This window comes from Myotis daubentonii, chromosome 4, assembly GCF_963259705.1.
Source record: "Myotis daubentonii chromosome 4, mMyoDau2.1, whole genome shotgun sequence".
Taxonomy (NCBI): Eukaryota; Metazoa; Chordata; class Mammalia; order Chiroptera; family Vespertilionidae; genus Myotis; species Myotis daubentonii.
This window is the reverse complement of record NC_081843.1, coordinates 2,508,961-2,581,049: the sequence shown is the minus strand read 5'-3', so window position 1 is coordinate 2,581,049 and position 72,089 is coordinate 2,508,961. Positions and strand designations below refer to the sequence as shown.

Sequence of the window (72,089 nt, the reverse complement as noted above, 5' to 3'; positions counted from 1 at the left end):
GCCGCACCCACGCTGGTCGGGGGTGGGGGGGTGGGGGGGGGAAGACCTCGGAGAGTTGAGAGTTGGGCAGAATATCTTGCCTGAGAAGTTTCCTCTTTGGTGTGAGGTGAACTACGGCACACTGGGCTCCCCAGCCCCGAGCACCCGTGGGGGAAAAGGGGTCCCCACAACATCTGCTTATTTAAAGCCAAGGGTTCCGTGGAGGTGCCACGGAGGGCTGCGTCTACATTTCTGAGTGGTAGATCTATCTCCTAGTGCCATGGTCGGCAAACTGAGGCTCGCGAGCCACATGTGGCTCTTTGGCCCCTTGAGTGTGGCTCTTCCTAAGCCGTAGGAGTCCCCTAATTAAGTTAATAACAATGTACCTACCTATAGAGTTTAAGTTTAAAAATTTGGCTCTCAAAAGAAATTTCAATCGTTGTACTGTTGATATTTGGCTCTGTTGACTAATGAATTTGCCGACCACTGTACTAGTGTATCCAGGTTCCGGAGAGCAACAGGGAACACGACACACCACCCCGTTCAGGTGGTGAGCCGATCCCAAGGAGGTGCAAGTACAAACCCAAGGTCAGCAGCTGGGCACTGGCAGGAGGGTGGGTCCCCAGCCAAACCGCCCCCGAGGCAGGTTGTCCCTGAGACCATAATGAAGGGTGCAGTCATGCAGAGCTCAACAAACTTACCCAAAGCCAGAGAAAGGAGCTATGCTTTACATTTAGTTTTCACATATATATTTTTATTTTTACAAAGAGAAAGAGATTAACTTTATAACAGCAGCCAGGGAAAGGGAAAAAATCTAGAAAAGTGCCAAAGCAACACAAACTCTGAAGCACCCTTAACTGCCCCCCCCACCCCTTAGAAAGTAGTTTCTAATTATGTAACCTGTCTCTCTTTCCAGTTAAGAAGAAAAGTGACTCTGCTACAAGGCAGAAAGAACTTCTTGCTAAACCAGTTGTTAAAAATAAGACAACAGGCCCCACATGAAGCAACTTATGGGAAGCCCCGTGTCACCAAAAGGAGACAACCACACCTGCAGCCTCTCCCAGAAATGGGAGGGTAAACCAGTCAGTGAGGAGCAGCCTGGCCAGCACTGTGAGGGCATCTGTCATCCCTGAGGAAAGTGTCCTGAGCACTGCAGTCCAAGCTCTGCTATAGGACTTCCTTGTTCCCGCCTCCTTCTGCCTACTCTCTCATTGGCACAGCCTTCGGAGCTCCCTTCTATGGACTGGATGGGATGCTGCCAGAGCCATGAATCACTGAATAAAGCCAATATCTTTAAAATGTACTCAGTCCAATTCTGTTTTTTAACACTGCCGGGAGCCGGTCCATCCTTGCTGTTTCAAGGGACCTGGCATATATGACATACTGTTCTTAATATGTTTGCTCACCTTCTTGGCGCTGTGTTTTAACCAAGGTCACCTCTCCGAGAAAGGTTGAATCCCCAGGTAGGGATTTTCCCCTGAAGTTAGGGAGGGGATGAAACCCCTTAACTAAGTGCCAGGCGGGTAGTTAATCAATTTAACTACAAACAATCATGCTTAAGCTACATAATCTTTACTCCCTGGAATGGAGATAAGAAACGCCCTAACCTTTGTAATAGAAATTGACAGGATTAGAATCAACTGGTATAAATACAGATGCAACAAGACAAAAACAGACAGAATTCAGAAGACAGCAAGACTCAGAACTTAGAACAGAATCAAGAAGACAGAACCTACACGGAGCCTAAGACAGAAGAACTTCGCTGGAGAGAGCATGCCGGAGGATCCTGGAGAGGGACTGGCCTCGGAGCCTAGAGACAGAGCCTAGCGGGAGAACATGGCAAGGGATCCTGGACTGAACCTGACTACAGAGATTGGCAGGAGAACCTGACTGGAACCTGGACACTGAACCTGACTGGAGAGCCTGGACAGAACCTGGCTGGAGAACCTAGCGAGGGAACATGGCTACAGAACCTCGCTGGAGATCCGAAGCAGAACCTCTCTGGAGATCCAGCCCAGAACTTGGCTGGAGATCCTGGCTGGAGATCCTGACAAGAGAACCCGGCTATGATGATCACCTGAACACTGCCTCTGTGTCATTCCTTCTTCGCCGACTCCGTCCACACCTTTGGGGACCCCTGGACCTGCTGGGGTTGGACCCCGGCATAACACTTAATTTCTTTGGTTCTTAAAAGTTTTCTGGAATGAAACTTCTTTTTCTCAGTGGTTGAACTGAAACTTGTACCTTATTTTGCAGTTTGAGGAGTCTTATCAGATTAAACAAATACATGACAAATGATGAAGTCTACAGGCAGATCTATGGGCATGACCATTTGGTGGAATAATCTAGCCAGTATTTGATCAGAAACATAGATGCGACATAGAGGACATGAAATCTATGATAGGAAAGTTAGTTAAACCCAAACTCCTCCTCTTAACAAGCTGTCAAATAGTTTGTGTTAAAACACCCTTTTAAAAAGCTGAAGCTTGATAAAGTTGAAGCATTCATTGATAAGTAGTTGCAGGACTTGTGTGCTTTCTCAGGTGGGTTTCTGTTCCAGTTTGTACCTTATTTCTCAACTCATGGATCATGTTGAAATATTCACAGCTAAACATCTTTTCACTTTCCTGCTTCTTGCTAAGTGTGGATTAAATCTCAGTAGCTGCTTTTCAAGCTATCACGTGTTAAGTAAAAACGTTTAAACACTACACGAGTTTAACCTGCTCCACAGCCGCTCCAATTTCAGCCGGGACTTGAGAAAAGTGTGCACAGGAAACACGATCTGCCCGGATTGTCCAAAACATTGACGTGCACCTCCCAGGGTTTTAAACTTCTCACATCCTCTGGAAAAGTCAGATGCACTGAAGCTACATTTGCAAGAGCCATTTTTGGCCAAGCTCACCACTCTTAAGAGGTTTTTTAAAGCATTGCCTTCCATTTTTGATACTCCTGACTCCACCTTATTTCACCCACACAAGTCAACTGAAAGGCTTACAACAAAGATCTGTGAATAAATTTAATAATTTGGTAAGTAGATCCTCCCTTCTTTCTCCAGTTCCCAGAAAGCTATCAATCTTTTTGGATTCCATCTAGAGAAGAAAAATGGATAAAATAGACACAGTATTAACTTGGGTTACTTATTAAAGTTAATTTCAATCTCACCTACATATACACCAAGAACACCCCGTCTTCCCTGCTCTCCCTCCTCGTTCACCAGCCACAGTAACAAGGGGGGCGGGCACTCCGGGCCCCACAGGAAAATGGATGAAGTTGTTCCTCTCGTTAAGGCGATTCCCCGACTGACCCGAGTGTGGGTGGGTGAGCCTAGGAGACACACGTTTTTCTCACTAAGCTTTTCAAGGACGGATGCCCAGGTGAGCCGCGCCCAGGCTCCTCCGCAGCTGAAAGGGCTTGTGACTGACCTGGAGCAGCCGCCTCCCCTAGGCCCGCATCCGCACTGACTCCGCCAGGCGGCTCCCCGAGGCCCGTCGGGCCCCCACACCCAGGTCAGAGGGGTGGCGCGCGCACTCACACGCACCAAGCCCGCAGCGCAGGCAGTGGGCGCCCCCACACCGCCACCCTCTTCTCCCAGGACAGCGCCCCTGCCCCCCCCCCCCACCCGGGACAGCGCCCCTCCCTCCCTCCCCACCCCGGACAGCGCCTCTCCACCCCGCCCCCCGGACAGCGCCCCTCTCCCCCCCCACACAGCGCCCCTCTCCCTCCCGCCCCCCCCCCCCGGACAGCCCCCCTCCCCCCTGGGCCCGCGGGTGGGAAGGGCACTGCGATCTTCCCTCGCGGGCTGCTTTCCGGTAAGCGCGGCGGGGCGGTGGGGGTGACGTGTCCCGAGTGGGGGGCGGACAGCAGAGGCAAGCGCTCCTCCGCCCCATCTGCAGCCGCGGCGCCCTCCCGAGGAGGTGCGGGCCGGGCAGCTGTGCGCGAGGCGGACCCGGACCGGCGCTGGGAGGGAGGGAGGGAAGGAAGGAGGGAGGCGGGAGGAGTGACCGACCCGGAGGGGTGAGCGGGGGAGGGGCTGCCGCCCTCCTCCCCAAGTTGTGGCTGGTGTAGAGCGACCAGGGGTCGGGAGGAGCCTCCGGCTGGACCAGGAGGCCGGGGCTCAGGGTCAACTCAGCCCTCCGGGGTCCTAGCTGGCACTTCCCCAGCTTATTCCTCGGGCGATCAGCTTTCTTCTCGGGCCGCTTCTTTGCTAGAAAATCACTTTCCAGTCATTGCAATGATTATCTGTCATCTAAAAGGAAATACATTTTTGATAATGTTTTGTTAATTGTTTAATATCTGTTTGGCACTCTAGTAACAAGGGCTTATTGAAACAATGCAAATTGGTTTAGGTTTCATTTCACAAAATAGGTTAATAATTTAGTTTGTTTTTGTACTAAATTGTGCCTGACACATAGACTATAATGAAGTTTATGAATAATAAATGAAAAACTATTTTCTTGAGATAATGCTTCAAAATATCTTTCACATGTAAAAGAGTAAAAAAAAAAACAGCTGGGCACCATACTTGACCTGCTTTCTGTCTTTATTTTTTTATTTTCTTTGTTTTTCTTTTTTGGCAGTTTGCTAAAGTGGTTTAAAAATCAAAGATTTGGCCAGGCCAGTGTTCCTCAGTGTTTGAGCATCAACTCATGAACCAGGGGGTCACAGTTCGATTCTATAGTCAGGGGACTCTCTCATCACTGGTGTTTCTATCTCTCTCTCTCTCTCCCTCTTCCTTCCACTCTCTCAATAAAAATATATTTTGAAAAAAAATCAAAGTTTTGATTGAACATGCCCAGATTTACACACACACACACACACACACACACACACACAACTGGAACATAGTAATGATCTTGAATGGTCATTTTTCTTCAGTGAATCATTCAGCAAACATGTATTATGTGCTCACAGGGTCTACAAAGGTGAGTAAGGCAGGTCGAAGTCCAGCCATAGATCTAAACCCGCGTGCGGAAAAGCAGACTGTAGACAATTGGAATTACTTCTGTGTTGTTAAGAAGCATCTTCAGCCCTAGCTGGTTTGGTTCAGTGGATAAAGCCTCGGCCTGAGGACTGAAGGGTCCTGGATTCAATTCCAGTCAAGGGCACATGCCCAGGTTGTGGGTTTGGTCCCCAGTAGGGGACATGCAGGAGACAGCCGATCAATGATTCTCTCTCATACTCCTATCACTCTCCCTCTTCCTTCCTCTCTGAAATCAATCAATATATATTTTTTTAAAAAAGAAGAAGGGTCTTCATGGTGCTCTCTGAAGATACTCTTCCTTTCAAAGAGTGCACTAGGCATCAGCTTGAAGCCCTAAAGGAAAGGCAGTGCATAGTGTTTCTCGTGTGTCCTCTTTTGTGGGTCAGCAGCATAGGACTCAGTGTAACGTAAGGGTCCTCCTCTGATGTGGTGCAAGGCCAATGGCACAGGGAGTGAGGGGTCAAGGCCGAGCAGGCCCAGCAAAAGTGAACTATTTAGACCAAGCATGTCACACTCAAAGGCTAACACGGGCCAAATAAACAAGGTGTAAGTTTATGTGGCCACAAACAAACAAAAGCTTTAATTTCCATAGAAACATAGGTTTATTCTGATAGAGACATGCTGAATACAAAGGGCTGAAATAAATGAGTCCTTGTTAACATAAAATAACAGAACATTTTAATAAAAATTAATATTTTGTCTTGAACATTAACTTACCAGATGCTGAATAACTGCACAAATTAATAAGCGTCACACAAATAAACCTACTTTTCTTGTTCTCCGAAAGCAAAATATTTTCTGTTCTGCACACCAAATAAGTCAGTCCAAGACTAATGATGTGGCCATCAGCTGCTAAAATATTCGCTGCTAGTATTAGTGGAGAGAAATGGTGTGCATGCGTGTAAGGCACATAAGGGATATGAATGCAACACGATTCTAATAATCAGTCATTAGCAAACGTTGTAGCTTGTTAATCATGTATAACAGGATATTGTAAAAATTACATGATGATATTTTTATTAAAATGTTTCTTACATACCGTTATATTGGCCGGGCTGCAAAAATACTCGTTGTGGGCTGCAAGTTTGACATGCTTGATTTAGAAAATAAACAGCAATGTTTTAACAGTCACAGCCTGGAATCTATTGAGCTAAAGAAACTTTTTTTTTTAATTTTTATTTTTTTATTGCTTAAAGTATTACAAAGGGTATTACATATGTGTCCATTTTATCCCCCCGCCCTAGACAGTCCCCTAGCCTCCCCTATTCCCCAGTGGAGCTAAAGAAACTTTTAAGAAGAATCAACAAAATCATATTACTATAGTGTACTGTCCTGTCATCAGTCACACTCTTCGGTAACAGTGTGTCCACATTTCAATTACCCACCAATCTTAATTGTGTGGACAAAAACCACATCCTATTCACCAGCATCTAACACAATGTCTTGCACAGTAATAAATGATTAATAACTATTTCCCAAATCAATATGCAAAGGAGTATATGAACAAATCCCACACAGTCGTAGAATCCCACTAAAAGAATTGTCCAAGTTAAGAGGAAAAAAAAAAAAAAGAAAGAAAAGTTAGGAGCATTTATTGATTTTTGGATGAAGAGGATAGTTTTGACATTGTGACTGACCAACGGTTTTATTATTTCACTAGAGGCCCAGTGCACAAAATTTGTACACGGGGGTGGGGGATCCCTCAGCCTGGTCTGCACCCTCTCCAATCCGGGACCCCTTGGGGAATGTCCAACTGCTGGTTTAGGCTCAATCCCTGCGTTGAACATCCCTCTTGCAATCCGGGACCCCTGGCTCCTAACCGCTCACCTGCCTGCCTAGTCAACCATAACTGCCCTCCCCTGCCAGCCTGATTGCCCCTAACTGCCCTCCCCTGTAGGCCTAATCACCCCTAACCACCTCTGCCTCAGCCCTCACCACCTGTGGCTTTGTCCGGAAGGAAGGCAGGACAACTGGAAGATGTCCAGTCCACCTGGTCTAATTAACATATTACCCTTTCATTAGTATAGATTATATTTTTACAACTAAGGATTCTTTATTGTCTATGTAAAATTATCAGTATACATTTTTTTCTTGCTTTACTTCTTTTTATGGCTTCTCTATCTGTTTCAGACCTCATTTGAGGGTATTACAGCTGAGGGCAATTACTCTTATACTATAAAAGATAGTGTGTCTACTGAGATTATATTTGTAGCAATGTTGAGTTTTACAAAAATTTCAAAAGGTTTATTAGATAAGTATCACTTTGTTCTAGTTTAAAGATAATATCATAGTTTATGGTTACTCAACATATGGTAAATGATACTCATCAATCCTAGGCATTCATGATTATGATATTTTGCCATCTCTCTTCAGCTGAGCTAATATGCACAATATAATCAGGTAATGTGTCAGCCAGTAAAATATTTCTTATTGCTTCCTTAACTACTAAAGCTACAGTTCCAGTTACCTGCTACTGAGTAACAACCCATACCAAAGCCGTGGCTTAAAACAGCAGGACTGGGGGGCAGGCTGCGGTGGTGCTGGTTCTTGGCAGGTGGAGAAGGGGGCTGCCCCAGACATGGGCACCTGCTCCTGGTGAGCTGCCAGCCTCCCTTCTGGTTGCCCATGTCCCTGACCTTTAGCTCCTGTAAGAACTTGGTTTTGCAGATTCCTGTGGTCATTGTGGGTGTGAAGTCCGTGTTGCCTTTGTTTCCTGCCCCTGAGTTGAAGATAAAGGTGCGAAAACTCCAGGAACTGTGACAGTAGCACTAATACAGGCTTGCTCTGCCCTCTGTGCCTCTGACTTCACAGAAATGGCCAACCACACATCGCATTTCACACACTGACCTCTCTTTAAGGAAATATCCATGTACATAAAGTAAACTTGGAGAAATCTCACTACTGAACTTCTGTGTTGCAGAAGACACTTTGTGTTGGGGTCCAACCCCAACAGGTCCAGGGGTTCCCAAAGGTGTGGACGGAGTCGGCAAAGAATGAAGGACACTGTGGCAACGTTCAGTCCATCAGCATAGCGAGGTTCTCTCTTTATTCTCCTGTTACATCTGTATTTATACCATTTGATTTTAATCCTATCCATTCTATTCCAAAGGTTAGGGTGTTTGTTATCTCCATTCCAAGGTCACTACTCCATTGTTCTGTTAAACTACAAGGAAGTAACTGAAGGAGATTATCCTAAGTAAAGATTATGTAGCTTAAGCGTGATTGTTCGTAGTTAAAGTGATTAACTACCTGCCTGGCACTTAGTTAAGGGGTTTTACTGATCTATTCCCTTCCTTAGTCCTGTTAATCCCTAACTCCAGGGAAAAATCCCCACCTGGGGAAACAACCTTTCTCGGAGAGGTGACATTGGTTAAAACACATAGTGCTAAGTAGGGGAGCAAACATATTAAGAACAGTATGCCATATACCCCAGGTCCCTTGAAACATATGTTGTGCAGATGTTTCTTCCCTGCAGCAACTGTGTCAAGCAGCAAGGATGGACTGGCTTCCGGCAAATTCCCCCTTTTTTATTTTTTAAATGATAGCACGTGTAAATCAGCGGGCACCTCTTGGATTGAGTTGTTTAAGACTCGGAAGACCTGTTTGTGACAACTTTGGTATAAAAGCCTCTCAGAAAATACATTTTCTAAAGGAATAGAAATGGAGTGAGAGTGAAAGTGCAGTGTGTTTGTGGGTAGAGCCTGTTTTCTCTCTTCCTCAAGGGCCCTTGAGAAGGCTATACCGCCCGATTGCTGCCACACCTCCATCGCTGCCACAGGCGTGTATTAGGTGAAACCCAGAGGCTGGTCAGCTTATACCCTCCACCCCCACCACACCCTGGGAGAACAGAGGTCTCCCTGGTGCTCTGTGTCCTGTAGGTATGAGGGGGTGAGAGCAGAGGAAGGGGGAGAGGACACAGCTTTGTCCAGGTAGCTAATTGGTCTGTTTGTAGTGTCTTCATTTTACGTTCTGTTTTATTAATGTGTATTTTTACTAGGAAATCACCCAAGTCCTCCAGGTTTCCAGGTTGATGCAATAGGTTTCTCTTATTTTACTTTTAATTTCTCCTCTTTCTGGTTTGCTACAGAATCGTTACAGTTATGAACAAATATTGATACATTACTGTCAACTTAAGTCTCCATTTTATTTAGGCTCCACAGTCCAGGCGCAGTCTCAGTCCTTTTTTTTAAAAAAAAAAATATATATATATTTTATTGACTTTTTTACAGAGAGGAAGGAAGAGGGATAGAGAATTAGAAACATTGATGAGAGAGTAACATTGATCAGTTGCCTCCTGCACACCCCCTTCTGGGGATGTGCCCGCAACTAAGGTGCATGCCCTTGACCAGAATCGAACCTGGGACCCTTGAGTCCGCAAGCAAACGCTCTATCCACTGAGCCAAACCGGTGACGGCTCAGGCTCATCCCTGACACATCTTTTAATTACTCTCCAGTCTCCCAGCTGGGTGGGTGCTGTGCTAGGACATGGGCGGGGGGAGAAATGCGCTGCCAGGGTCCATGCTGTGCAGACCGCAGGGACTGCATGGGGAGGCACGTGGGCAGCTCTGACACACGCCAAGTGACAGGATCCGGTCCTAACTGAGAAAGGTCGGCTGGTCACAGCGTGGAGGTGGGACTGGACGAGAGGGGACAGGAAGCCGAGCAGTGGGCTGGCTGGTGAGTGTGGTGCTGGCCGAGCTGAGGCAGGGACGGTGTTGGCAGAGGACCAGGGTGTGAGGACCAGAGAGGCAAGGTCAGCACTGTCCTGAGGATGGAGCCAGCAGGGGTGTGGGAGCTGGAATCAGGGGCAGTGGCCATTTGGACCCCAATAGGAGAGTGCATTCTGCTGAAAGGAGACTATTTGCTAACCTCTGGATCTATTGGCCTCGAAGGAAGGACAGGTCTAAGAAGGGAGACAGGAGAGTGCTGATCGCACGCTGGGCAGCAGCCAAAGGCACCGCCTCACTAAGTCCTCCCAGCCACCCAGAGGGAGCGTCGTCCTCATCTGACAGGGAAGACTGAGTCTCTATTCTCTGCCTGAAGCCGCACAGCCGGGAGGTGGTGGGGCCAGAAGCCAGCTCTGCGCTGTTGGGCTCAGGCCCTGCCCCACAAGAGCCTGGGCTCCACTTGGAGCTGCCAGGACGCTCTTGTCAGGCGAGGCCTCAGGAAGGGGCGTGGGCAGAAGCAGACCTGCTGTGGCCAGGAGCACAGCTTTCCGAGCCTGGAGGAGCCAGGCCCACATGGCTCAGGGGCTGGCATCGTCCTGTGCATCAGAAGGCCCAGTCCCACTCCTGGTCAGGGCACGTGCGGTTTTCAGCCGTGGTCCCCGGTATGGGAGTGTGGGAGGTAGTGCATTGGTGTTTCTTTTTCTCCCTTCCTCTCTCTCTAAAATCAGTTTTAAAAAAACAACAATACTGGAGGCAGGGAGTAGGAGTGGTAATGGCGAGATGGCTGGAGTTTGCAGGGGTGAGTACCAGAGAGGAGGGTTTTAAGCAGAAAAGGAGTCTCCGAAATGTCATGAAGATTCTTCTTGATTCTCTGGTTGAACACCAAGCTGCACGTACCTGGATGGGATCCCAAGAGGCATGGACGGACATGACTGACAACCGAGCCTCTCCTGTGAGGCTGCAGCTCGCACGGGCATGGGAAGCCCTCCTCGCTGGCCACCAGGGCACAGAGACTCACTGAAGATTGGTCACCCCGTAGAGAACTCAGAATCGGTCATGGCTGCTCTCGATGCACCTGGACTTATTTTAAAAGCAAGCCTTGGACGGACCAAGTCTGTCTGAAATTTAATAAGTTGTTGCCAAATGAAGCACTATATCTACTGAACCCTATCAGCATATGGCTACCTCAGGATGAACAGCGTGGCGTCCAGCACCCAAGCAAAATACAAGACCCGAAGAAGCAAACGTGTGATTGATCATCAAGAGAAAATAGTAGAATTCTGTTGCCGGGCAGCCATGGAGGCTGCTCTGGAGTCCTCAGCAGAGGACCCGTTGGGAAACTTTGTGCGAGTTTTGGAGAAGAGAGATGGCACGGCGTTACGACTGCAGCAGTATGGCTCCGGTGGCGTGGGCTGCGTGGTGTGGGACGCTGCCATTGTTCTTTCTAAATACCTGGAGACGCCCGGGTTCGCCGGCGACGGGGCCCACGCGCTGCGCCGGCGGTCGGTGCTGGAGCTGGGCGCCGGCACCGGGGCCGTGGGGCTCATGGCCGCGACCCTTGGGGCAGATGTTGTAGTCACCGATCTTGAGGAATTGCAAGACTTGCTGAAGATGAATATTAATATGAACAAGCATCTTGTCACTGGTTCTGTTCAAGCCAAGGTACTGAAATGGGGGGAAGAAATAGAAGACTTTCCTTCTCCGCCAGACTACATACTGATGGCCGACTGCATATACTACGAAGAGTCTTTGGAGCCGCTGTTGAAAACTCTAAAAGATCTCAGTGGATCTGAGACTTGTATTATATGTTGTTACGAACAGCGAACAATGGGGAAAAATCCAGAAATCGAGAAAAAATATTTTGAGAAATTTCCATCGTGAAATCTTTAGTCATCTTACCCAAGCCTCCAGCAACCTGGGTAAGCTAAAGATGTGAATGGAGCATGGGAAGATTGTGTTCACAGATTTTTCCAGCGTGTCTTTAGAGATCTGATAATAGACAACAACCATCATGGGCCGCCTGCAAAACCGAAAATGACTGCCGGTCTGCCAGCTAATGGTCCTGAAATCCAACTTAGTTTACTTTTAGCTCAGTATCAAGTTCTGCTTAAAAGAAACATTGTGTATTAGTCACTCCTCAAATAAAAATAGGTATTAAGGTTAGCCTAAAGTCTGCCAAAAATAAACAGTGAAGCTTCATGGTTGACTTAGCTTATTTCCTGGAATTAGATAAATTGATCCAGTTTCTAAAGAGAAATATATATTGCTATATAATAAAGTTTAAATTCAAATCAGTAAGTTTTAGTTTGTCTTCAAGATAGGTAAATTTAAAAGGTTTTCATTTTAACATAATTATGCAGTGGTTTTTATCATGTATCTTCCACTTTGTTGCTTTTAAGATAGCTTTACTACTTACTAGTAAATGTTCTTTTACGTTAAAAAAAGTCCCAACATATTTTGTATAGTTACATTGGCCAAAGTTTTATTCTTTTCCTCCACCATACATCTCTACATGAGTTAGAAATTATCCTGTAGTGAGTTAGTAAGAATGAAAGTTAAGAAATCATGAGATTAGAATGAGGGGGGTTGGAGTGAAAATAAAAAGCCCATTTTCAGGCTCGTTCACTTTTCTCATATATATCTTCCAGGAAAAAGTGGCTAAAAATCACTGATGTTTACTTGTTTACAAAACAGAGACATTTTTAAATAACTGCAAATGTAATCCTATATACATTTAGCAAATGGTTTTGATTCTGTGTAGTCTTTATGTTATGATAATCATCTGCTCACAAACTGATCTGTCAAGAACTTAAATCTCAACAGTTCTAAAGAGTAATAATAAACTATAGAATTCTGGTCCTTATAGGCATTGGTGCTAGGGGGCACATTTTATGTGTTAAAATAAATGTTCTTGCCCTGGCCGATTTGTTCAGTGGTTTGAGTGTTGGTCCGCAGACTGAAAGGTTGTGGGTTCAATTCCCAGTCAAGGACACATACTTCCCCAGCCCCAATAGGAGACAACCAATCAATGTATCTCTCTCATGTCAATGTTTTTCTCTCCTCATCCTACCTCCCTTCCACTCTCTTTGAAATCAATGGAAAAAATATCCTCAGTTGAGGATTTAAAAAATAATAAAGATAAAATAAATAATTAAAAAAAAAAAAAAAAAAAAAAAAAAAAAAAGAGAAAATAGTAGAAACCGACACAGAAAGTACAGAGTTGACCACCCCAGCATTTAAAAAGTATATTCAGGTGTTTATAACAAACATAAAAATAAACAAAAATGAAAGAAATGGAAGAATATGTGTGTAAAAAACATAAAATCCAAAACCTTATGCCTGTTGATGGGCTCAACAGTAAGTTGCATGTTGTGGAAACAAGAGACTTGTGGACTGGGAGACATGGAAATAGCAACTGTCTACACACAGCACAGATGAGACGCAAGCAGGCTGCCCGCCTCCCCCAAAGCGATCTATGAGACAGCGCCTTCCCAAAGTCCGGAAGCATTTACCGCCCAAGCCAGGAGGAGCAGAGGGGAAGGGGCAGAAGGAGGCCATGTTCCCAGGGGGGCTGCCCTGCTGATGCTCATTCAGGCTAGAGGGAAAAGGAACTAAAAGTCCAGAGCGGCTTCCGGCTGGGCACCAGCGCCAGAGGCAGCCGCTGTGCCAACAGGCAGCGCCCAGACCAGGCGGCACCGTCACAGGCGCCACCATCGCCACTGGCCACCCCGATGGCGACAGGCGCCCACTTCTGGGCCGGCACCGCAAGGGGCCTCCCTCATCCGGAGGCGCTGGGAGCAGCCGAGCATCTACCAGCCAGTGGAGCTGAGGAGCTAGCGGTGCCCCTGGCAGGCGGGCACCATGGGCACCAGCCTGTCTGGGGGCTGATGCGGGGCTGGGAGGACCCCCTCCCCCGTGCCTCCCCCACACGTCCAATCCACTCAGGGCATAGACACCCCTGTTATTAGAAGGGTTTTTATTTTATTGAGACCAAAGCATCATTCCTTATAATTATGGCCTTTGGTTCATGATTTGTCTTAACACACACACGCACGAGTGCACACACATGCACATGCACGCGCACACATACATGCACGCACACATGCACACACGCAAACATACGCACATACGCGCGCGCACACACACGCACACACACACACATACACACACACACACATACACAATCGCTCGGTGAATGGGACACGCCCCTCCTCGGGCTCGGCCCCTCCTGCCAGGCAGAGGGCGGTGCTGGAGGGACAGGGACTCGGGAGCCAGGAACCCAGCGCCCCTCAGCCAGGAAAGGCTGGCTGCCATTCGGACCCCCGCAGCTCCCGACTCCTCCCTGCAAGCCGGTTGCTTTGTTTCCTATGACACCTGCGCTGGGAAAGCCTGTGCAGCGGCCCCCTCCCTGCCCCCTGAGGCCTGGAGGCTGGCGGGACTGGCACCAGGTGCAGAGGGAGCGTCACAGGGCGCCACCCGGGTGCGCGGGGCCCTACTGCCCCCTCCCCTGGCGCGCGGGGGCCCCACTGCCCCCTCCCCTGACCGCGGGGGCCCTACTGCCCTCTCCCCTGGCGCGCGGGGGCCCCACTGCCCCCTCTCACCGCCTGTCCCCCAGTTACTTCTCTGTCTGGATCCGAGAACAAGCCCCGAGGTCTGGCCTGGCACTTGGGTAACAACACAGGATCCCAGCGTCCACTCCGAGCCCGCAGGCCCAGCATTAGCCCCCAGGGACCTGGAACCCGCTGCGCTTCTGTCCTGAAAAAGGCCCCAGTGACTGCTCAGGGGAAGCCGCTCAGGTAGACCGGTGTGGGGAGTGGGGAGGGTGGCCTCAGCGCTGGCAGGGGCGTCAGGAGCCCCAAACAGCACCGGGGCTGGCCCTCAGGTCAGAGCAGAGTTCCTGAGCCGCCCCTCCTTCCCGGGTCGCCCCGCTGAGTCCTGGCATCGGAAACCAGCGCTGGGCGGAAGGTGAACACTTAGACCCGCCGCCTCTCTGCGCTGGGGAAGGTCTCTAAGCTCCTGTGAGTGCCCTGCCTGTGACACGGGCTGAGGAGCCCGGCCTCCCTGTCCGGATGGTTCTGAGCCAGGTGGGGTGACGCACTGACCTGCAGGGGGATGAAGGCTCTGGGCGTGAACACCAGGGAACAACCTGTCAGGCTTCCATGTCACTCCTTGGCCTGCAGTGTGCTTTGCACGTGTAAGAACGTGTTACAACCTCTTGTTTGTACATTTTAAGGCACCTCAATGCTTTTTGAAATAGGGTGGGTGTGGAGTAAACTTAACATACACATTTTTTATTGTTAATCCTCACCAGAGGATATTTTTCCCCCATTGCTTTTCAGAGAGTGGAAGGGAGAGAGAAAGAGAGAGAGAGAGAGAGAGAGAGAGAGAGAGAGAGAGAGAGAGAGAGAGAGAGAGAGAGAGAGAGAGAGAGAGAGAGAGAGAGAGAGAGAGAGAGAGAGAGAGAGAGAGAGAGAGAGAGAGAGAGAGAGAGAGAGAGAGATATGTGAGACAGAAACATGGACTGGTTGCCTCCCCCACTCACCTCTTCACCCCTTCTGGGGTCAGGGAGTGAACCCGCAACCCAGGTACATGCCCTTGACTGGGAATTGAACCTGCGACTCTTTGGTGCTCAGGCCGACAGGCTAGCCACATATCCACACCGGCCAGGGTGAAAGATAGACAAAAATTTAAAGAAGCTATAACCCACTGTTACCAAACCTTCTCTCATGATATTCTTGAGCTAATGGCCTACCCAAATGGTATAACAGCTTCATTACAAACACGATTTTCAGAAAGGCCTTTTCTTAGATACCACAAAACATCAGAAAGGAGGATGGCAATATACAGATGGAGAATACACGGAAGTAGAGTGATTTCTCTGGTATGCTAGAGAATTTGACAATTCTCTGTTCCTAATTCATTTCGCAGTAAAAGGAACTGGCCTCTTTGGAGAAAGAACTGATACAGCTTTGGGTGAGAGAAGGTACAGGTGAGTTGATGTACCAGAAAGCAAGGAAGTGCATAGAGACTGGTGGAGGCATTGAGGGAAACTACTGTCCAACCTTGAGGAATTTAAACATCAAAACAACCTGCGTACAATGGATTTTAGCACACTGAACAACAAAAAGAGTACCAACCCACACAAAAAAAGAGAGGAGAGGGAAAAGGAAAAACTTTTTCAGAAGACTGTTGGGTGAAAAAAATGTGTAATTGATGATAATATTATAAAATCACTTTTTAAAATCATTGATATCATAATTTATTCAGGCAAGAATTATCATTGGGTCTATAGCATTGAGTGCAAATTAATTGGGGAACAGAATATTAACAAATTCAAAGTATTTGCGTGTGTGTGCATGTGTGCATGTATGTATGTGTATAATGTATAAATCTAGTGGGAGCCCCCTTGCCAAGTTATCAAACTCTGTATCCCACTTTTAAAAAAATCTTTATTGTTGAAAGTATTACATAGGTCCTCCTTTCCCCCCATTAACCTCTTCCAGCCACTCCCCTTCCTCTGCCCCACCCCAGGCCCTCACCACCGCATTGTCTGTGTCCAAGGGTGATGCATATATGCATACAAGTTCATTGGTAGATCTCTTCCCAACCTGCCTTTCCTCTGAGGTTCAATGGTCTGTTCATGCTATTATGTCTCTGGGTCTATTTTTGTTCATGAGTTTATTTGGTTCATTACATTCCACATATGAGTGAGATCATGCGATACATATCTTTCTCTTACTGGCTTATTTCGCTCAGCATTATACTCTCCAGGTCCCTCCCTGCTGTTGCAAATGGTATGTACCAAAATTTTTTATCCATTAATCTGCTGATGGGCACTTGAGCTGTTTCCAGAACTTAGCTATTGTAAATGATGCTGCTATGAATGTAGGGGTGCATATACTTTTTCTGATGAGTGTTTCAGGTTTCTTAGAATATATTCCTAGAAGTCGGATCACTGGGTCAAATGGGAGTTCCATTCTTTTTTTTTTTTTTTGAGGAAACTCCATACTGTCGTCCATAGTGGCTGCACGAGTCTGCATTCCCACCAGCAGTGCACGAGTGTTCCTTTTTCTCCACATCCTCGCCAGCACTTGTCATTTCTTGATTTGTTGATGGTAGCCATTCTGACAGATGTGAGGTGAAACCTCCTTGTTGTTTTGATCTGCATCTCTCCGATGATTAATGACTTTGAGCATTTTTTCATATGTCCCTTGGCCTTTTGTATGTCCCCTTTGGAGCAGTGTCCATTTAGGTCCTTTGCCAATTTTTTAATTGGATTGTTTGTCTTCCTTTTGTTAAGTTGTATGAGTTCCCTATAATTTTGGAGATTAACCCCTTATTGGATGTATCATTAGCAAATATGTTCTCCCATGTAATGGGGTTTCTTGTTATTTTGCTGATGATTTCTTTTGCTGTGCAGAAGCTTTTTGTTTTGATTAAGTCCCATTGATTTATTTTCTCCTTAGTTTCCATTGTCCTAGAATATGTATCGGTAAACATATTGCTATGAGAGATGTCTGAGATTTTGGTGCCTATTGCTTCTTCTAGGACTTTAATCGTTTCATGTCTTACATTTAAGTTTTTTATCCATTTTGAGTTTATTCTTGTGTATGGTGTATGTTGGTGGTATAGTTTCATTTTTTGTATGTAACTGTCCAATTTTCCCAGCACCATTTATTGAAGAGATTGTCTCTGCTCCAATGTATGCTCTTGCCTCCTTTGTCAAATATTAATTGAGCGGAGTGGCTTGGGTTGATTTCTAGGATTACAGTGGCTTTGTAATGTAACTTGATATCTGGTATTGTGATTCCTCCAAATTTGTTCTTTCTCAAGATTGCTGCAGCTATTCAGGGTCTTTTTTTTTTTTTTTTTTGGTTCCTTGTAAATCTTTGGAGTGTTCTAGAATTTTGAAACATGTTGACATTTTAATGGGGATTGCATTGAATCTATAGATTGTTTTGGATAATATGGGCATTGTAATGATGTTGATCCGACCAACCCATGAACACGGATATTCTTCCACTTGTTTATATCTTTCTCTTATCACTTTTTTCAATGTCCTGTAGTTTTTAGAGTACAGCTTTTTTTTTTTTTACCTCCCTGATTAAGTTTATTCCTCAGTATCTTAATTTTTATTATAATAGTAAATGGAATTGTTGTTTTAGTTTATCTTTCTGAGCATTCACTATTGGTGTATAAAAATGCGATGGATTTCTGGGTGTTAATTTTGTACACTGATATGTTTCCAAATTCATTTATTAGATCTAGTAGATTTTTAAGGAGTATTTTGGTTTTTATATGTACAGTATCATGTCATCTGTGAATAATGAATATTTTACTTCATACTTTCTAACCTAGATGCCTTTTATTTCTTCTTCTTGTCTGATACCTATGGCCAGGACTTCCAGTACTATGTTGAATAAGAGTGGTGAAAGAGGGCATCCCTGTCTTGTTTCTGTTCTTAGGAGAAGTTGTTTTAGTTTTTGACGATTGAGTATGATGTTGACTGTAGGGTTTTCATATATGGTCTTTATTATGTTGAGGTATGATCCCTCTATTCCCACTTTGCTGAGAGTTTTTATCAAGAAAGGGTATTGGATTTTGTCAAATGCTTTTTATGCATCAATTGATATGATCATGTGATTTTGTCTTGCAATCTGTTTATGTGATGTGTCACATTTATTGATTTGGGAATATTGTACCAGCCGTGCATCCTGAGAATATATCTCACTTGGTCATGGTGTATGATCTTTTTAAATATATTGCTAGATCCTATTTGCTAAAATTTTGTGGAGGATTTTAGTGTCTGTGTTCATCAGGGATATTGGCCTGATGTTCTCTTTCTTTGTCATGTCTTTATCTGATTTTGGGATTAGGGTAATGCTGGCTTTATAGAAAGAGCTTGGAAGTGTTCCTTCGTCTTGAATTTTTTGGAATAGTTTGAGGAGAATAGGTTTTAGTTCTTCTTTGAATGTATGGTAAAACTCCTCTGTGAAGCCATCTGGTCTAGAGCTTTTGTTTGCTGGAAGTTTTTTTTTATTATGGCTTCAATTTCCTCCATAGTTATTGGCCTATTCAGGTTTTTTGATTCTTCCTGATTGAGTTTTGGAAAGTTGCATTTTCCTAGAAATATGTGTATTTTGTCCAAGTTGTCTCATTTGTTAGAATAAAGTCATTGATAGCATATATATATATATATATATATATATATATATATATATATATATATATATATATATATATATCTCCTTTGTATTTCTGTGGGGTCAGTTGTTATTTCATTCCCGATTTATTTGGGTCCTCTCTCTTTGCTTCTTGATGAGTCTGGCTAGAGGTTCAACAATATTTTTTATTCTGAACTGAAGCTGGGTCAGAGAGACCCAGAACATCCATCCAAAAGAAGGATCAAGGCCCCACAGCAGCCTGCATTGCTTCATAGCTGGGCCTCATCTGAGCACCTCCAAACCCCAAACAAGGAAGAGGAAACTGCATATCTCTCCATAGCTCCTGCTGGGTAGCCTCAGGAAGAGGCTAAATTAGCACCTCCTTAGAGACCCAAGAGCCTGTGTACCCAGTGGGCAGATTGGGACCATCCAGTTTACAACTCCTCCGATCCATAAGGGACACACTCAGGGGGCAGACTCAGTGAGCACCAAAGCCCCACTGAAGCAAGTCTTGCCCCAGAAGGGTGTCTCCAGCACAGAAGTTCTCCCACTGTAGACACAGCTGATTCTCACAGCCAATTGGCCTGAAGGTCAATTCCTCCCAGTGATACCAACTACAATCAAGGCTTAACTATAACAAGACTGTGCATACAGCCCACAAAGGGGTATACCAAGAGTGTTCACCTCAGGTAATTGGGGAGGCTGAGCCACTGGGCCCTATAGGACACCTAGCACACAAAGCCACTCTATCAACACAGGGAAGCAGCCAAAATTCAGAGACAAAGAAACAGATCACAAATGACAGAAATGGAGGAAAGCAAACTACTGGATATAGAGTTCAAAACCATGAGTGTCAGAGGTGACACGCAAAATCATATTTTGGTTGATTTTTCTTTATTAAATGGCATTTAAATATATAAAATAAATATCAAAAATATAAGTCTTTGTTTTACTATGGTTGCAAATATCAAAAAATTTCTATATGTGACATAGCACCAGAGTTAAGTTAGGGTTTTTCGAAATGCTGACACTCCGAGCTCAAAAGGTTCGCCATCACTGTTCTAGGCCAAGGCTCCCCCCCACACACACAGAGTTGGTTTGGAAATTAGAAAGAAAAAGGGGGGAAAAGGGAATCAAAACTGTGGCTCTCTCCCCACTGGCTCCTTCTGCGGGTGTGGACTCCACCGCCGCCAGCAGCCACCCACCTTTTTGCTGCTGCATGGACGATGCGGGTCGCCCCACGGATGCCACAGGCGGTGTGTGTGTGTGTGTGTGTGTGTGTGTGTGTGTTTGCTCTGAGCAACCCCTCTTGCGATCTCGCCCTTCCTACTTGTCTCCAGCTGCCTTCTTCCTTCCTGGTTATGTCACCTCCTCAACTGGACCACAGCGGGAAATTCCAGGGAATGTTCTCCAATGTAGTGGTGGCTCCAGCCTGGCCCTGGGCGAGGCACTGGCAGGTTTCTCCTCTCTCTGCATCCCTCTCGACATGACACATGGGGAGTGCACATTAACTATGATATTCTCACAACAAGGATAAATTGGAAAAAGTTAAAAATAAAAGTGGCAGAAATGATAAATTGTGAATCACTAGAATAGTAAAATGTGGAAACTAAAAATTATTATTTTAAATGCAAATCAGCTGAGTAAATTTAAAATAAAAGGATCATGCAAGAGAAAGCAAAGTCAGTACTGTAAGATTTTAATAGTGCATGGAAGTGGTGTGCTATGATATGAAGCTAGACTTCGATAAGTTAAAGACAAATAGGTAAATCTTAGAGCATGACTGAAACAATAACAGTCATAAAAACAGTAATACTACCAATAAAGCCATTGCTGATAGGTCAGCAGAGGACATGAAATGGAGCTCAAAGATAATCCATGAGCCCAAAGGAAAAAGTTTGAGAGAGAAAAAAATTAAATGAGTGGGCCAATAAAAACAAATTGTAAAATGATGGTAGGATTAAACCTCAGACGGGCAAATACTTCATCAAAAATAAATGGGCTAACCCTGGCCAGTGGCTCAGGTGGATGGAGCATTGCCTGATACACCATAAGGCTGAGTGTTTGATTCCAAGTCAGGGCACATACCTAGGTTGTGGGTTCGATATTTTCATATTTCTCCCTCACACTAATGTTTCTGTGTCTCTCTTTCTCCCTCTCTTGCTAATAAATAGATAAATAAATAAATAAATAAATAAATAAATAAATAAAATCAGTAAAGATATCCTCGGGTGAGGATATTTAAAAAAAACAAATGAAATGAAATAAGAAGTGGACTAAATCATCAAATAAAAAAGTCAGACAATGTATGACTGGATTAAAAGACTCACTGAGATGCTTAGTACCAAAAAAAAAAAAAAAACAACCATCTAATTTTATTTTAGTTTTTTAAAGGATAGTTCTGAATATATTAAGTGGATTAATTCTTCATAAATAGGCCCCCTTTTTCTTTCTTTAATCTTTATTGTTCCGAGTATTATAGATGCCCCCCTTCTCCCCACCTCACTTTTATATATATATGTTTTTATTGGTTTCAGAGAGGAAGGGAGAGGGAGAGAGAGATAGAAACATCAATGATGAAAGAGAATCATTGATTGTCTGCCTCCTGCATGCCCCACACTGGGTATCGAGCCCGCAACCCGGGCATGTTCCCCGACTGGAAATCAAACCTAGGACCTCCTGGTTCATAGATCAACAACATTCAATCACCGAGCCATGCCAGCTGGCCCCTGCTGTTGTAAATGTTTCCCTCCACGTCCCGCGTGGTTCAGGGTGTAGGAGCTAGAAGAGGAGTCGCACACAAATAAAAGAGAAGAGACACAAGATAATTTGGGAATATTGGGGGCCAGGCGTGTAAGTTCAACTCAAGAGGGAGGACTTCCACTGGTGCTCAGGCTGCACCAACCATTTTATAGTCAGAGGTAAACAAGGTAGTGGTTACCATAGTTACACTGTTCTTATGAGTTTCACTTGTTTTGACTATAGTTACACTTCCTGCACTTCCCTCAGCCCATTAGCTTCCCAGATAATATCTAGGGAGTGTTATAAGGTCAAGCCTAATTATGCTAAGAGGACTGTGCCCTCTAAGCTGGGACTTGTTTGTGACTTTGCCAACAGGTGAGTCCGAGGCTTAAACCTATATCAGCTCCCCACACCCTGCTCCCCAAATTTTAAATGTAAAGTTATAAAGGGACCAAGAGGTTTGCAAGTAAAATGATTTTTTTAAAATTACATAAAAATTCTTATAAGAAAGCTGTGGTGACTACATTAATATAAGAAAAGTGAAGTGGTTATATGAATTAACATTAAAGAAATCTTAGAACAATGAAAATCATCAGTGTTAAAAAGGGCTATTCCATAATAATGAAAAGATCATTTCAACAAGAAGATACTCCTAAATATGTATGATTAAATAGTATAACTTCCAAATACTCAAAACTGACAAAATTGAAAGAAGCAATAGACAATTCTAGAAAACCTTGAGATTTTAACACTCTCCTCTCAAGAGTGTTAGAATTAGGCGGAAACCAAGATGGCGGCATAGGTTAACGCTGGAGTTTGCTGCTTTGAACAACTACTTCAAAAGTGAAACCAAAAAACGGAAGGGACATCACCCAGAACCACAGGAACGCTGGCTGAGTGGAAGTCCTACAACTAGGAGGAAAGAGAAACGCACACGGACACTCAGAGGAGGCGCAGTGCTGAAGTCAAATTCTGAGGTGCAGAGTGCGCGGAGCGGGCTGGCGGCGGAGGGCGCGGTTGTTGTTTTCAATCAGGAGGGAGTCGCAGACTCTGAGCACCAGATCCGGGCAAGTCTTTAGGGACCCAGACTCAAACAGGAGAAGCGGGACTGTCTGGCTTCGGTCAGAGCGAGTGCAGCTTTCTCTCCCAGCTTTGCAGCGGGTGCTGGGACTCAGAGAGGCAGAGCCCCTGGGGACAGGACTGAGAGCTGCCATAACTGCTCTCTCCGGCCCACCCTGTTGATCCTGTGCTACCCGCCCCGCCCAAGCCCTGCACAGAGGCATTTGCCGGATAGCCTCAGGCAAAGGCTAGATTAGCACCTCCCTAGAGGACAGAAGTTCTCTCACTGCTGACACAGCTGATTCTCATAGCCACTTGGCCTGGAGGTCAAACCCTCCCTGGAATTAGCTACAACAATCAAGATTTAACTATAAGACTGCGAACAAAGACCACTAGGGGGTGCACCAAGGAAGCATAACAAAATGCGAAGACAAAGAAACAGGACAAAATTGTCAAAGGAAGATATAGAGTTCAGAACCACACTTTTAAGGTCTCTCAAGAACTGTTTAGAAGCTGCCGATAAACTTAATGAGATCTACACGAAAACTAATAAGACCCTCGATCTTATATTGGGGAACCAACTAGAAATTAAGCATACACGGACTGAAATAACGAATATTATACAGACGCCCGACAGCAGACCAGAGGAGCGCAAGAATCAAGTCAATGATTTGAAATGCGAGGAAGCAAAAAACATCCAACCGGAAAAGCAAAATGAAAAAAGAATCCAAAAATGCGAGGACAGTGTAAGGAGCCTCTGGGACAGCTTCAAGCGTACCAACATCAGAATTATAGGGGTGCCAGAAGATGAGAGAGAGCAAGATATTGAAAACCTATTTGAAGAAATAATGACAGAAAACTTCCCCCACCTGGTGAAAGAAATGGACTTACAGGTCCAAGAAGCGCAGAGAACCCCAAACAAAAGGAATCCAAAGAGGACCACACCAAGACACATCATAATTAAAATGCCAAGAGCAAAAGATAAAGAAAGAATCTTAAAAACAGCAAGAGAAAGAAACTCAGTTACCTACAAGGGAATACCCATACGACTGTCAGCTGATTTCTCAACAGAAACTATGCAGGCCAGAAGGGAGTGGCAAGAAATATTCAAAGTGATGAATACCAAGAACCTACAACCAAGATTACTTTATCCAGCAAAGCTATCATTCAGAACTGAAGGTCAGATAAAGAGCTTCACAGATAAGGAAAAGCTAAAGGAGTTCATCACCACCAAAGCAGGATTATATGAAATGCTGAAAGGTATCCTTTAAGAAGAGGAAGAGGAAGAAAAAGGTAAAGATACAAATTATGAACAACAAATATGCATCTATCAACAAGTGAATCTAAGAATCAAGTGAATAAATAATCTGATGAACAGAATGAACTGTTGATTATAATAGAATCAGGGACATAGAAAGGGAATGGACTGACTATTCTTGGGGGGGAAAGGGGTGTGGGAGATGTGGGAAGAGACTGGACAAAAATCGTGCACCTATGGATGAGGACAGTGGGTGGGGAGTGAGGGCGGAGGGTGGGGCGGGAACTGGGAGGAGGGGAGTTATGGGGGGGAAAAAAAAGAGGAACAAATGTAATAATCTGAACAATAAAGATTTAATTAAAAAAAAAAGAGTGTTAGAATTAGATAGAACAAATTAGGGAAAAAACTCAACAAAGATATAGAATATCTGAACCTGAGAGTTATGGTTTATTACTTGATTTAAGTTTATTGTCATTTATAGAAACCTCTATCCAACAACAGTAGAGAGCATTTTCCACCCAAATATTCTAGGCCACAAAAATGTCTCAATGGAAAAGAATTGTACGTTCTTTCATAAAAAATAATTAGTTTAGAATTCAGTCACAAAAATAGCTGGGAATAAAACTATAATCTTCTGCATCAGGGTTGGGGAAGGTCTGGCCGGCGGGCCTTTTTAAGGCCTGAGAAATCACTGGGTCTGGCCCTGCCATGGCATTAGGGGAGGTTAATTAAATGTGTGACCAAGTACAACAGGCTAATTTTTAAGTTCATAACTTTGTAAGTTAAAAATATCAAATGACCCTCAGTATAAAAGGGTCAAAGACAAAAAATCACAAGAAAAAATTAGACTATATTTGGAACTGAATATAAACACAACCCATTAAAATTTGTGGAATGAAATTAGGTAACTAAGAAAAATGTGGTTATATTAGATGCAAAGAAAAGCATAAAGTCAGTAGCCCTAACTGCCACCTTAAGCTAGAAAAACGAGCAAACTAGGCCCAAGGTTATAGCTGAAAAAGTTAAACAAAGACATGAGTACTTGTGAAAGAGTAAATAAACAAACACTATACAAATGTACTGAAACCACATATTGTTTATTGGAAAAAAATAAATAAATGTTATCCAACCCTAACTAGACTAATCAGAAAGAAAAAGAGAAAACACAAGTTACCAATTTAGGTTTGAAGTAAGTGACATAAATAGTTTCCTAATACTAGACGCCACAACTTAGAAAAACTGTACAAATTCCCTGACATTCCCAAAGTGCAGAAACTGCCTGAAGAAGGAAGAGAAGGAAGCAGCATGGCTGGGACCTGAGGGGAGAGGGGAGCAGGGGGAGGAGCTGAGGGTGGCGGGGGGGGGGGGGGGGGGGCGGCTGGCTATGGGGTTGTGGTCAGGATGAGAGTTGGTGCCACAGTGAGGCCAGCTTTCTCTGCTCACTTTTGTCACTTGGAGTTTTGTTTCTCAGGGAGCTACAGAGCCCCTAGGCTCCTGTCTAGAGAGCAATGTGCCCTTCCTGGCTCTCTCCTGTTCCTTCTTCTGTGCTAAGCTACTTTTGTTTTGCTCTCCCCAGCTTTACAAAAACAATGATGATGTGTGTTAGCTACGGAGAAACCTGTGTAGAGCTGCCGGTTGGCTGGACTGTCCTCCTGTGCACATCAAAGGGTGAGGCTGGGATCCCAGCAACCAACCCATGTTTATCTGTCACATGGATGTTTCTCTGTCTGTCTCCCCCTTTCTCTCTCTCTATAATTAGTGATGATTAAGTGCAGACACACACATATATAGACAGTTTAAGCTTGGGGGAAAAACATGAAAAAATATCATGTGAGGAGGTAGAAAAACTCTCTTATTTTTGAGTTTTTTAATGATTAAATAAAGTAGGAACAACTTTCTTCGAATTTAAAATGAGGTCAGGGTCTGGACACATGGTGTTCTAGAAACCAGAAGTTTATGTAAATGAAATTGTGTCCCCTGTAGGTAATCTGAGAAAGTCACAATATGACAAATGTTACAATTTCAAAGAGAAAAGCTTTTGATGGCAAATTCTGGAAACTAAAAAATCAAGCTCATTGATTCTTAGTTACAGTGTAGAAAGGCCCTTAAAGAGTGAGCATTTGAAAAGAACAGCAACAATATCCAGGTGCCTGCAGTTTCTCCCAGGGGGTCATGTTCTTGGCAGGGAGCACCTGAGTTTCCTCTCTGACCGACATGGCGCTTGTGCGGTCAGCCTGTGGTGCCGGCGTCCAGTGACTGCCCCGCAGCTCAGCCCGGCCAGGAAGCGAGCCCGAGACACTTCTCCTGACTCAGGTGGCTCCATGTTGCTGAGCCTCAGCAGACATGTAAAGGCATCTCCATAGGCCCGGGGGCGTCTCCACAAACCATGAGGAAAGATGAGGCAGGAAGATTGTCTGCCTACAGAGGGCCAGCAGGGGAGTGGCTGGTGTGGGAAACGGTGTGTGTGTAAGTGTATTGTGTGCTGTGATATAGTGAGAGTTTGGGTGAGGAGTGGGGTTACTGAATATAGATTTATTCATGCTTTGCTTTGAAGTATGGCAGTGAAAGGGCGAGGGCTATGCCCTCCATCTTGCCCCGTACCCTCCATGTTGGGGCAGCCGCCATGTGCTCAGGAGAGTACCTTCTTCCTGGAAGCCCAGGCCCCTGCTGGCCACACCCGGGATTTCTTTAAACTAACCAATGACAATCAAGGGAAGTGCATGCCATCAATATGACTACATCCTGTGTAATGAGACACCAACTCGCGCCTGGCCAATTGGCAGGGCCCACAGTCCCCTCTCCTGCCCTTACTCCACCCTCCTATAAAACCCCTGTCCCATCAGGCTTCAGTCTCTCTCTGCCACTGGGCTTACTGTTGTTGTATCGGTGAGTGTGGTCAGGGAGCCGAACTAGTTCGAAATGAAGGACTCTTTGCTTTTGCATCAGACTCGCTGGCTCCCTGGTGGGCTTTTTGGGAACCTTGAAATCTGGGCACAACATTTTGGGGGCTCGTCCGGGATTCCCAAGACCATCGAGGGACCCCCGATCCAAAGAGTCTGACTGACTGCAGTAGGAGTGTGTCGTTGTGTGTTCTGCTCTGTGTGAGCTCGTTTCTGGAATCTGTAATTGCCTGAGGGGTCTAGGCGGATGCGCTGTGAACGACCACAGGCGGGCGAGAGTTGGAAGGCGTTCCGCTCCCCAGGAGGGATGGATATGCCCCTCAGGAGGGATGAGTATGCCCCTCACGGATTTGAGACGAGGCGGGTCGCTCCCGCCGGTTTGGTGTAATGCCATCCTCTAGTTGCTTCCATGGAGTTGGAAGGCTGTATTTTCGGGCCCTGTTTAGTGTTCTGTGTTTGTACTGGACGGACATTATGGGATGGACTCAGACTGCTCCTTTGGGTATTGTGATTGATCATTTCAAGGAGATTGGGGGAGGCTTTAGAGCTCCCTCAGGAATTGGGAAGTTGTTAGGAATTGAATGGATTGTTTAAACTCTGAATGAATGTCTGGTGAAAGTGTGTGAATGTGGAGGGAGGGGGCCTGCCTTCTCCCCTCCTTTGTGTGGCTATCTGAGTATGCCTAGTATGAAGTCTAGATGATAGAAGTTAATCTATTAATTGAAAATGCCTTATATTTTATTTGAAATGTATCCTTAAAGTTTAAGGTCTTTTTTCTTGCCGTTAAAAAGTTTAAAGTTACACCTTTTTTAGTGGAGGGAGAGGTAGACACGCCCTTCCCCTAGCAGGCAGGTAATCCAATTCCTGCCAGCAGCCATGTTAGGAATGTTAGTTTGCATTTAAATGGCTACACCTTTTTGCTAGCCGACCTTCCCAGAAAAGGTCAAGCGGCCAAAAGGTGGCTCCTTTGAAATCAGCTTTCCACCAGTAGTCCCTAGACAGAAAAAACATGGTTTAAAGTTCTGCAATATAATGTTAGCCATCTATCTTTTAGGGGTTTTGGTTTATTCTTCCCTTGTTTATTGTGAGAATGAGGAAATCATCTTTTCTGTCAGAGAACAGTTTAGACAGCCACAATGTTGAGCTGCCTGACTTGGCAGCCGCCATGTTGGCCACATGGCATGATGTGCCCCTGGGGGCCACCATCTTGGAACAGCAGGCCCTTCCCTCTGACTTAGTCAATCACAAAAGGAATTCTGCTCACTGAGGCAGGATGGGATTTCAGGGGTGGAGTTTTAAGGCGGAGTTTTACTAAGAAATGCAGATGGGGCAGAAAGTGTGCCTGCCTCTCAGATTTATTTAATACTATTTTTAAGAAGATATCTTTAATGCTTAATAAATTAGCAATCACATTCTTAATATAATTTTAGTGATATGATAGACCAATGTTTTGAGCAGTCGGCTTTATAAGGGCGGACAATAGAGCTTGTATTTTTTAAAGAGCTTGTAGATAGAGAATTGAAAAGCTTTTACAAATTCATAAATGCACCCGGGATTTCTGTGCACATGTAAAGGGAAAAGGCCAGTTTAAAAACGAGTGCGCATAGTTTTGAGCTGAACTTGACCTTTTGCTGTGTACAAATTAAAAACCCGAGACTGTTTTGGCCTTAAAAATGGCGGTGATGAACCTGACAAAGAAATACAGGCTGGTTTCCCAAGACTTAAAGTAGCTCTTTTGAAATTTCCCGCCCTGAGGCAAGTACCACCAGGAAGTTGATAGTCAAGTTTACATGTGAATAGTTATGGGTTTGCTTCTTGAATTCCCCAGCAGGAAAATTGTGACCATTTTGAAATTTAGCAGCTATGCCAGGATAGCAGTAATCCAATTCCTAAAGTAAAGTACAATTATTTCAGGTAGAAACTGTGGTTTAAAAGTTCTAGCTACCAGGAAAGCATGGCCTTGGTATGATAGGAGGAAAAAGAAATGTTAAATGGATGGTAGACCAGTGAGCTGGGACTGGTCACTGATGGTGGATTGTGAAAAGGGCTGGACGTGGTCTAACTTCTCCTTCCTTGGTACCCCTGAAACATCAGAGGGTACTTCTGGCCTTGGTTTTCCAATGTGTTAAATCTGTCGATTTTGTTGTTTTGCCGAAATCCTCTTGAAGGACATTGAATGGTTCTTTCCTTCCTCTTTAACTTTTGGGGGATTATGTGAATGGATTACTGGTGTAGATTATCAAGAATCTCTAAGGGACTTGTCCTGTATCTGGAGAAATGGCTTCTAGATGGTATTCACCGTCTCTGGGACTTCCAGAGGGAAGTCAAAACTCAGACTGGATAAGGGTTCGAATCTGGCCTATCTTTTAAAAAGGTAGAAAAGAAGCATTCCTAGGCAGTTTTCTACTGCCTCTGTTCAGGGACTTATTCTGTATCTCGACACAACTGAAACTGATTTGTTGGTATTTTGTGGTATAAATGTGGCATGCACCTCAAAGTTCTTAATGGGGAATGTATCTTGTTATCGTGTCTATTTAGTCTTGATTTCCTTGTTCAATATGAGTACCGTTTCTATCTGGATGAGACATAGGTCAAGAATCCTGTCCTGGGATGTGGGAAAGGGAGGCCCCCACATCTGTTCCTGTCAGGCGCCTATCAGGGGACTTGGGCGGTGTTCCTGTTATCTGCTCAAGATCCCAAGACTGTAAAGGTACTTGTTCACAGAAAGGGTGTAAGTGTAAATATTTATTTGATGTTTGTATGTCTACTTGGGTATAATTATTTGTTCATGTAAGTGTGGAAGTCTGTGGGAAAAAAGGCACATGCTTGATTTCTTTAAGGCTGAGTGCTCTGACCGATAGTAAAGCACCTTGAGTGGCCACTGGGATCTTTCCCCAAGGGCGCTTGCTGTCAGAGGTGGAATCGGCCTGCCTAACTAGTAAACATCTGTCTGTCTGTCTGTTTGCTGGGAACTTTGATTTGCTATGTGATATTCTGTGCTAGGTTGGGATTTTGGAATTCTGGGGTAGATTTAAAAGGTATTTGTGGCTTTTCTAGTCTGATTGGGACATTTAAGGGTGGGGCTCACAGTTCCTCAGGGCAGAGATTTCATGGGCCCTTCCCCCTGCCTGTGCTGAATTAAATAATACAGGCCAGTGTCATTTGGCTTGCTGGTTAAAGGAAGACAATGGGCCTTAGAATCTGTAAAGGTGGGCGGGAATGAAGCTGGTCAAATGTACCTGTTGCTGCTAGCTAAGGAGGGGCTGATACCCACTTCTAGCGTACTCCCTTGAAAGAGGCCTGGTTGCTGCTCTGCCACAAAGGGAACTGGTAGAAAAGCAAGAAAGCAGAGCGCTGTAACTAATAAACAGGGTTACCTAGAAGCCATCAGGACTTTGAAGTTCTCCAAGAGAGGTGGAATCTGACTCGGAGACTGGCAGGGACTGGGTGGCTTTTCTTTAACAATCTCTTTCCTTGAGAGGGCTCCAGAGGGCGCACGAGGACATTTGGCCGCGCCTCCGAGCCATCTACGAGACCAGCCCAACCCCAACTCCTCATCAGCACAGACCAGGAGATTGGGTCTACGTCAGAAGGCACTGCTGGGAGACCCTAGAGCCACGTTGGAAGGGTCCCTACACTGTGGTGCTGACGACCCCCACTGCTCTCAAGGTAGACGGCGTCACGACCTGGGTCCATTACACTCACGTCCGGTCAGTGGATCCATCCATGACCCAGAAAGACTTCATCACCAAATGGAGCATCAATCGAGATCAACGCAACCCGCTCTACGGCGTGCTCGACCTGCCTGATGCCGGTAACATGGCTCGCAATCACTCCTGTCACCAGGAGCCCCCACAATACTGTGTAATACACTTAGATAATGCCTGCATCTTCATGGACATGGCTCCAAAGAGACAAGGACAATTTATAGGATCACATGTTTAGTAGAAGATTTGGCTGCCTGAAGCGGCCATGATGCCAATATTATGTTTCATTGTATTGATATGTTATATTAACCTTTGATTCTTTTGCAGGTTTGAATGTATGTTGGCTGTCCTGGAAGGGAGCAGTGTGGGGTGACCCCCAAAAGTAAAGGGTGCCTAGCTGCCAAGAGGGCCGGTGCCCAATTGGGCAGGGAACGGTGTCCATCAGGTTTTGGTCTCTGTTGAGAGACAGCTAACAGTTGGCAGCCTGTAATACTGCCTTGCAGGCCTGAGTCACCATGCCCATGTCAGGGGTAGTAAAGCTGGAAAAAGCCTGTTTAGAATAGAAGGTCTGATGCATGGTTATGCATAGAAAGAAGGTTTTATACCAACAGTTGCTGTTTTGTTTTAAATCCACGAAAAGGAATTAGCAAGGAAAGTCAGAAAATCTTAGAGTAGGTCAGTATGTTTTTCTCCTTATGTAATTCCTCCAAAATCTGGCAATGCTAAATAAGTACGTTTCTTTGCATAGATTCAATAAGACTGGTTCCTAATAGTGGTTTTATTCACAGAAAACTTTGACTGGAGTATCATGTTTTAAAGAGACCTGTCTGAGCTCTAAAGACTTGAAACCAGTAAAAATGCCATGAAGAAAGCCTGGTATCCTGCTTGGGAGCCCTGAAGATGGCTGGCGCTGGAGCATCAGGCCCATGCCCTACCATCACTGGCGGTTGGTAAGAGTAAAAGGGGAGTAGTAAAGATGCCTCTGCATCCCTGCAGAACCCCCACACACTCTGGGCCGCAACGAGTAGGAGGGCTACTGAGATGGGCCTTAAAGCCTGGAGCGTGGGCTCAGGTGGAGTTGCTACAAGTGAAAGATTCACCTAACTCAGCAGATACTGCAGGCAGGCGTGATGGCAGCTGGATGGCTTGGCTTCCTGGCCCTACGGGGCACATTAAGGTTCAATTATGAAATTCCAGCAAAGGTAGTCAGTTACCATTCTTGTTGTGTTTATGCAAACATCAGGACAGTAGATAAATTAATCTTGATTTGGCTTTTTTTGATAGCCATGGAGGAATTTTAAGAAGAAAAATCCTATTTCAATAGAAGTTGTTAAAGCCAAAATGGTTTCTTTCCCTTCCACCAGACCATTTGTTAAGCGTATAGGGATAGTTCAGTTGATAGTTCTGTGTGCCCACTACGGGCCTCTAGCAACGGTGAAACAGAAATGCAGTCCATCTCATGATTGAGCCGGAAGTTCCAAGACAAGGGGGGAATGAAAGGGCGAGGGCTATGCCCTCCATCTTGCCCCGTACCCTCCATGTTGGGGCAGCCGCCATGTGCTCAGGAGAGTACCTTCTTCCTGGAAGCCCAGGCCCCTGCTGGCCACACCCGGGATTTCTTTAACCAATGACAATCAAGGGAAGTGCATGCCATCAATATGACTACATCCTGTGTAATGAGACACCAACTCACGCCTGGCCAATTGGCAGGGCCCACAGTCCCCTCTCCTGCCCTTACTCCACCCTCCTATAAAACCCCCGTCCTATCAGGCTTCAGTCTCTCTCTGCCACTGGGCTCACCGTTGCATCGGTGAGTGTGGTCAGGGAGCCGAACTAGTTCGAAATGAAGGACTCTTTGCTTTTGCATCGGACTCGCTGGCTCCCTGGTGGGCTTTTTGGGAACCTTGAAATCTGGGCACAACAGCAGCAATCATATCAGGTAGAAACTGTAGTTTAACTCTAACCCTACTGTTTGGCTTAACAATAGAAAAGTTATTTTGATTTTCTGAATTATATAAATCATCCCATTTGATTGAATGCCTTATTGATTGTAATGTGAATATCTCATTGATTGTGATCTTACTGGTTTTAGAAAGCAAATTCTTCTGTACCTGGGAACCAGGACAGCACAATTATCCCAAGACCTGAGGGTTCCAGATAATTTTTCCCTGTCAACTCAGTGGTCCCAAGACCCGAGGGCTCTAGATAATGTGTTCCTGTCAACGAAGTGATCTGGAGACCCAAAACTATAATTAACATGCTTAATTCTGCTTCTGTAAACTGCTTTTTTGCGAACCAGGTTCCTCATTCCAAACCCTGGGATGTAATCAATACCTTTGTGATTTTGCCTATATAAATCTGGTGTTTCAGCTGGGAGGACACTGCAAGATTTGGGAGAGGGAAATGCACCCTCATAGTCCCGGATTTGCAATAAATATGATTCTTTAGTTCAACTTCTTGAGGCGTCCTTCTGTGATTCACGGGGTACACTATAACAGCTTCATCTTATAAAGGAACTAAAGACATTGGGACTTTAGTGGGGCCTTGACTTACGAGCTTAATTCGTTCCGTGACGGAGCTCGTAAATCAAATTACTTGTATGTCAAATCAACAGTGAATGAGTGAGACACGTGATGATGGGCTGATGTTGTGGCATTCACTGTGACGTTCGCTGCACCAACTAGCGGTGGGGTATCTGAAGCTGGCTCATAACCCGAATTTTAGCTAGCAACTCAAAGCAAAAAATCGGCCGAGAGACAGCTCTTATCTCGAAAAACTCATTAGTCGGGACACTCGTAAGTCAAGGCCCCACTGTATTAGCAAACATGTCCTGTGGAACATAAAAAATTGTACTATGAGAAAGTTTATTTCTAGAAAGGAGTTTGTTCATGCATTTACCAATCTAAAGAATACTGGTGTCACAGACAATTCACATTCCTCATGAAGGGATCAAAATTCTGCCACCTGATGCCAATACTTGGAATCTTAATCTTAAACTGTGGAGGAGCAGGACTCAGAAAGAACCTGTGGCCCCACCCCTTTTCCTGCCCAAGGAAATGCTCTTCTCTGCTGCCCCCTAGTGTAGATATTAGGGATAGCATCTCCTAAAGCATCTGCTCATATCATTTTGCAAGGACTGGAAGGCCCCAAGCGCCGAATGCCTTGTGTACTCACGTTTTCTTTTTGATTCAGCCTGTCCTGCAGGCAGGGTCTCTGACTCTCTCATGTATGTGAGGGGCCTATCCATACGTGTGTCTTACAGGTGGTTATTTTCTGTTGCTAATCTGTCATATCTATTTGATTATTAGACCAGAAAAGAACCTTGAGTTTAGAGAGAAGTTTGTTTCTCCCCCACATAAGCCATTAACCTGATATTTCATAGAGTGTAAACTTTGGAAGTACATCCACTCCACCCTGTCCTGAACGAAGATTTATCAAGTTATCTAAAGAAACATTTTTGGGACTGGATGATTTTATCAATGAAATTTGGAACAATCTACTAATTTAGTTTCTGGATGTAAAGTTTTTATTTACCATCCAAAGGTGGGAATAAAGAGGACACAGCCTTGCATTGTGCATGTAAATTTTCAGGTAAGTTAAGAAAGAACCTGTAGTTCTCCCCCATTTCTTCCTAAGAGGTTTCTATGATGATACCTGGTTCCAGGAGGGAACATCAGCCTATTTGCCTCAGCTTTAGGCCTTAAGGCTCCAAACAGGAGCCTGTTGACCACCCCCACCTGTACATGTCCTGTTGTTTTGGGGTTGTCTTAAGAAACATAACCTGCCAAGTGTGCTGTGCTTTTCCTAAATATCACTCTGCTCCACAATTTTCCAAAACGTTTTATATACCAAATACTACCTCATTGTTCTTCACATTCATTTGTATGCAAATTAACTGAACAGAATAGAAGGTTTAGTAAGTTACCAAAATCCATCCATAAATTTTGTAAGATAAAGATGTCTCCTTAGATCAGTTGTGAAAATGTGCCTTATAAAATAAACTAGAGGCCTGGTGCACAAAAATTTGTGCACCCAGGGGGGTCCCTCAGCCTGGCCTGTGCCCTCTTGCAATCTGGGATCCCTCGGGGGATGACCACCTGCTGGCTTAGGCCCGCTCCCCGGGGGATCGGGCCTAAGCTGGCAGTCATACATCCCTCTGGCAGCCTGGGAGCCCTCGGGGGATGTCCACTTGCAAGCGGGGAGCAGGCCTAAGCTGCAGTTGGACATCCTTAGTGCTGCTGAGGAGGTGGGAGAGGCTCCCACCACCACCGCTGTACTGGCATCTGTCAGCCTGGCTTGTGGCTGAGAAGGGTTCCCCTGGTGGGAGTGCACTGACCACCAGGGGGCAGCTCCTGCATTGAGCATCTGCCTCCTGGTGGTCAGTGTGTGTCATAGTGACCAGTCATTCTGCTGTTAGGGTCAATTTTCATATTACCCTTTTATTATATAGGAGTGCCTGGCCAGCCAGGGTGAGGGGCTGATGGCTATTTGCAGCCAGGCCAAGCCCCCCAGCAGGGACCCTCACCCCTTGAGGGTCTGGCCAGCCTGGGTGAGGGGCTGATGGCTGTTTGTAGGCTGGCCACAGCCCCTTCAGGGTGGGAGTCCCCCATGGGGTGCCTGGCCAGCCTGGGGAGGGGCTGAGGGCCGTTTGCAGGCTGGCCATGGCCCCCAGCCACCCAAGCTCCCAGTGGAGGCTTGCTGGAAGCAGGTATCTGGGATTTATTTAGCTTCTATAGTTGAAACTTTGTTGCCTTTTGTGGAGGCCACTGCTGGCTCAGGGCACGCGGGAAGCTTGGCTTCCTCCTTCGCCTGGGCAACCAAGCCTCCTGCTTGCTCCAGCTCCATGGCTGCTGGCTGCCATCTTGGTTGGGTTAATTTGCATATAGTCGCTCTGATTGACTGGTGGACGTGGCTTATGGCTTAGCAAAGGTACTGTCAATTAGCATCTTTGTCTTTTATTAGTGTAGATGGTGTTGGGACATGGGGCAAACAGTAGGTCACAGATACAGGATGACTAGCAGGATTTTTCCTGATTCGAGAGGCAGGTGGACATTAGTGAACATTTCCTGTGGGACCACTTTTCATGAGCATGTCCTGCAGCTGAACACCAGCATCTGGAGAGCACTGCTTCCCTGTCAGTCTAGTGAGCTGCGTGGTCCCATCTTATAGTCTCTCTGGAGGCAGAGGGAAGGCACTGAGGCTCAGCCTGTCAGCAATGAATGTTCTAAGCTATAATACAGGAGAATTTTGCCTGGCTGGTATTGCTCAGTGGTTAGAGGGTCAGCCCACATGGGAAGAGTCGCAGGTTTGATTCCCAGTCAAGGGCAATACCTGAGTTGCAGGTTTGATCCCCCATGAGTACAGGAGGCAAATAATCGATGTGTCTCCCTCACATTGACTTTTCTCTCTTTTTCCTGCTCCCTTCCTCCCTTCCACTCTTTAAAAGATTAATGGAGAAAATATTCTCAGGTGAGGACTAACCAAAAAGAAAAAAAAGGATTTTTTCCAAGGTACAAAATGAAAATCCTGAGAAATCTGTTCTGTGTTCAAAAGAACATTGCTTATAAATGTTAGAACCAGGCTCAGGTAGATTCCAGGGACTCCAAGCTTTAGGGGTTCCCTTTCTCAGAACTGCTGGGATTGCACATGAAGAGGTGCAGATTATGAAAGGAGCCACTTTGGGTTAAACAATTAGGAAGAATTTTTATTCTCTTTAGACTAAGAGACCAGGCTTGGTGAGCAAAGGAAAAACTTGTGTTGTCATCACAACAGTCTAGCTTATCATTTATAAACTAGAGGTCCATGCATGAAATTTGTGCACTGGGGGGGGGGGGTGTCCCCTCAGCCCGGCCTGCTCCCTCTTGCAGTCCAGGAGCCCTCCGGAGATGTCCTACTGAGGGACCTAAGCTGTCAGTTGGACATCCTTAGCACTACTGCGGAGGTGGGAGAGGCTCCCGCCACCACTGCTGCACTCAGTGGTGAGCCCATCTTCTGGTTGAGTGGCATGCCCCCTGTGGGAGCACACTGACCACCAGGGGGCAGCTCCTTCATTGAGCTTCTATCTCCTGGTGGTCAGTGCATATCATAGCGACCAGTTGTTCTGCCATTTGGTCAATTTGCATATTAGCCTTTTATTATAGGACTAGAAGCCCATTGAACAAAGATTCGCGCAATAGGCCTTCCTTCCCCTGGCTGCCGGCACCGGTTTTCCTCCGGCACCCGGGACCCAGGCCTTTGGTCTGGCTGCAGAGAGGCTTGGCTTCTCTGCTGCGGCTGCAGTGGAGAAGCCAAGCCTCTTCAATCTTCAGTCTTTGCTCCATGCCTGCGTATGCAAATTAACCGCCATCTTTGTTGGGTTAATTTGCATAGTTGCTCTGATTGGCTGGTGGGTGTAGCGGAGTGACACCAATTTGCATGTGTCTCTTTTATTAGTGTAGATTATCCCATGTTTTCCTCTAGAACATTTTTCCTAAAATGAAAATAGCTTTGTGTGTGCAGTTTACTTAAGCAATAAAATACAGAGTTAATTCAAAATTCTACCCTGAGTTAAAAAAACTGCTATCATTTTAAGTATATCCCCGTTCAGACATCTCTACATGTGCACATTTTCTTTCTTCTGTTTTCTCTCTATTTAATTTACTATTTTAGATTTTAATATGGCTGCAAAAAATGTAAATTTTCAACTTTTATTCCTAATATGTGCATTTATGAGTGAACATTTTTTTATAAGTTTTGGTATGTGATATTATCATTCAGTTCAACTTATTTTTTAACTTGAATTGTGATGTATTTTTTGGGTTAGACATGTATTTCACAACTTTTAAATATAAGGAGTTTCTAGGTACCTCTGTTCCTGATTTCTGGATTAACTACAATGACAACAAGAAACATATTGTATATAATTTCAGTTCTTTGAAGTTAGTTGAAACCTGCTTCATAGTCCAGCAGGTTCACTTAAAAAATAATTGAAGTGCTCCTCTGCTGCCATCTCGTGTGCATCTTGGGAGCAGCACCTCAGTGCAGGTGAGCAGGACAAGGGGGTGGCTATAGTGCAGCATTTCTAAGTGCTGAATGAAATGCTATTTAGGAGTGTGTTTCAGAACTTTTAAAACTAGTAACTTTCCTATCATCAACAAATGACAAGTGCTGGCAAGGATGTGGAGAAAAAGGAACCCTTGTGCACTGCTGGTAGGAATGCAGCCACTGTGGAAAACAGTATGGAGTTTCCTCAAAAACTTAAATATGGAACTCCCATTTGACCCTGTAATCTCACTTCTAGGACTATATCCCAAGAAATCAGAAACACCAAGCAGAAAAATTATATGTACCCAGCACAATTACAATAGCTAAGATTTGGCAACAGCTAAGTGCCCATCAGCAGATGAATGGATTAAAAAACTATGGTACACTTACATAATGGAATACTATGCAGCTGTAAAAAAAGAAATAACTCTTACTATTCACAGTAGCATGGAGGGACCTGAAGAGCATTATGCTGAGCTAAATAGGCCAGTCAGAGAAAGATAAATATCACACAATCTCACTCATTTGTGGAATCTAATGAACAAAATAAACTAATGAACAAAAATAAATCCAGAGACAGAGAAGCATCAAACAGACCGTCAAACCTCAGAGGGAAGACAAGGGAGGGTGGGGGCAGGGGAGAGATCAACCAAAGGACTTGTATGCATGTGCAACTTTGGAATAACATCTTCATGCCTTTAGCAGGAAAGGTTGTTGGGCACAGTGGGTTATCTGAATGTTGAATGCAGTTTGCTGCTGAGGTTGTTGAAGTGTTTTCCATCCTCACTGAAGTCTTTGTGTGAGGCTATTGGTTCTGAAAGAGGTGTGCTCTGTCTCTGAAGGAGAGAGGTGTATTAAATTTATTATGATTATAAATGTACCTAGTTTCCCTTGTAGCTCTCTTATATGTACTTTGATTTCATGTTATGAAGTGTTTGTGAATTTGAATATTCCTGGTAAAATGAAATTATTGATATGAAGTGCTCTTTATTTATAGTAATGCTTTTTGCCTTCAAGTCTTCTGTGTTATCATATACTTTTTATTTGGCTTATGTTTGCTTAATATATTTTTTCCATTCTTTCACTTTTGATAACTTTGTACCCTTGGGTTTTCAGTAGCTTTCAGTTTTTATATTAGTTATGAGTAAAATGAGTGGATTTTGGTTCAGTATTTTTCCCCATTCAGTTCTTCCAACATTCTTTATTATATAATGCATATTTTCCCACTGACCTAAGGAGATATTTTTATTTTACCAAATTTCCATATGTATTTGAGTCTATTACTGGACTTTGTTTTCTGTTCCATCAGTTTATCTATTTTCAGGACATTGCCCAAGTTTTTAAATTACTGTAGCTTATAACACAATACATTGTTCTATCTGGTTGGGATAGTTTTTACTCATTTATTTGTTTTTCTCAGAATTCTATTTAAAAATATTTTTATTAATTTCAGAGAGAAAGGGAAAGGGAGACAGAAACATCAATGATGAGAGAGCTGTCTCCTGCATGCTCCCCACTGGGGAGATCAAGCCTGCAACCAGGGCATGTGCCCTAACCAGGAATCGAACTGTAACCTCCTGATACATGGGTCAACCACTGAGCCATGCTGGCTAGGCCAGAATTTTCTTTTACATTTTTCATTTTAACATGTGAACTTAAATGAGCTTGTTTTGGTCTTAAAAATCTTGCTGGTATTTTAATCAAATCATAATAAATTTATAACCAACATTGGGAGATTGACATCATTATGATTTTTCTTCCCAAGAATATGATGTTACTGTCCAGTTGTTCAAGGTCTGTTATTGGGTAGCATTTTACAGTTTTATTTATACAGATTGTGGATCATTCCTAGGCATCTTATGTGTTTTGTTGCCTTTGTACATTTTCTTTGATTATATACTTCATGTACTGTTTTAAAGGATATGTATTTATATGCATGTTATCTCTCCCCTCCTTTCTGAAATAAATAACAAGATATTAAATAAGTAAGATTATTGATTGTTAGTAAAAAAAATCGATATGAACTTTTGTTTCTTCACCATATAAGCAAGTATTCAGACATTTTGGGAGTACGTGTCCATCACCATTTTCTGAACCAAGATTTTAAAAAATATATGGTAATATTGATTTTCAGAGAGAGAGGAAGGGAAAGGGAGAGAGAGACTGAAACACCAATGAGATAGAGCTATCACTTCAATTGGCAGCCTCCTGCATGCCCCCTTCTGGGGATTGAGCCCACAACCCTGGCATGTGCCCTGACCAGGAATCGAACCAGCGACCTCTTGGTGCCTGAGAGAATACTCAATCCACTGAGCCACACCAGCCAGGCTGAACTAAGATTTAACAATTAAACTAAAGTAACTTATTCTCAACTGAATGATTATGTCAATGAATGTGGAACAATCTACTAATTTATCTGTGGATGTAAAACTTTTATTTAAAGTTTCAAAGGTGGGAGCGCAGCGTTGGACCTGTAAGGATATAAGCCGTTTGAGGAAGAGGGTGGGCAGACCACCTTGGACAGCGCCAAAAGTGGTGGTGCTGAGTAGAGGTAAGAAAGAGGTGGCCAGCCAGTTCATTTGGCTGCAGCTGGCCACCAGGTAAGATGCGTTCTCATCCCTCTCTGAGAGGCGGCCCATTCTATCCAGTTCGGTCAACATGGATTTCAGGGAAATTCTCATGATAGCTTCTAAAGGACAAGGAACCAACAGCACACTGAAAAGGTATAATTTGGCAGTGGGTCCTGCCAAAAAGACCCAAAAGTTAAGGGTGTCCAATCAGCAGTGTGCAAGCTTTTCTCAAAAGAAAAGAGGAGGAGCTCAGAAGAAAAGCCATAGAGGAAAAGGAGAGAAGAAGAACTACTCAAAAAGTGAATTGAGCTAAAACCTGACAAGAAAGCAAGAGCTATGGCCAAGAGGACAAAGGACAATTTACATGGTTAAATGGGATTCCTGTTGAGGAAAAGTCAAAGAAAAGACAGGCAATGGAAAGCCAATACTAGTCAGGGAATAGACCAAGAGTATGAGATGGAAGAAGAGGAAGAATTCTTAGAATACAATCAGGCAGCATCAGAGCAGGAGTATGAAGAAGAGCAAGAACCTCCTCCCAAAGTTGAAAATAAACCAAAGGTCCCCCTTAAAAGTGCCCCACCATCATGACTTCACTGACCTACTCAGGCTGGCTGAGAAAAAGCAGTACGAACCAGTGGAAATCAAGGTAGTGAATAAAACCAGAAAAGTGGCCTATGACTGCACAAGAACTTAGGGAGGGAAGGAAGACATACGAAAAAGGAACCTGAGGCAGATGCAGGACTGCCTCTGACCAAAAAGGTGCCCTCTCAGACAGAAGGTATGGGCACGAAACCTAGCAGAGTTTCTGGGGACAAGCATCCTTCCCCAAGGGCACTGCCCTTCCTCGCGCTGAGAAGAAATCTAGACCCAGCACAGCTAATAAGAAACATTTAGGTTTGTTTTCATCCAAATCCATGCCAGGAGAGAGGCCCAAAGTAGAATCTAGCAACTGCTCCCAACCCTCGTTTTGGGAGGACCATGACAGGCCCGTTTTCAATGGGACTGAAAAGACCCACTCGAGCACCTATTCACCAAGTGTTCCAAAGGCTTCTGCTAACGGGACTCAGAAATCTGTTACTGAGCACAAAGCCAAAAGTCTCCTCCCCATCCTAGCCATTCCAGACCTGGACCCGTGGTCACCCCACATAAGGCTAAGAGTCCAGGTGTCAGGCAGCCAGGCAGTTCCAGCCTAGCTCCTGGGCAGCCCAGCACAGGGAGTGTTTGACCTACAGTTAGTTCTGGCTCCATGCCCAGGTGCCAGGATGGCAGCCCCAGCTCAGGACCTAAGCGATCAATCAGTGGGGCCAAGAGGCCAGCCAGTGACTCAAATCCTCCTGGAAGGACAGGGGGCTCTGGATGACCCATCAGTGGCTCAGGTGGTTCTGGGAAGTCAGAGGTCAGTTCTGGTGGCCCTAGGTGGCCTGTGCACCGTCCACATGACCGATGACCAGTGAGTGGCTCAATGCCCCCCAGCCCCCGGGAGGTCAGTCAGTGGCTCTGGGGGATCAGTAAGTGGCTCAGTTCCAGCTGGATGGCCTATCAGCAGTTCAGGCCCTGGAAGACCAGTGAGCAGCTTGGGACCTGGGTGAAGAGTTAGTAGCTCAGATCCTCCCCATAAGCCCAAATGCACTTTTGTCTCAGAAACAGTATCTTCTAAGAATATCATTACCCAGCCCAGCAATGGACAGATGGATGGAATGAAGCCTTCCTTAGTTGGCTGCAGATCTGCCCAAGGTCCTGAAAAGTTTCCCTTCCCTAGAGATTACAAAAGACCGTGAGAATGTGAAGAGGAGGAACATGAGGACTATGACTCCGAAATGGAAGATTTTATCGAAGATGAAGGAGAATCTCGGGAAAAAATATCCAAGCACATTCTTTGGCTATGACCGAAAAAAATACAAAGATGAAAGTGATTATGCCTTATGTTACATAGAGAGAAGTTGGAGAGAACAGCAGAAGGAAGAAGCAAAGAGTTTAAGACCCGGTATGTAAGAGGACTTTGAGGGAATGAGACGGGAGGAAGAAGCAACGAAATGCAGAGAGGTCAAGAAGCTGAAAAGATGTTAGCTGCTGTTTTTATTTTTGTGAAACTCTGGAGACACTCTACTGCAAAGAAGTCCTGCCTTCGGACTGAAGAAGCCCATTATCACTTTAGATTTATACTTGGGACCTCACGGACAAGGAATGGATACTATATATTTTGAGCGTAAAGTATTTTCAAATACCTCCCGGGGTAAAAGCTGTAGTGCAGATGACATAACTGCTCACAGGTGCTGGCCTTGATCCTGATGAGCTATGCACTGTAATGTGGGCCCACTCAACAGTCAGCCAATCTTCTTTTGTTCCTTTGCTATTTTAAAAAGGAAAAAAGATTGCCTCTTGACTTCCATAATTCTGTTGATGGGTGAGTAGGGCAATGGCCGGCTCCCAATCAAACTTATTTTGTCTTTTTATGAGGAATCTGGCCCTTCCATGAATGTTGTCAGGAATAAAGTCACCTGTTCTAATCTATATGTTTAGAGTGAGAACTTGAAAATGTAGAGTAGGCTTTATAATTATATGGATGTCATCTCTATGGCTTTGAAGTAAAAAGTAGAATAAATTATATTGTATTTTATATTCATGGATTGGATGCTGAGAATTCTTATTCACTGATTTAGGTGTTTAGGCAATTAATCAAAAAAATTTCAAGTTAAAAAACAAGTTATTCCATTTGGTGTAAGAATATTCTTTTCCAAATTTTTCTTTCAGATTTATTGTAAAATAGATAATGATACTGTGCTGATTTTATTTAAAAAGTCATTTTATATTGTAGAAAAAATATACTATTCAAAGATTAGAGTTGAAAGAGTAATGGTTTAAAAAATAAGCAAGTGACTTGTAAGTCTTCTCTTACTCCCCCACTATAAAGATATTTTGGAATCCAAAGCGCCCTTGTATCTTGTGATGTTAATGACTTTGCATTTTTATCTTAAAATTCCTTAGCAATTAATGACAAAACCCAAACACTAAATTCATGTGTATCAAGAGGAAATAAATATATAAAGTTTAAAAGGTGGGAATGAAGAGTACCAAAATTTTGCATGGGGAATACTGATTTTAAGCTCATTGTTAAGAAATAAAAATGAGAATGACCCTACAGTTGTCTCCCATTCCTTTCTAAAAGATTTAGTTGGAAAAAAACTGGTGTAGGAAGGGAACTTTACCAGGAGTTTCTCTAATTTTTTAAAATCCTTTATTGTTTAAAGTATTACATATGTCTTCTTTTTCCTCCATTGAACTCTCCTCGGCTGCTCCCACCCCCAAACACATGCCCTCACTCCCTACTGTCTGTGTTCATTGGTTATGCTTATATGAACACATACAAGTTCTTTGGTTGATCTCTTACCCCACCCTCGCACCTTCCCCTGCCTTCCCTCTGAGGTTGGATGGTCTGTTCGATGCTTTTAAGTCTCTGGATCTATTTTTATTAATCAGTTTATGTTGTTCATTATATTCCACAAATGAGTTAGATTATGTGATATTTATCTTTCTCTAACTGACATATTTCGCTTAGCATAATGCTCTTTAGGACCATCCATGCTGTTGCGAATGGTAGGAGTTCCTTTCTAAAGCAGTGTAGATGTACCATTGTGTAGATGTACCACAGTTTTTTAATCCACTCATCTGCTGATGGGCATTTAGGCTGTTTCCAATTCTTAGCTATGGTAAAGTGTGCTACTATGAGCATAGGTGTGCATACATCCTTTCTGATTTGTGTTTCTAGTTTCTTGGGATATATTCCTAGAAGTGGGATTACTGAGTCAAATGGGAATTCCATATTTAGTTTTTTGAGAAAACTCCATACTGTTCTTTACAGTGGCTGCACCAGTCTGCATTCCCACCAGAAATGCACAAGGGTTCCTTTTTCTCCGCATTCTCTCCAGCACTTGTCATTTGTTGATTTGTTGATAGCCATTCTGACAGGTATGAGATGGTACCACATTGTTATTTTGATTTGCATCTCTCAGATAATGGTGACTTTGAGCATGTTTTCAAATGTCTCTTGGCCTTCCTTATGTTCTCTTTCAAAAAGTATCTATTTAGGTCCTGTGCCCATTTTTTGATTGGGTTGTTTATCTTCCTTTTGTTAAGTTGTATGAATTCCCTGTAAATGTTGGAGATTAAACGCTTTTCGGAGATAACTTTGGCGAATATGTTCTTCCATGCAGTGGGCTTTCTTGTTGTTTTGTTGATGGTTTCTTTTGCTGTGCAGAAGCTTTTTATTTTGATGTAGTCCCATTCGTTTATTTTCTCTTTAGTTTCCATTGCCCTAGGAGTTGTATTGGTGAAGATATTGCTTTGGCACATGTCTGAAATTTTGCTGCCTATGGGGTCTTCTAAGATTTTTATAGTTTCCCATCTCCCATTTAAGTCCTTTATCCATTTTCACTTTATTTTTGTGTATGGTGTAACTTGGTGGTCTAGTTTCATTTTTTTTCATGTATCTGTCTAATTTTCCCAACACCATTTATTGAAGAGACTTTCTTGACTTCATTGTTTGCTCTTACCTCCTTTGTCAAATATTAATTAAGTGTAGTGGTTTGGGTCAATTTCTGGGTTCTCTGTTCTATTCCATTAATTGATATGTCTATTCTTGTGCCAGTACCAGGCAGTTTTGAGAACAGTGGCTTTGTAATACAGCTTGATATCTGGTATTGAGATCTCTCCTACTTTGTTCTTCTTTCTCAGGATTGCCACAGCTATTTGGGATCCTTTTTTTATTCCAGATGAATTTTTGGAGAGTTTGTTCTAGGTCTTTGAAATATACTCTTGGTATTTTAATGGGGAGTGCATTGAATCTATAGATTGCGTTGGGTAGTATGGACATTTTAATGATGTTGATTCTACCAATCCATGAACATGGTATGTTCTCCCATCTGTTTATGTCTTCCTTTATCTCTCTATCTCTTTTTTTAAAATATATTTTATTGATTTTTTACAGAGAGGAAGGGAGAGAGATAGAGAGTTAGAAACATCGATGAGAGAGAAACATCGATCAGCTGCCTCCTGCACATCTCCTACTGGGGATGTGCCCGCAACCTAGGTACATGCCCTTGACCGGAATCGAACCCGGGACCCTTCAGTCCACAGGCTGACGCTCTATCCACTGAGCAAAACCGGTTTCGGCTCTCTATCTCTTTTTCAACATTCTGTAGTTTTATGAGTAGAGGTCTTTTACCTCCTTAGTTAAGTTTATTCCTAGGTATCTTAATTTTTTTGTGTGCAATAGTAAGTGGGATTGTTTTTTTAATCCCTCTTTCTGTAAATTCACTTTTGGTGTATAAACGTGCCATAGAATAGTGCTCAGCGTGCCTTCGAGCCCGGTGATTTCCCAGCGTTCAGATCCTCGGACTTTCCTCACAGCATAGCCCCCAAACGTCAGTCCCTCGCTCCCACCTCAAATGAAGAAACCGAAACTGCCTCCAGCCCCAAGCCAGAGAAGAAGCCGACCCTTAGGATGTGCCAAAGGGAGAAAAAGAACAGCACGAAGCGATTGAACATATTGATGAAGTATAAAATGAAATAGACAGACTTAATGAATAAGCCAGCAAGGAGATTTTGAAAGTAGAACAGAAATATAATAACTCTGCCAACCATTTTTTCAGAAGAGGTCAGAATTGATTGCCAAAATCCCACATTTTGGGGTAACAACATTTTTCAACCATCCACAAGTGTCTGCACTGCTTGGGGAAGAGGATGAAGAAGTGCTACATTATTTGACAAGAGTTAAAGTGACAGAATTTGAAGATATTAAATCAGGTTACAGAATAGATTTTTATTTTGATGAAAATCCTTACTTTGAAAATAAAGTTTGACCCAAAGAGTTTCATCTGAGTGAGAGTGGTGATCCATCTTCAAAGTTCACTGAAATCAAATGGAAATCTATAAAGGATTTGATGAAACATTCATGTCAAACACAGAATAAAGCCAGCAGGAAGAGACAGCATGAGGAACCAGAAAGCTTCTTTACCTGGTTACTGACCATTCTGATGCAGGTGCAGATGAGTTAGGAGAAGTCATCAAAGATGACATTTGGCCAAATCCATTACAGTACTACTTGGTTCCTGACATGGATGATGAAGAAGGGGAAGGGAAGAAGAAGATGATAATGATGATGATGATGAGGGGGAAGAAGGAGAGGAAGATGAAGGAGAAGATGACTAATGAACACTGATGGGTCCCAACCTTTTTAAATTTTTTCCAGTCCCTGGGAGCAAGTTGCAGTCTATTTATTCTTTTTCTTCCCCCTCCCCTTGTGCTCAGTCGCCCTGTTTTTGAGGTCTCTTTTCTCTCCTTTAGACCATCTTTACACCATGGTTCTCACCTTCTTTGGAGGGAGGGTGTACCTTGAGCAGAATACAGTGGGAAAAGAATCTTTGCCCCTTTCTGTTCCAAATTCATTTTTATCCTTTCCTGTCTCAAGAAAAACTTAATGGAATCAACACCACTGTGCTCTGTGGGAAAAAAGGAAAACCTTCGCTCCCTTAGCTCTGCTGGGAGCTGGAGGTTGCTAGGCCCCTGTGTAGTATTGCATAGAATTCTAGCTTTTTCTCCTCCTTTCTCTGTATATTGGGCTCAGAGATTACACTGTGTCTCTGCAAATATGGACAGTTAGCATTTATCTGTCTACTTTCTCTTGTTTAAAAAAAGAGAAAAAAATTTAAAAAGGGGGGGGTGGTTCAGCGAAGGGGGATTTGAGATGTTTGGGTGGGTTAAGTGGGCATTTTGAAAACATGGCTTCTACTTTGGCATGTTTAATTGTGATATTAAACAGGCATCATTGCAGTCTAAGATGACACTTTTAAAATAGAATTCCCTCCTAATGATTACTTGAACCCTGCCACTCGATGGGAGAATAAGCAGAACCTGTAGGATGTTATTTGGAATTGACTTTTCTCTATTGTAATTTTGTTCCTGTTTATTTTAAAATTTTCTTTTTATTTCACTGGAAAGGAAAGATAATGCTCAATTTTAAACATTAAAAGTTGGCCCTAACTGGTTTGGCTCAGTGGAAAGAGCATCGGTCTGTGGACTGAAAGCTTCCAGGTTCGATTCCCGTCAAGGGCATATACCTTGGTTGTGGGCACATCCCCAGTAGGAGGTGTGCAGGAGGCAGCTGATTGATGTTTCTTTCTCATCGACAGTCAAACTCTCTATCCTCCCTTTCTCTCTGTAAAAAAATCAATAAAATATATTTTTAAAAAGTTTACAAGTTGCTTTGTTACAATAAAACTAAATGTGTACAAAAATGCCATAGATTTCCTGGCATTGATTTTGTATCCTACTACATTGCCAAATTCATTTATTAAGTCTAATAACTTTTTGATGGAGTCTTTAGGGTTTTCTATGTACAGTATCATGCCATCTGCAAATAAGGACAATTTTACTTCTTCTTTTCCAATTTGGATGCTATTTACTTCTTCTTGTCTGATCGCTATGGCTAGCACTTCCGGTACTATGTTGAACAGGAGTGGTGAAAATGGCCATTCCTGTCTTGTTCCTGTTCTTAGAGGAAATGGTTTTAGTTTTTGCCCATTGAGTATGATGTTGGCTGTAGGTTTGTCATATAAGGCTTTTATTATGTTGAGGTATGACCCTTCTACTCCCACTTTGCTGAGCATTTTTATCAGAAAAGGGTGTTGGTCTTTGTCAAATCCCTTTTTTGCATCAATTGATATGATTATGTGATTTTTTGTCTCTCAATTTATAAACAAATTGATGTATCACTTTACTGATTTGTGGATATTGTACCAGCCTCGCATCCCTGGAATAAATCTCACTAATCTCACTTGGTCATGGTGTATGATCTTTCTAATGTAATGCTAGATCCAGTTTGCTAGAATTTTGTTGAGGATTTTAGCATCTATATTCATAGGGATATTGGCCTGTAATTCTCTCTTTTTTTTTTTTGAGTTAAAGATAAGGTGTTTTTATTTTCTTTTTCTTTTTTTTTAATTATTAGTTAAGGTATTACAAATGTGTCCTCATCCCCCCCATTAACCCCCAACCTCCCCCGCACACACAAACTCATGCTCCCATCCCCCTGTTGTCCATGTCCATTGGTTTGGCTTATATACATGTATACAAGTCCTTCGGTTGATCTCTTCCCCTTACCCCCGCCCTCCCCTACTTTCCTTCTGGGGATTGATAGCCTGATCGCTGTTTCTCAGTCTTTGGGTCTGTCCCATTTCATCAGTCTATGTTGTTCTCTATAATCCACAAATGAGTGAGATCATGTGGTATTTATCTTTCTCTGACTGGCTTATTTCACTTAGCATAATGCTCTCCAGTTCCATCCATGCTGTTGCAAAAGGCAAGAGTTCCTTTTTTTTTTTTTTACCGCAGCATAGTATTCCATTGTGTATATGTACCACAGTTTTCTAATCCACTCATCTGCTGATGGGCACCTAGGCTGTTTCCAAATCTTAGCTATGGTGAATTGTGCTGCTATGAACATAGGGGTGCATATATCCTTTCTGATTGGCGTTTCTGCTTTCTTGGGATATATTCCTAGAAGTGGGATCACTGGGTCAAATGGGAGTTCCATTTTTAGTCTTCTGAGGTAGCTCCATACTGTTCTCCACAGTGGCTGCACCAGTCTGCATTCCCACCAGCAGTGCAGAAGGGTTCCTTTTTCTCCACATCCTCTCCAACACTTGTTGTTTGTTGATTTGTTGATGATAGCCATTCTGACAGGTGTGAGATGATAACGCATTGTCGTTTTGATTTGCATCTCTCGTATAATTAGTGACTTTGAGCAGGTTTTCATATGTCTTTCGGCCTTCTGTCCTCTTTCGAAAAGTGTCTATCTAGGTCCATTGCCCATTTATTTATTGGATTGTTTATCTTCCTTTTGTTAAGTTTCATGAGATCCCTGTAAATGTTGGAAATTAAACCCTTATCGGTGGTATCATTGGCAAATATGTTCTCCCATGTAGTAGGTCTTCTTGTTGTTTTGTTGATGGTTTCCTTTGCTGTGCAAAAGCTTTTTATTTTGATGTAGTCCCATTTGTTTATTTTCTCTTTAGTTTCCATTGCCCTAGGAGCATTATCAGAGAAGAAATTTCTTCGGCATATGTTTGCGATTTCGCTGCCTGTGGATTCCTCTAGTATTTTTATGGTTTCCTGTCTTACGTTTAAGTCTTTTATCAATTTTGAGTTTATTTTTGTGTATGGTGTGAGTTGGTGATCTAGTTTCATCCTTTTGCATGTATCTGTCCAATTTTCCCAACACCATTTATTGAAAAGACTGTCTTGACTCCATTGTATGCTCTTGCCTCCTTTGTCAAATATTAATTGGGCATAGTGGTTTGGGTTGATTTCTGGGGTCTCTATTCTATTCCATTGATCTATATGTCTGTTCTTGTGCCAGTACCAAGCTGTTTTAAGAACAGTGGCTTTGTAATACAGTTTGATATCTGGTATTGAGATCCCACCTACTTTGTTCTTTCTCAGGATTGCTGCAGCTATTCGGGGTCTTTTTTTATTCCAGATGAATTTTTGGAATGTTCGTTCTAGATTTGTGAAAAATGCCGTTGGTAATTTAATGGGGATTGCATTGAATCTATAAATTGCTTTGGGTAGTATGGACATTTTGATGATGTTGATTCTACCAATTCATGAACATGGTATATTCTTCCATCTGTTTATGTCTTCCTCTATCTCTTTTTTCAGTGTCCTGTAGTTTTCAGCATATACGTCTTTTACCTCCTTAGTTAAGTTTATTCCTAGGTATTTTAATTTTTTTGGTGCAATGGTAAATGGGATTGCTTCTGTAGTTTCACTTTCTGTAAGTTCAGTATTGGTGTAAAGAAATGCCATGGATTTCTTAGCATTAATTTTGTATCCTGCTACATTGCCGAATTCATTTATTAAGTCTAATAATTTTTTGATGGAGTCTTTAGGGTTCTGTATGTACAGTATCATGTCATCTGCAAATAAGGACAGTTTTACTTCTTCGTTTCCAATCTGGATGCCTTTTATTTCTTCTTCGTGTCTGATCGCAACGGCTAGTACTTCCAGTACTATGTTGAACAGGAGTGGTGAGAGGGGGCATCCCTGTCTTGTTCCTGTTTTTAGGGGGAATGGTTTTAGTTTTTGCCCATTGATTATGATGTTGGCTGTGGGTTTGTCATATATGGCTTTTATTATGTTGAGATATGATCCCTCAATTCCTATCTTGCTGAGAGTTTTTATCAAGAAGGGGTGTTGGATTTTGTCAAATGCTTTTTCTGCATCAATTGATATGACTATGTGGTTTTTTTCTCTCAATTTGTTTATGTGATGTATCACGTTTATTGATTTGTGGATATTGTACCATCCTTGCATCCCTGGGATAAATCCTACTTGGTCATGGTGTATGATCTTTTTGATGTACTGCTGGATCCGATTTGCTAGGATTTTGTTGAGGATTTTGGCATCTATGTTCATGAGGGATATTGGCCTATAATTCTCTTTCATTGTATTGTCTTTATCTGGTTTTGGGATTAGGGTGATATTGGCTTCATAGAATGAGCTGGGAAGTGTTCCTTCCTCTTGGATCTTTTGACATAGTCTGAGGAGGATAGGTTTTAGGTCTTCCTTGAATGTTTGGTAAAACTCACCTGTGAAGCCATCTGGCCCCGGGCTTTTGTTTGCTGGAAGCTTTTTGATTACTGCTTCGATTTCCTCCATAGTTATTGGCCTATTGAGATTTTTAGATTCTTCCTGGTTAAGTTTTGGAAGGTTGTATTTATCTAGGAATGTGTCCATTTCCTCCAGGTTGTCTAGTGTGTTGGAGTAGAGTTGTTCATAGTATTTTCTAACAATCCTTTGTATTTCTATGGGGCCTGTTGTTATTTCTCCTCTTTCATTTCTGATTTTGTTTATTTGGGTCCTCTCTCTTTGCTTCTTGGTGAGCCTGGCTAGAGGTGTATCAATCTTGTTTATCCTTTCAAAGAACCAGCTCTTGGTTTTGTTGATCTTTTGTATTGTTTTTTTTTTTTTGGTCTCTATGTCATTTATCTCCACTATGATCTTTGTTATTTCCTTCCTTCTGCTTACAGTGGGCCTTTTTTGTTGCTCTCTTCCTAACTCTTCGAGTTGTAGAGTTAGGTCATTTATTCTCATTGTTTCTTGTTTCTTACAGTAGGCTTGTAGAGCTATGAACTTTCCTCTCAAGACTGCTTTTGCTGTGTCCCATAGTTTTTGGATTGTTGTGTTTTCATTGTCATTTGTTGCCATGATGTTTTTTATTTCTTCTTTGATCTCATTGGTAACCCAGTCATTGTTTAATAGCATGCTATTTAGTCTCCATGTGTTTGATTTTTTTGGATTGTTTTTGTTGTAGTTGATTTCCAGTTTTATGCCTTTGTGGTCTGAGAAGATGCTTGAGATGATTTCAATTTTCTTGAATTTGAAGAGACTTTGTCTGTGACCCAATATATGGTCTATCTTCGAAGATGACAAATGTGCACCTGAGGAGAATGTATATTCTGTGGCTTTGGGGTGAAATGTTCTGAAGATGTCAATTAATTCCATCTGATCTAGTGAGTCATTTAGGATTGATGTTTCTTTGCTGAGTTTCTGTTTAGAGGATTTGTCCAGTGGAGATAATGGGGTGTTAACGTCCCCTACTATGATTGTATTGCTGTCAATCTCTCCCTTGATCTCCTCCAGAAGATTTCTTACGTATTTGGGTGCTCCTATATTGGGTGCATATATATTTACCAGAGTTATTTCTTCTTGTTGGACTGCTCCCTTTAGTATTATGAAGTGGCCTTCTTGATCTCTTTTTATGTCCTTCACTTTGAGATCTAATTTGTCAGATATAAGTATTGCTACCCCGGCTTTTTTTTCACTTCCATTGGCCTGAAAAACCTTTTTCCATCCCTTCACCATCAGTCTGTGTGTGTCTTTTTTTCTGAGGTGGGTTTCCTGTAGACAGCAGATATATGGGTCATGTTTTCTTATCCACACATTTACCCTATGCCTTTTGACTGGGGAATTTAATCCATTTACATTTAAAGTTATTATTGATAGAAACTTGTTAGTCGCCATTTTTGTTCTTTACCGCTGCATTCCTTCTTTGTTTCCTGTTTTTTCTATTTACAGCAGACCCTTTAGCATTTCTTGCATTGCTGGTTTGGTTGTAATAAACTCCCGTAGACCGTTTTTGTCTGTGAAGCTCCTGATTTGACCCTCAATTGTGATTGATAGCCTCGCTGGGTATAGTATTCTTGGATTCAGACCCTTCCTTTGCATTACTTTGTATATTTCATTCCATTCCCTTCTTGCCTGATGTGTTTCTGTTGAGAAATCGGTTGCTAGTCTGATGGGGGATCCTTTGTAGGTAACTTTCTGTCTCTCTCTGGCTGCTTTTAAGATTCTTGCTTTGTCGTTGGTGTTTGCCAATTTAATTATTATGTGCCTTGGTGTCGGTCTTTTCGGGTTCATTTTGTTTGGGACTCTGTGAGCTTCTTGGATTTGTGTGAGTTTTTTCCTCCCTATATCAGGGAAATTTTCTGTTACTATTTTTTCAAACAGGTTTTCTATTCCTTGCTCAGTTTCCTCTCCTTCTGGCACCCCTATTATTCGGATGTTGTTTTGTTTAGCATTGTCCCAGAGTTCTCTTAGGCTCTCCTCCTCCTTTTTAATTTTTTTTTCTAGAAGCTGCTCTGTTTGGGTATTTTTTTCTACCTTGTCTTCTAGCTCGCTGATGTGGTCCTCTGCTTCTTCTAGTCTACTGTTGATGCTTTCTATTGAGTTCTTTATGGCAGTGATGTCATTTTTCATTTCTTCTTGGTTTCTCTTCATTTCCTCTTGGTTCTTCTTCATTTCCTCTTGGTTCCTACACATATTGTTGAATTGGTCTTCCATTCTTTTCATCCACCTTATGGCCATTACTCTGAATTCTTTCTCTGACAGGTTGCTTGCCTTCATTGCCTCCATTTCGTTTACTTCCTTTTCTGATGATGCCTGTTTTTCTTTCATATTTGGGTTGGTTCTTTGTTTCACCATGATTTCTCTTCTCAAGGTGTTTGGTTATGTAGTTCTCTCTCTGATGCGCTGATTCAAAGGCACAAAATACAACACAACAAGGCACAATGTACAAGGCACTGAACTAAATGCATTCACGATATTAATAACCCCAAATAAAGGTGACCCCCCCGAGCGAAGAGAATTAGGGGATAAAGAAGAAAAAAGAGAAAAAGATTAAAGAGAAAAATAAAAAACAAAAAGGAGTGCTGAAATGAGATTGGGAAAAGGGAGAGAAGAAAAAAACAAAAAGACAAAACCAAAACAAAAACAAAAACAAACAAAAAACAAAAACAAACAAACAAAAAAGTAAGAGAATGAAATAGAGGTGGGGAAGAGGCTATTTGTATGGGGAGAAAACTCCAAGAGAACAGCAACCAATCTCAATGAACTCCAGCAGCAGATCCCTGGAGACTAATGCAAACTACAACCAACCACCAATATCAAGCGAGGCAAGGGAAAACAGAAGCACAAAATAACCAGATAAAGAAAAAGTAAGCAAAACAGAAAAATAAAATGAAAAACAAAACAATTTCCCACACAAGCATAAAAAAAAACCCCAATATACTCAAAATCAAGCAAACACTAGCAAAACGACAGAGAGAGAGAGAAAAAAAATTAGATAGTAAAGAAAGATAAGAGAGAGGTGTATATGGATTTAGAGCGAGGGATTGGAAATTAGATATATAAGTAGGGTGAAATTTAGACTGTGGGTAGAAAGAAGGAATAGGGAAAATCCAAAGCAGGAATAGGGTAAGAGAAACAGGACAACAAAAGGGGAAAAGTGAGGAAGAGAGTTTTGGCTTAAGGGTAAATGTGAGATAGAGAGAAATGATGCTAAGGGAACGATGAAAATAGAGTGTAGAACACTAATCCCAAAATAAAATAAAGAAAAATAATAAAAAATAAAATAAAAAATAAAATGACACTTGAAAAAATGGTTAAAGGATAGCAATAATACTGGTTAAAAAAATGTAGTAATTAAAAAGGTAAAATCAAGTGATGAAAAAAATAAAAAATAAAAAAAATAATAAGATAGGTTCTTAATGAAATAATGAAAAAAGAATTAATAAAAATATATAAAAATATTCAGAAGTGAAGGTTCTTCAGATCTTCCACTCTTCTTTTTGGCACGCCTTAGTCCTGCCAGGCATTCAGGGGAGTGTTGAACTTCCCTGCGATACACTGTCCCTCCGTGCAGTAAACCACAGACCTGATTTTAAGGCAGGTTGTGTTTGTTTACCAGACTGCCTTTATTTGTGATCACAGAAGAGACAGTTCGTGGCTCTGCCTCTGGGTGGCAGTGTGTCTGGATTGACCTCCGAGGCTATAAGTCCTCTCTATCAGTAGGGTTTTTTTTTTTTTTCCTCTATGGTATTTGGAACTGGTTTGGGAAAGACCACTGCCCAGAGCTGGTTCCTTGCCACTGCCCGCTGTTTCCCAGGCTCCCCAAAAAGAACTTTCCCCTACAGGCTCTGCGAATGACCCCAACTGGGGAATCCCATGCACTGGGTTTAATAATCAAATGCACGGATCTAAGGGGAACTGTAACAAGAGCCTGATAGTTGTGCGTATTCGCAAGCCTCCACCTTCCAGGTCTGCGCACAGTCTCCGAGCGCAGTCTCCGCGCGCCCACTCGCCCCTGGCACCAAGCAGCCAGGCAAAGTCCAAGGCTGCTCCTTTACATCCAGTCCAGCTATGGACTCATTTTTCACGTTCCCTTCTGCCAGCAGCCCTGTGGGGCCCCTTCCCCACTCGCGGGTCACGCTGGTCCCAATGGCTGCAGACTCTGTGGGGCGCAGATTCCGCCCCGCGCCCTCGAGCTCGGTCCTCCCTCCAACCCGAACTGCAAACTGCACCTTTAGGGGATGTCCAACCTTTCCGTGAGAAGAAGCAGTGCTTGTCTGAGTTCACGTAGTCACGCTGCATGAGATCCCTTGTTTCCAGTTTAGTAGCTGGTCTCTCGGCCTGTAATTCTCTTTCTTTGTGGTGTCTTTATTTGGGTTTGGGATTAGGGTAATGCTGGCCTCATAGAAAGAGCTTGGAAGTGTGCCTTCCCCTTGAATTTTTTGGAATAGTTTGAGGAGGATTGGTTTTAGTTCTTCTTTGAATGTTCAGTAAAACTTGCCTGTGAAGCCATCTGGTCCAGGGCTTTTGTTTGCTGGAAGCTTTTTGATTACTGTTTAAATTTCATCAGTAGTTATAAGCCTATTCAGGTTTTTATATTCTTCCTTATTGAGTTTTGGAAGCTTGTATTTTTCTAGGAATGTGTCAATTTCATCAAGGTTGTCCAGTTTGTTGGAGTAGAGATGTTCATAGCATTTTTTCACAATCCTTTGTATATCTGTGCGGTCAGTTGTTACTTAACCTCTTTCATTTATGATTTTTGTTTATTTGTGTCCTCTCTTTTTATTTCTTGGTGAGCCTGGCTAGAGGTTTATCAATCTTATTTATCCTTTCAAAGAACCAGCTCTTGGTTTCATGGATCTTTTGTATTGTTTTGTTTGTTTGTTTTTTTGGTGTTTGTGTCATTTATTTCTGCTCTGATCTTTATTATATCCTTCCCTCTGGTTACTGTGGGCTTTTCCTGTTGCTCTCTTTCCAATTCTTTAAGTTGCAAGGTTAGATAATTTATTATCATTTTTTTTTGAGGTAGGCCTGTAGAGCTATGAACTTCCCTCTCAGAACTGCTTTGATTGTGTACCATAGATTTTGGATTTTGTGTTTTCATTGTCATTTGTTTCAGGATGCTTTTTATTTCTTCTTTGATCTCTTTGGTAACCCAATCATTGTTTAACAGCATGCTATTTAACCTCCAAGTGTTTGATTTTTTTTCATTGTTTTTATTGTAGTTGATTTCTAGTTATATGCCACTGTGATCTGAGAAGATGCTTGTTATGATTTCTATTTTCTTGAATTTGAAGAGACTTTGCCTGTGTCCTAATATGTGGTCTGTCTTTGAAAATTTCCTGTTGTGCACTTGAGAAGAATGTATATTTTTTAGTTTTGGGATGAAATGTTCTAAAGATGTCAATTAAGTCCATCTGATCTAGTGAGTCATTTAGGATTGCTGTTTCTTTGCTGATTTTTTGTTTAGAGTATGTATCGGGAAGTGATAGTGGGGTGTTAAAGTCCCCTACTATGACTGCATTCCTATCAATCTCTCCTTTCATATATTCCAAAACTTGTTTTAAGTATTTGGGTGCTCCTGTATTGGGTACATATATATTTACTAGAGTTATAGCCTCTTGTTGAATTGCTCCCTTTAGCATTAAAAGGATGTGGTTAACTAAGTTGAAATTCACTATGATAGACCAGTGAAATAGTAAGGAATGTGCATGAACCACTTGAGACACATATAAATAGAGCCATAATATCTGTAAGGAGTGTAAAATCACTGAGAATTCACATACAAACAACTGTGAAATGAGTAGAATAGTGTTAACATTCATAATTCCCATTCACTTAATTGGCATTTTTGAAAAAAGGTGGTGTAATCTTTTAGAATTTATGATTATAGAGCTCAGAGAACTCTCCAAAAGTCGTTAAAACAATTAGAATTCACAATGATAGACCAGTGAAATAGTAAGGAATGTGTATGAACCACTTGGAATACATGTAAATAGAGCCTTCATAGGTGCAGGGCAATATTAAATCAATGAGAATTAGCTTTCCAACAGCTTTGAAATGGGTTGGAGAGTGTTTAAATTCATAATTCCACCTGAATGAGTTAATGTTTTGGGAAGAATGTGTTCTAAAAATTTAAAATGTCCCGTTTTTAAAAACAAGAAAACATTAAAGAAGTGTTTCCAACAGAACTCACAAAGATAGATGAGGGAAATGATAAGAAAAGTGATTGAAAAACCTAGCATGAATGTAAATAGACCCTTAATATCTGTGATGTCGTGTTAAAAACATTAGGATTTTGCCTTCAAACAGTGGTGCAATGGGTAGGATAGTGTTTTATATACATAATTCCGGCTCAATGAGTTGGCGTTTTTGGAAGAATGCGGTGAAAATAACTTGAAATTCACTATAATAGACCAGTAAAATAGTATGAATGTGTATGAAACAGTTGGACTACATACAAATAGAGCCTTAATATCTGAAAGGCAGTGTACAATACCTGAGAATTCACATTTAAACAGCTGTGAAATGAGTAGAATAGTTTTACCATTCATAATTCCCACTCAGTTAATTGGCATTTTTGAAAAAAGTTGGTTATTCTTTTTTAAATAATATATTTCATTGATTTTAGAGAGGAAGGGAGAGGGAGAGAGAGAGAGAAGCAACAATGATGAGAATCATTGATCAGCTGCCTCCTGCATGCCCCCCACTGAGGATCGAGTCCTCAACCCAGGCATGTGCCCTTGGCCAGAATCGAACCTTTGACCCTTTAGTCTACAGACCGACGCTCTATCCATTGAGCCAAACCAGCTAGGGCTAATCTTTTACAATTTATGATTATAAGCTAAGAGAACTGCAGGAAAGTCGTTAAATCTATTAGAATTCATAAAGATAGACCAGTGAATTAGTAAGAAACGTTTATAAACCACTTGAAATACATGTAAATAGAGCCTTCATATGTGCAGGGCAGTAATAATAAATGAGAATTAGCATTCCAAAATCTTTGGAATGGGTTGGAGCGTGTTTACATTTGTAATTCCACATGAATGAGTTAGCGTTTTGGGAAGAATGTGTTTAAAAATTTAAAATATCCTGTTTTTAAAACCAATAATACATTAAAGAAGTGTTTCCAACAGAATTCACAAGGATAGACGAGAGAAATTATTAGAAAAGTGATGGAAAAACCTAGCATAACTGTCAATGGAGCCTGCATATCTGTAAGGTCATGTTAAAACATTAGGATTTTGCCTTCAAACAGTTGTGCAATGGGTAGGTTAGTATTTTACATTCCTAATTTTGGCTCAATGAGTTGGCGTTTGTGGAAGAATGTGGGTGAAATAACTTTAAGTTCACTATAATAGACCAGTGAAATAGTATGAATATGTATGAACCACTTGTTATACATATAAATAGAGCCATAATATCTGTAGGAAAGTTTAAAATCACTGAGAATTCACGTTCAAACTGCTGTGAAATGAGTAGAATAGTGTTAACATTCATAATTCCTGCTCAGTTAATTGGCATTTTTAAAAAAGGTGGTTAAATCTTTTAAAATTTATGATTGTAAGCTCAGAGAACTGTCTGAAAGTTGTTAAATTGATTAGAATTCACAAAGATAGACAGTAAATTAGTAAGGCATTTGTATGAACCACTTGGAATACATGTAAATAGAGCCTTCATATATGCAGGGCAGTATTAAATCAATGAGAATTAGCGTTCTAACAGGTTTGAAATTGGTTGGAGAGTGTTTACATGCATAATCGCACCTGAATGAGTTAGTGTTTTGGGAAGAATGTGTTTTACAAATTTAAAATTTCCTGTTCTTAAAACCAAGAAAACTAAAGAAGTGTTTCCAACAGATTTAACAAGGATAGACGAGAAAAATGTTTACAAAAGTGATTGAAAAACCTAGCATAAATGTAAATAGAGCCTTAATGTCTGGAAGGGAGTGTTAAAACATTAGGATTTTGCCTTCAAACAGTTGTGCAATGTGTAGGATAGTGTTTTAAATTCCTAATTCCTGCCCAATGAGTTGACGTTTTTTGAAGAGTGTTGTGAAAATAACTTGAAATTCACTATAATGTACCATTCAAATTGTATGAATGTTTATGAAGCGCTTGTTATACATATAAATAGAGCCTTAATATCTGTAGGAACATGTAAAATCACTGAGAATTCAAACAGCTGTGAAATGAGTAGAATAGTGTTACCATTCATAATTCCCAGTCAGTTAATTGGCATTTTTGAAAAAAGGTGGTTTAATCTGTTTTAAAAAAAATATATTTCATTGATTTTAGAGAGGAAGGGAGAGGGAGAGAGAGAGAGAAACAACAATGATGAGAATCATTGTTCAGCTGCCTCCTGCATGCTCCCCACTGGGGATCGAGTCTGCAACCCAGGCATTTGCGCTTGGCCGGAATCGAACCCTTGACCCTTTAGTCTACAGACCAAAGCTCTATCCATTGAGCCAAACCAGCTAGGGCTAATCTTTTACAATTTATGATTATAAGCTAAGAGAACTGTGGGAAAGTCATTAAATCTATTAGAATTAATAATGATAGACCAGTGAATTAGTAAGGAATGTTTATAAACCATTTGAAATACATGTAAATAGAGCCTTCATATGTGCAGGGCAGTAATAATAAATGAGAATTATCTTTCCAAAATCTTTGGAATGGGTTGGAGCATGTTTACATTTGTAATTCCACATGAATGAGTTAGCGTTTTGGGAAGAATGTGTTTTAAAATTTTAAAATATCCTGTTTTTAAAACCAATAATACATTAAAGAAGTGTTTCCAACAGAATTCACAAGGATAGACGAGAGAAATGATTAGAAAAGTGATGAAAAACCCTAATATAAACGTAAATAGAGCCTTAATATCTGTAAGGTAGTGTTAAAACATTAGGATTTTGCCTTCATTCGGTGGTGAAATGGGTAAGATAGTATTTTACATACATAATTCAGGCTCAGTGAGTTGGCGTTTTTGGAAGAATGTGGTTAAAATAACTTGAAATTCACTGTAATAAACCAGTAAAATAGTATGAATGTATATGAACCATTTGGAATACATATAAAAAGAGCCTTAATATCTGAAGGACAGTGTAAAGTCACTGAGAATTCACGTTCAAACAGCTGTGAAATGAGTAGAATAATATTAACATTCATAATTCCCTCTCAGTTAATTGGCATTTTTGAAAAATTGTAGTTTAATCTTTAAAATTTATGATTATTCGCTCAGAGAACTGGATGAAAGTCGTTAAATTGATTAGAATTCACAAGGATAGACCAGTGAATTAGTAACGAATATGTATGAACCACTTGGAATACATGTAAATAGAGCTTTCATATGTGCAGGGCATTATTAAATCAATGAGAATTAGCGTTCCAACAGCTTTGAAATGGGTAGGAGAGTATTTACATTCGTAATTCCACCTGAATGTTTTGGGAAGAATGTGTTTTACAATTATCAAGAATTCCTGTTTTAAAACCAAGAAAACTGTAAAGAAGTGTTTCCACCAGTATTCACAAGGATAGACGAGGGAAATGATTAGAAAAGTGATTGAAAAACCTAGCATAAATGTCAATAGAGCCTTCATATCTGTAAGGACATGTTAAAAAATTATGATTTTGCCTTCAAATGCTTGTGCAATGGGTAGTTTAGTATTTTACATTCCTAATTCCGGCTCAGTGAGGTGGCGTTTGTGGAAGAGTGTGGTTAAAATAACTTGAAATTCACTATAATAGACCAAGAAATAGTATGCATGTGTCTAAAACACTTGGAATACATATACATAGAGACGTAACATCTGTACTGAGAATTCACGTACAAACAGCTGCGAAATGAGTAGAATAGTGTTAACATTCAAAATTACCAATCAGTTAATAGGCATTTTTGAAAAAATGTGGTTTAATATTTTATTTTTTAAATATATTTTATTGATATTTTGCAGAGAGGAAGGATGAGAGATAGAGAGTTAGAAACATTGATGAGAGAGAAACATTGGTCAGCAGCCTCCTGCACATCTCCTACTGGGGATTTGCCTGCAACCAAGGTACATGCCCTTAACCAGAATCAAACCAGGAACCTTTCAGTCCACAGGCCAATGCTCTATCCACTGAGCCAAACCGGTTTTGACAGGTAGTTTAACTTTTAAAATTTATGATTATAAGCTAAGAGTACTGCCCGAAAGTCATTAAATCTCTTAGAATTCATAACGATAGACCAGTGAATTACTAAGGAATGTGTATGAACCACATGGAGTACATGTAAATAGTGCCTTTATATGTGAAGGGCATTATTCAATCAATGACAATTAGCATTCCAAAATCTTTGAAATGGGTTGGAGAGTGTTTACATTCGTAATTCCACCAGAATGAGTTTCCGTTTTGGGAAGAATGTGTTTTATAAATTTCAAAAATTCCTGTTTTTAAAACCAATAATACATTAAAGAAGTGTTTCCAACAAAATTCACAAGGATAGACGAGAGAAATGACTAGAAAAGTGATGGAAAAACCTAGCATAACTGTCAATGGAGCCTGAATATCTGTAAGGACATGTTAAAACATTATGATTTTGCCTTCAAACGGTTGTGCACTGGGTAGGATAGTATTTTACATTCCTAATTCCGGCTCAATGAGTTGGCGTTTGTGGAAGAATGTGGGTAAAATAACTTTAAGTTCACTATAATAGACCAGTGAAATAGTTTGAATGTGTATGAACCACTTGTTATACATATAAATAGATCCGTAATATCTGTAGGAAAGTGTAAAATCACGGAGAATTCAGGTTCAAACTGCTGTGAAATGAGTAGAATAGTGTTAACATTCATAATTCCTGCTCAGTTAATTGGCATTTTTAAAAAAGGTGGTTAAATCTTTTGAAATTTATGATTGTAAGCTCAGAGAACTGTCTGAAAGTCGTTAAATTGATTAGAATTCACAAGGATAGACAGTAAATTAGTGAGGCATGTGTATGAACCACTTGGAATAGATGCAAATAAAGCCTTCATATGTGCAGGGCAGTATTAAATCAATGAGAATAGCGTTCCAACAGCTTTGATATGGGTTAGAGAGTGTTTACATTCGTAATACCACCTGAATGAGTTAGTGCCGGGGTCCAACCCCAGCAGGTCCAGGGGTTCCCAAAGACGTAGATGGAGTCGGCGAAGAAGGAATGACACGGAGACAGCGTTCAGTTGATCAGCAGCCTAGCCAGGATCTCCAGCCAAGTTCTGGTCTGGATCTCCAGAGAGGTTCTGCTTAGGATCTCCAGAGAGGTTCTGTCCAGGTTCTCCAGTCAGGTTCAGTCACCAGGTTCTAGTCAGGCTCTCCTGCCAATCTCTGCAGTCAGGTTCAGTCCAGGATCCCCTGCCATGCTCTCTCGCCAGGCTTTGCCTCCAAGCTCCGAGGCCAGTCCCTGTCCAGGATCCTCAGGCATGCTCTCTCCAGCAAAGTTCTTCTGTCTCTAGAGAACGTTCTGTGTAGGTTCTGTGCCTAGGCTCTGTCTCTCTTGGTCCTGTCTTCCAAGCCCTGTGTTCTCAGTTCTGTGTTCTAAGTTCTGTGTCTTGCTGTCTTATTACATCTGTATTTATACCAGTTGATTCAATCCTATCAATCTCTATTACAAAGGTTAGGGCGTTTCTTATCTCCATTCCAGGGAGTAAAGATTATGTAGCTTAAGCATGATTGTTTGTAGTGATTAACTACCCGCCTGCCACTTAGTTAAGGAGTTTCATCCCCTCTCTGACTTCAGGGAAAAATTCCTACGTGGGGAAACAACCTTTCTCGGAGAGGTGACCTTGGTTAAAACACAGCGCCAAGAAGGTGAGCAAACATATTAAGAACCGTATGCCATATATGCCAGGTCCCTTGAAACAGCAAGCATGGACCGGCTCCTGGCAAGTTAGTGTTTTTGGAAGAATGTGTTTTACAAATTTAAAATTTCCTGTTTATAAAACCAAGAAAACTTGTTCTGTTTACAACAGAACACAAGGATAGACCAGGGAAAAGATTAGAAAATTGATTGAAAAACCTAGCATAAATGTAAATAGAAATTAATATCTGGAAGGGAGTGATAAAACATTAGGATTTTGCTATAAATCGTTGCGCAATGGTAGGATTGTGTTTTAAATTCCTAATTCCTGCTCAATGAGTTGACGTTTATGGAAGAATGAGGTGAAAATAACTTGAAATTTACTATAATAAACTAGTGAAATAGTATGAATGTGGATGAATCAGTTGGTATACATATAAATAGAGCCTTAATATCTGTAGGAAAGTGTGAAATTACTGAGAATTCACATTCAAACAGCTGTGAAATGAATAGAATAGTGTTAACATTCATCATCCATGCACATTTAATTGGCAATTTTTAAAAAGGTGGTTTAATCCTTTAAAATTTATGATTATAAGTGCAGAGAACTGCCTGAAAGTCTTTAAATCAATTAGAATTCAACATGATAGACCAGTGAATTAGTAACAAATGTGTATGAACCACTTGGAATACACGTAAATAGAGCCTTCATATGTGTAGGGCAGTATTAAATCAATGAGAATTAGCATTCCAACAGCTTTGAAATGGGTTGGAGAGTGTTTACATTTGTAATTCCACCTGAATGAGTTTGCATTTTGAGAAGTATGTGTGTTACAAATTTCCAAAATTTCTGTTTTTAATACCAAAAATCTGTAAACAAGTGTTTCCAACAGAAATCACAAGCATAGATGAGGCTTATGACTAGAAAAGTGATTGAAAAACCTAGCATACATGTCAATAGAGCCTTAATATCTGTAATTTAGTGTGAAAACAGTAGGATTTTGCCTACAAACGGTTGTGCAAAGGGTAGGATTGTGTTTTGCATTCCTAATTCTGGCTCAATTGCCGGGAGCCGGTCCATCCTTGCTGTCAAGGGACGTGGCATATATGGCATACTGTTCTTAATATGTTTGCTCACCTTCTTGGCACTGTGTTTTAACCAAGGTCACCTCTCCGAGAAAGGTTGTTTCCCCAGGTAGGGATTTTCCCCTGAAGTTAGGGAGGGAATAAAACCCCTTAACTAAGTGCCAGGCGGGTAATTAATCACTTTAACTACAAACAATCATGCTTAAGCTGCATAATCTTTACTCCCTGGAATGGAGATAAGAAACGCCCTAACCTTTGTAATAGAGATTGATAGGATTGAATCAACTGGTATAAATACAGATGTAACAAGACAGAGAGAGACAGAACTTAAGAAGAGAGCCAGAAGACAGAACCTACACAGAACCTACAGACAGAAGAACTTCGCTGGAGAGAACATGGCAAAAGATCCTGGACTGAACCTGACTACAGAAATTGGCAAGAGAACCTGACTAGAACCTGGTGACTGAACCTGGCTGGAGAACCTGGCTACAGAACCAGTCTGGAGAACCTAGCTACAGAACCTGGCTATGATGATCACCTGAACGCTGCCTCCATGTCATTCCTTCTTCACCGACTCCGTCCACACCTTTGGGGACCCCTGGACCTGCTGGGGTTCGACCCCGGCATCTGGTGCCCGAACAGGGACCCCTAGGTAAGCGCCCCGCACTCGGGACGGATAGGACTCCACCATAGGAAGAGGGTAGATAGTCTTCGCCGACTCCGTCCACACCTTTGGGAACCCCTGGAACAGGATTCCCATAGGTAAGCCCCCCCCATTGAGAACCCCCACACTCGGGACGGATAGGACTCCACCAGGGTGCTGCAAACCCCCCTACAGAGGATAAGTAGGGTAAGAAGGTGGTAGTACAGAACTTAATTGAGAAGATGTGCCATACTGAGTCCAAAGAAAGAAGACTCTGTATTGATTCTTAGATTGAGATGTGCCATACTGAGTCCAAAGAGAGAAGACTCTGTATTGATCTTTAGATTAAGAAGATGTGCCATACTGAGTCTAAAGAAATAAGACTCTGTATTGATCTTTTAACACATATGCTTGCTAGCAGAGGAATTAAGGTTACTCCCAGTCAGACAGAACGTTTTGTACAAGAAATATGTCCATGCTTTTCTGAGGAAGGAAAGGTAAATGTAATGGCATGGGAGAAGGTAGGCCCAAGGAGCCTTATCCTTAACCCCACTGCAGCCTTTCTACCCTGGGAAAGTGCAGGATTGGCAAGCTCTCCCTGGGATGATAGACCAGGACTCAGGTAATAGCGGAAAGCGCCAATCCTACTCTTAAAATGGATACAAGAGAGCATTTGGGGTTTTTCTTTTTAATGCCTGCTTTTAAAAAATAAAAAAGGGGGAATTTGCCGGGAGCCGGTCCATGCTTGCTGTTTCAAGGGACCTGGCATATATGGCATACGGTTCTTAATATGTTTGCTCACCTTCTTGGCACTGTGTTTTAACCAAGGTCACCTCTCCGAGAAAGGTTGTTTCCCCACGTAGGAATTTTTCCCTGAAGTCAGGGAGGGGATGAAACTCCTTAACTAAGTGGCAGGCGGGTAGTTAATCACTACAAACAATCATGCTTAAGCTACATAATCTTTACTCCCTGGAATGGAGATAAGAAACGCCCTAACCTTTGTAATAGAGATTGATAGGATTGAATCAACTGGTATAAATACAGATGTAATAAGACAGCAAGACACAGAACTTAGAACACAGAACTGAGAACACAGGGCTTGGAAGACAGGACCAAGAGAGACAGAGCCTAGGCACAGAACCTACACAGAACGTTCTCTAGAGACAGAAGAACTTTGCTGGAGAGAGCATGCCTGAGGATCCTGGACAGGGACTGGCCTCGGAGCTTGGAGGCAAAGCCTGGCGAGAGAGCATGGCAGGGGATCCTGGACTGAACCTGACTGCGGAGATTGGCAGGAGAGCCTGACTAGAACCTGGTGACTGAACCTGACTGGAGAACCTGGACAGAACCTCTCTGGAGATCCTAAGCAGAACCTCTCTGGAGATCCAGACCAGAACTTGGCTGGAGATCCTGGCTAGGCTGCTGATCAACTGAACGCTGTCTCCGTGTCATTCCTTCTTCGCCGACTCCATCTACGTCTTTGGGAACCCCTGGACCTGCTGGGGTTGGACCCCGGCACTCAATGAGTTGGCATTTTTGGAAGAGTGTGGTTAAAATAACTTGAAATTCACTATAATAAGCCAGTGAAATGGTATGAATGTGTATGAAACACTTGTTATACATATAAATAGAGTCTTAATATCTGTAGGAAAGTGTACAATCACTGAGAATTCACGCACAAACAGCTGTGAGATGAGTAGAATAGTGTTAACATTCATAATTCTCAATCCGATAATTGGCATTTTTTAAAAAGGTGGTTAAATCTTTTAAAATTTATGATTGTAAGCTCAGAGAACTGTCTGAAAGTCATTAAATTGATTAGAATTCACAAGGATAGACAGTAAAATAGTAAGGCATTTGTATGAACCACTTGTAATACATGTAAATAGAGACTTACTGTCTGGGGTCCGTGTCCAAACACAGTAAACTGACTTTAAACAACTGTAAAATGAGGAATATACAGTTTACATTTATAATTCCGGTTGAATCAGTTAGCTTATTAAAAGAAACCTCCTTAAAACCATTAAAAATTCAAATCCATACACATCATAACAGTGTAACTTAGATGGAGCTCTTAGAAATCAAAATGATAGAACACGGAATTGTACAGGAAGGTATCTGAAATGCTAGGAATACATATAAATAGAGCCTAACTCTCTGAGGGGCCGTGTTCAAACAGTAAAAGCTCTCATATAAATAGCTGTGAAGTCATGAGTACACTGATTACATTTCTATTTCCAGTTCAGGGAGTTGGCGTTTTTAGAAAACCCACCATAAAAGCCTTACAAACTCAAGTCTATAAAGCTCAGAACACTGTGTTAGTAAGATTAAAACTCTTAGAAGTCAAAATAATAGAATTTGGAATTGTATGCAATTGTATCTGAAACGCTAGGAATACATGTAAATACAGCCTTACTGTTGGACGGCCCTATTCAGACACTTAAAACTGATTTTTGAACAGCTGTTAAATGACCAATATACTATTTACATTTATAATTCTGTTTCAATGAGTTGTCATTTTTTAGGAACGTGTAGAAAACCCTTAAAATTCAAATCTATAGACTTGAGAACCCTATGTTAGTTAGACTGGAAACTCTTAGAAATCAAAATGATTGAATCCGGAATTGTATAGGAAGGTATCTGAAATGCTAGGAATACATGTAAATAGAGCCATACTCTCTGTGGAGCCGGGTTCAAACACTGAAACCTCTCATAGAAACAGCTGTGAAGTCATGAGGATACTGATTACATTTCTACTTCCGGTACAAGAACTTGGCATTTTTTTTAAAAAAAAAAAACGGCATAAAAGCCTTAAAAATTCAAGTCTATAGAGCTCAGAACATTATGTTAAATAGATTAAAACTCTAAGAAGTCAAAATGATTGAACCTGGAATTGTATGGAAATGTATCTGAAACCCTGGAATACATGTAAATACAGCCTTACTTACTGGGGGGCCGTGTTCACATAATGAAAACTGATTTTCAAACAGCTATGAAATGACGAATATACTGTTTACATTTATAATTCTGGTTCAATAAGTTGGTTTTTAAAAAGAAACTTACTTAAAACCCTTAAAATTCAAATCTATAGACCTCAGAACACTATGTGAGTTAGACTGAAACTCTTAGATATAAAAATGATGGAATCCGGAATTGTATAGAAAGGTATCTGAAACTCTAGCAATACATGTTAATACAGCCTTACTATCGACGGGGCCATGTTCAAACTCTAAAAACTGACTTTCAAACAGCTGTGAAATGACGAGCATACTGTTTACATTTATAAATCCGTTTCAATGAGTTGACAGTTCTATAGGAACTTTTATAAAAACCATAAGAATTCAAGTCTATAGACCAGGGGTCCTCAAACTATGGCCCGTGGACCACAGGCATATCCAAATACTGTATTTATTCCCCTTTTTGTATTTTTACTTCAAAATATGATATGTGCCGTGTGCATAGGAATTTGTTCATAGTTTTTTTATTAAACTATATTCCGGCCCTGCAACAATATGAGGGACAGTGAACTTGCCCTCTGTTTAAAAAGTTTGAGGAGCCTGCTATAGACCTAAGAACCCCATGTTTGTTCAACTGACACACTCAGGGTCAAAATGATAGAACCCAGAATTGTATAGGAACAGATCTGAAATGCTAGGAATACATGTATATAGAGCCTTACTCTCTGTGGGGCTGTGTTCAAACACTGAAAGCTCTCCTAAAAACAGCTGTGAAGTCACAAGGATACTGATTACGTTTCTATTTCCGGTTTATGGAGTTGACGTTTTTATAAAACCTGGCATAAAAGCCTTGAAAATTCAAGTCTGTAGAGCTCAGAACAGTGTGTTAGTTAGATTAAAACACTTAGAAGTCAAAATAATAGAAGCTGGAATAGTATGGGAATGTATCAGAAACGCTAGGAATACATGTAAATACAGCCTTAGTATAGACGGGGCCATGATAAAACTCTGAAAACTGACTTTCAAACAGCTGTGTAATGACGAGTATATAGTTTACATTTCTAAATCGGTTTCAATGATTTGGTATTTATATAGGAACTCTTTTAAAAACCATAAGAATTCGAATCTATAGGCCAAAGAACCCTATTTCAGTTAGACTGAAACTCTTAGAAGTCTAAATGATAGAAGCTGGAATTGTATAGGAATGTATCTGAAAAGCTGGTAATACATGTAAATAGAGCCTTACTCTCTGTGGGCCGTTTTCAAACAATGAAAGCTCTCATAGAAACAGCTGTGAAATCACAAGGACACTGATTATATTTTTACTTCCGGTTCAGGGAGTTGGCATTTTTTAAAAATTGGCATAAAAGCCTTAAAAATTCAAGTGTACAGAGCTCAGAACACTATGTTAGTTAGGTTAAAATTCTTAGAAGTCAAAATGATAGAACCTAAAATTGTATGCAAATACATCTAAAATGTTAGGAATACATGTAAATACAGGATTACTGTCTGTGGGGCCGTGTGCAGACACTGAAAACTGACTTTCACACAGCTGTAAAATGATGAATATAGTTTTTACATTTATAATTCCAGTTCAAAAAGTTGGTTTTTTAAAAGAAACCTACTTAAAACCCTTAAAATTCAAATCTATAGACCTCAGAAACTATTTTAGTTAGACTGAAACTTTTAGAAATCAAAATGATAGAATCCGGAATTGTATAGGAAGGTATCTGAAACGCTAGGAATACATATAAATAGAGCCATACTCTCTGTGGGGCCATGTTCAAACACTGAAGGCACTCATAGAAACAGCTGTGAAGTCATGAGTACACTGATTACATTTCTATTTCCAGTCCAGGGAGTTGGCATTTTTAGAAACCCCCCGGCATAAAAGCCTTAAAAATTCAAGTATATCGAGCTCAGGACACTATGTTAGTTAGATTAAAACTCTAAGAAGTCAAAATGATAGAACCTGGAATTGTATGGGAATGTATCTGAAACGTTAGGAATACATGTAAATACAGCCTTACTGTCTGCGGGGCCATGTTCAGACACAGAAAACTGACTTTCAAACATCTCTGAAATGACAAATATACTGTTTACATTTATAATTCTGGGTCAAAATGATAGAACCCTGAATTGTATAGGAACGGATCTGAAACGCTAGGAATACTTGTAAATAGAGCCTTACTCTCTGTGGGGCAGTGTTCAAACACTGAAAGCTCTCATAGAAACAGCTGTAAAGTCATGACTGTACCGATTACATTTCAATTTCCAGTTCACAGAGTTGGTGTTTGTATAAAACCCGGAATAAAAGCATTAAAAATTCGAGTCTATGAAGCTCAGAACAGTCTGTTAGACTAAAACTCTTAGGAGTCAAAATAATAGAAGCTGGAAGTGTATGGGAATGTACCTGAAACGCTAGGAATACATGTAAATACAGCCTTACTGTCGACGGGGCCATGTTCAAACTCTGAAAACTGACTTTCAAACAGCTGTGTAATGATGAGTATATTATTTACATTTATAAATCCCTTTCAATGAGTTGGCATTTCTATAGGAACTTGTTTAAAAACCATAAGAATTCAAGTCTATAGGCCTAAGAACCCTATGTTAGTTAGACTGAATGTATCTGAAAAGCTGGTATTACATGTATATAGAGCCTTACTCTTTGTGGGCCGTGTTCAAACACTGAAAGCTCTCGTAGAAACAGCTGTAAAATCACAAGGACACTAATTACATTTATATTTCGGGTTCAAGGAGTTGGCTTTTTTTTTTATAAAACACAGCATAAAAGCCTTAAAAATACAAGTCTATGGAGATCAGAACACTATTTTTGTTAGATTAAAACTTTTAGAAGTCAAAATGATAGAACCTAGAATTGTATGGGATTGTATCTGAAATGCTAGGAATGCATGTAAATACAGCGGTACTGTCTGCGGGGCCATGTTCAGACACTGAAGATGGACTTTCAAACAGCTGTGAAATGACAAATATACAGTTTACATTTATAATTTCGGTTCAATCCGTTCGCTTTTTAAAAGAAACCTTGTTACAACCCTTAAAATTCAAATCAATAGACCTCAGAAACTATGTTAGTTAGACTGAAACTCTTAGAAATCAAAATGATAGAATCCGGAATTGTATAGGAAGGTATCTGAAACACTTGGAATACATGTAAATAGAGCCTAATTCTCTGTGGGTTGTGTTCAAACACTTAAAGCTCTCATCGAAACAGCTGTGGAGTCACGAGGATACTGATTACATTTCTATTTCCAGTTCAAGAAGTTGGCGTTTGTAAAAAACCTGGCATAAAGGCCATAAAATTTCAGTCTTTAGAACTCAGAACACTATGTTTGTTAGATTAAAACTCTTAGACGTCAAAATGATAGAACCTGGAATTGTATGGGAATGTATCTGAAATGCTAGGAATACAGGTAAATACAGCCTTACTGTCGACGGGGCCGTGTTCAAACACTGAAAACTGACTTTCAAACAGCTGTGAAATGACGAGTGTACTGTTTACATTTATAATTCCAGTTCAATCAGTTAGCTTTTTAAGAGAAATCTGGTTAAAACCCTTTAAAATTCAAATCTATAGACCTCAGAACACTATGTGAGTTACACCAAACCTCTAAGAAATCAAAATGATAAAACACGGAATTGTATAGGAAGATGAAGCAGGGGGTCCCTTGGGCGTAAGATCGGCCGAGCCCTAATGCGCTAGGGCGTCTGCATGCACGTCTCTGGAGACCAGGTTCAGTGACGCAGATCTGTTTTATTGTGAAACTACAGGGGTATATATAGCATGAGGGGACCAATCAGAGGGAGACACGTTGCAACAGGCGACCAATGGCTGAAAGGCTGGGGTACTGTGCACGTGGCTCTAGGAGTTCGTTCAGGCGGGCATTGCTACTTCCTGGTGTGCCGAGGAAGCATGTCATGGTGGAGTGTGCTCACACCATTGCATCAGCCGCAGTGCTGAGACATACTTCCCAAGCTCTATGTACATCTCCCCCTTCTTTTCTAATTAGCGCCAAAGCAAAGGAGTTGTCACTACTCAGAAGGAGATAGAAGGGTGGCCTCTTAGACAGGTAAAAGGAGTAGCAGAGGCACGTGCCACTGGAAACTGGGTACTGTCTACACCAACTGGCATGAGAATGCCAGGGTGAGGTATCACAGTCCACAGTTCTTATCTGTGCGACCCCATGCTATTAGCTGTGATGATAGCACACATTAATAAGAATAATGTTCCTGCTGATGGGTTCCCCTCTGGTGCCATGTGCACAGGTTGGTCTTGTAGAGCCTTGATGTCACCCCAGGTGATGGGGTGGGCTTGTTGGTGTCTAGGACCTCAGGGGTGGGCAAACTTTTTGACTCGAGGGCCACAATGGGTTCTTAAACTGGACTAGAGGGCCAGAACAAAAGCATGGATAGAGTGTTTGTATGAACTAATATAAATTCAAAGTAAACATCAGTACATAAAAGGGTATGGTCTTTTTTTTTTAGTTTTATTCATTTCAAATGGGCCGTATCTGGCCTGCGGGCTGTAGTTTGCCCACGGCTGCGACCATCTCCGCCGTCAGGGCTGGTTCTCTTCTATGGTCAGGTCCTCCATTTCCTCCACGGGGGGCAATGGTGGCCATCTAAAGCTCATCGCTGATGGTGTAGGGTTTGACGTCACGAGCAGGGATCCACACGGGACTTTTGTCGCCTTCTGGAAAAATACAAGCAAACCCTCTCCCCTGGGTTAAGAGCGGGTCGGGGCCTTTCCAGGCTTCGGTGAGTGGGTCTCTCCACCGGACCAAAGCAAGAGGTGTTGGTATGTCCCAGAGTCCACCCCAATGTTTATA

The 72,089-nt window shown here is 42.0% G+C and overlaps 1 protein-coding gene and 2 pseudogenes across 2 annotated transcripts; all 3 read left to right on the top strand.

The window, feature by feature from the left end:
* Nucleotides 1–10,910: 10,910 nt before the first annotated feature.
* LOC132232614 (protein N-lysine methyltransferase METTL21D-like) lies at nt 10,911–12,546 on the top strand. Of its 2 annotated transcripts, XM_059691971.1 has the most exons (2): nt 10,911–11,289; nt 11,374–12,546. In XM_059691971.1, the coding sequence occupies exons 1-2, from the start codon at nt 10,924–10,926 to the stop codon at nt 11,506–11,508; spliced, it is 501 nt and encodes a 166-aa protein (XP_059547954.1). In that variant the 5' UTR covers nt 10,911–10,923; the 3' UTR covers nt 11,509–12,546. The 2 variants fall into 2 exon arrangements, with proteins under 2 accessions (XP_059547954.1, XP_059547953.1); XM_059691970.1 differs by having other exon boundaries at nt 10,911–12,546.
* Nucleotides 12,547–40,138: 27,592 nt separating this feature from the next.
* Nucleotides 40,139–42,117, top strand: LOC132232541 (protein SPT2 homolog; annotated as a pseudogene).
* Nucleotides 42,118–44,245: 2,128 nt separating this feature from the next.
* On the top strand, nt 44,246–46,680 carry LOC132232540 (protein SET-like; annotated as a pseudogene).
* The last annotated feature ends 25,409 nt before the right edge of the window (nt 46,681–72,089 follow it).

Bases quoted from the DNA above. Each gene is read 5' to 3' on its own strand.
- LOC132232614 (XM_059691970.1), top strand. From the start codon at position 10,924: ATGGAGGCTGCTCTGGAGTCCTCAGCAGAGGACCCGTTGGGAAACTTT.